At 48.9% G+C, this 71,898-nt stretch overlaps 2 protein-coding genes across 3 annotated transcripts in view; one reads left to right on the forward strand and one right to left on the reverse strand.

The window, feature by feature from the left end:
• The first annotated feature begins 1,586 nt into the window (after positions 1-1,586).
• Positions 1,587-52,475, forward strand: c1qtnf1 (C1q and TNF related 1). 2 transcript variants are annotated; one of them, XM_038776859.1, is made up of 3 exons: positions 1,587-1,770; positions 29,565-29,937; positions 51,190-52,475. In XM_038776859.1, the coding sequence occupies exons 1-3, from the start codon at positions 1,684-1,686 to the stop codon at positions 51,738-51,740; spliced, it is 1,011 nt and encodes a 336-aa protein (XP_038632787.1). In that variant the 5' UTR covers positions 1,587-1,683; the 3' UTR covers positions 51,741-52,475. The 2 variants fall into 2 exon arrangements, with proteins under 2 accessions (XP_038632787.1, XP_038632788.1); XM_038776860.1 differs by lacking the exon at positions 1,587-1,770 and adding an exon at positions 2,136-2,379.
• A 17,234-nt stretch (positions 52,476-69,709) lies between these two features.
• Positions 69,710-71,898, reverse strand: part of LOC119953057 (fatty acid-binding protein 1, liver-like) — a 20,023-nt gene continuing 17,834 nt past the window's right edge. Inside the window, exon 4 of the mRNA XM_038776861.1 lies at positions 69,710-69,833. Within this exon, the coding sequence (XP_038632789.1) occupies positions 69,783-69,833 (51 nt within the window). The 3' untranslated portion in view covers positions 69,710-69,782. The remainder of the gene's footprint in view (positions 69,834-71,898) is intronic.

A 71,898-nucleotide genomic window follows, 5' to 3' on the forward strand; every position in this document is an offset into this window, starting at 1 on the left:
GCACCGATGCCCGCAGGTTCGCCCAGGCCGTGGGGTGGCCACAATGGGAAACCCCGGGCTGGATTCTCCCAAAATGAGACTATGTCCCCACGCCGGCGTAAAAACAGTGGGGTTTTACTCCAGCAATTCCTTTCAAAAAGTTGAACAAATTCAGTGCCCTTCAGGGGGCTAGCAGGGAGCTGGAGTGAATCTCACAGTTTTTGCTGCGGATATAGGCCCTCGCACGTCCGGTTCGGAGTCCGTGCATGTGCACGGTGGTAGCCTCCAGAGGCCGCGCCAAGCTCCATGGCGGAGCTACACAGAGAATAAAGACCCCCCACCCCCCAGATCGGCCGCGCGCCCATGCCTGAAACCGTTCAGATTTAATCCCTGCCCGCCTATAAGGCCTCCGATCCCCCCGCTCCCGACCAGTCAGTCCGCAGCCGCCATGCCAGCATCCCAACCGGCAATAGGTGGTTAGTTCCACACTGTCAGGAACTCGGCCAGTTGGGAGCGGAGGATTGCTGAGCGTTCCTCTGGCAATGGCCACCCGACAGTGCGGCGTACTCTGCCGTCACGCCAATTTTCGGGGTTCGGAGAATTGGCAGACTGGCGCCAAGCCCGATTACGGCGTGAAAGTGGATTCTCCGCCCCCGCGCCGGCCGTGATTTTGACGCGAGGCTGTGGAGAATCCAGCCCCCCCATTGGCCTGCTGTGGGAACGGAGAATTCCGCTGTCGGCCAGAAAACGGGGTTGGCGGGGGCGGAGAATCCCTCCCACATTTTTCCAGGCCTACATTGTGCGGCCGGTGCTTTTCTGACTAACCTTTGACGTTATGGGTGGATGGGCAGCAGCCCCTGCTCTCCTCTGGGATGAAGACACTTAGAAACATACTTACCTAATCCAGATGGTCCAATGGGTGCGCTGGGCACTTTAAAAATTGCATGGCTGGGTTATGTTGTAACCAGTGGGAGTTTCCAATGATGTCTGGCCTGAGCTCCTGCTTTAATGTGGTGGGAAGTCAGATCAGCCAAGCTAAATATATTGATGCTCACTCTCAACCATTTCACACAGCCCTAACTGCATTATAAATCCCCCAGGCATTCATCCTTCCTTTTTCTCTTCTTGCGCACAATGTATTTTTATTTTGTCTTCTTTTTCCCCCAATTAAGGGCCAATTTAGCATGGCCAATCCACTTACCCTGCACCTTTGGACTCTGGGGGGTGAGACCCACGCAGACACGGAGGGGGGATGTGCAAACTCCACACGGACAGTGTCCCAGGGCCGGGATGCAACCGGGTCTTTGGCGCCGTGAGACGGCAGTGCTAACCACTGCGTCACCACGCCGCCCTTATATGGCCTTCTTGGGCATTTACTCTTCCCTGTCTTTCTGTCAAGACCTATCCATCATTCTTCATTTAATTAGTTTCCTGTTTATGATTCTTGCTTTTGCTCTACTTTTTAACCCAGTGTGCGTTCCTATCCGTCATCGTTTTCCCCACTCTTTCTGTTTCTTTCATTTTTTTTCTGTCTGTGTGTCGAGCCTTCTGTGTTCTGATCCTCCCTGCTGTCAATCTGGGAAGTGCAAGCAGATGGCATGTGTTGAAGGGGATTTCAGAGTTGCACAAGGCTCAGCTTCTCTCCTCTGGGATCTGGCTCAGAATCCGGGACTCGTAGCCAGCAAGGAGCTTGGGGACAAAGGGATGGGATGTAACTGCCAAAACGTTCAGATAAAGCCCTCAAATCGGAGGAAGGAGAGAAGTTTCTGCACTTTGAGCATTGATATCGAGGTAAGCAATACTATGTGAACTCCTGAAAGCATTAGTCTGTAGAGGCTTTATGTAAGTATTTTGCAAACATTCCAGGGACATTTCTTTTGAGTTCCATTACTCAAATCTAAGCGAGTTTTCAAGCAGGTAGTTGTTATTTCCTGATGGCATGCCAATGGTTAAACACAACAGAAGTGTAGTCATTCGATATGTCAAATTACTATTAAAAAAATTATAACAATTATTCACAACGGATGGTTGTAAAATGTACTGCTCTATTAGTTGTGGCTCTGACTGATTGTGAACTAAAATGCATCCGGAGAAAAAAATCCTTTTCCTGGCAAATGTTTTGAAGAAAAGGAGTTTCAGGATAAGTCTGTGATTACACTGGCACAGGATCAGGTGGCAGCTTCTAGAAAAACATGCAAATCCATTTTGTAAACGTATTAATTTTTATAATGTAATTGATAAAGAGGTTTCACTGCTTTACAAGTTAGTACTAGACATTCAACAGGAGCGAACAGGCATATTGGAATGCCAGTGGTCACTTAACGCACCTCGCTGTCTAATAATTACACACCGATTTTCGAAAGGTTGTACGCCAAATTCGATACATTGCCAAAGCCAAAGGTGAGCAGACGCGATTCTCATTGTTTAGTTACAATTTAGAGTTGGCCTGACCTTGTTGCCGCTTTACTCTGAAAGCGGGTTAAGCCTTTGTGAGGTGTTTTGCTTAACTGATTCCCATGTCACCTGAGAATGCATCTTTCAAGTGACAATAATGACTTAGGGTTCGGCTGCAGTGTGATGTATGAGATTTGAGTGCTATGCCTTTCAGGGTTCTGCAAGCCTGCGTGATGGTTTAAGTGCAGTCTTCTGTAATTATACAGCTCTGCAACATTCCATGAAATTAACTTTAGTTACCCAGAAGGGATACAGTGATACATGAAATACAGCGATGGAAAGGAAGTGAATTCTGAGCATTCTTTCACTGTGTCAGGAATGCAGTGCTTTCCAATGCAAGCATTGTTGAACTAAACGAGACCACTGCTCGGGAGAATGCTCCGGGAAAGCACAAAATGAGGAAAATAGCGCCACATAAGTCCATGAGTGATTTGTAAAGCTCTTTCTCAGTTGTGCACCATTCAAAACCAGTACTTCTATTATTGAAATTCTGTTTATACATTTGCTATTTCACTGAATATTATCTGTGATGGCCGTTTTAGCGGTGTTCCCTTTTTATAAGTGTTTCGGGAGGAAGAACCATGGGGATACTGTGCACAAGTGACACAATGATATATTTGAAGATGATTTATTTTATTGCAGTGTCTATTTACAAACAAGCAAAGTGAGATTGATCAAATGTGTTCAGGAAGAAAATGATCATTAACTAATGTTTGGTCTTATGCCTCAAACCTCTCTTCATCGGGGGACTGAATTTTCAGAAACCTTCGTGAAAATTGTTAAATAGATGGGTGGACCTGTTTATAGGAACCAATTAGCATGATATTTTAATGCCTTACTCCTGAAGTTTCATGTGATTCGGTTGGAAGGAGGCTCCCCTATAATTCTCAGACAATCTCTCAGTGGGTACTTTTCACAAAGGTTGCAATTACCCCAGGAGGGATTCCTGCTGGTCTGTTGAATTGGGCATGAGTGCCAAAACGGGATTCTCCGGTCACCGACAGTGGTAAACCACGTGATTGTATTGTCTGGATTGTTACTGTATCATACATGCCTGGGCTTATCCAGGTTGGCTCCGCCTATGGCTCCTCCCCTTGGGCTTCGGTATAAAGGTGACAAGTCTCCGCCTCCGGCCTCAGTTCGAGTCCAGAGGCTGGAGGCCTGCTGTTTAACGTATTAAAGCCTCAGTTATTATTGATAGTGTATCACCGACGGCGAAATGCGTTCAGCGATTGGCCGGAGAATACCCGTTTCTGACAAAATCGGGGGCGAGACCGCTTTCCCAATGTTCCGCCCCCTCCAAAGTGGCGTACTCTAGGAGTACACCGTGCGCCGTATCGATGACCTCAGGACGTTGTCTGAGGCCCCAATCCCTGATGCTCCGCCCCCGACCGGCCGAGTTCCCGACGGCGTTGGTCGCGTGTGGTCTCATTCGTCAGGAACTCGGTGTGACGGCTGCGGACTCAGTCCAGCACCGCCACAGTCAGGGGGAGGGCCGATCTGCGGGCAGGAGGGACTTTGTCAAGGGCTGGGGGCTCCGTTATGGGGTGGCCCGGGATTCACGAGCCGACCAAAGGGGGGGCACTATTTTACAGGCCAGGTCCGCGTGCGGCCGGCGCCATGTTGCCCTGTGTGGCTGCTGCAGACCGCCACCGTGTTTCCCAGGAATTCTTCGGGATATATCACAGCTAGAGCCAGGTGCTCTACACTGCTCAGCGACTAGCTCCCAGCCAAATGAAGGATCAATGTCCATTTTACGCCAAATGTTCGGACATAAAACGCACCGTTCCCACGCCGGCACTAGGACATAGCCTCAAAGTGGGAGAATCCAGCCCCTGGCAGGATTCCCGCTGGGTGTCAAACCTGTTGCGAGTCTCCCGGCCCACATTGAGTGGCCTGATCTGGAACTCGGTTAGAATGGGTGAGAACCTGATTACAACAAATCAACATGAACTAAAATCTAATTACCAGGTTTGAGGCTGGATGTTCCGGCCTCCCGGTATGCACCCTCTTGCTCCCCCCCCTCCCCCCTGCCCCAGCTGGAGGTCTCACGGGCACCGATCTCTCCTGCTCCTGACAATTGGAGACCAGGTACCGTGGACTCCGTGGTGAGGCAAAGGTGTGAATACCCTCTCTACACTGACTGCTGTGGTGCTGAGGCTAGGGAGAGGTGGAGGTCGGGGGTCTTTCGCAGGATGGGGGTTGTGTGGCAGCCCTTCCCTCTGTAGCTTTGAAAACCATTAAACTGTCTTTCAGCATGTCGCGTTGTAGTGAGAAGCCTTCCCGCTGATGCATTGGAACCCTTTGATGTCTCCCCCAGCATGTCAATCTGAATGATCTGCCAGATGAAGGTGAAAGTCTTCCCTCTGTAGCCTTGAAACACTTTGATGCCTCTCCCAGCACAAAACTTACCCTGTAAGTATATTAAGGTGAAGAGGATAACCAAGGAAAGAGTAGGGCTCATTAGGGATCAAGGGGGCAATCTGTATGTGGAGCTGGAGGATGTTGGTAGCGTGTTTTAAATGAGTACTTCACATCTGACTTCACTTGGGAGTAGGAGGATGTAGGGAAAGAATTTGGGGAGAGGGTCTGTGAGGTTCTTGAATAGTTTGACATAGGGAGTGACAAGGTATTGGAGGTTTTGGTGAGCTTAAAATTGGGCGAATCCCCAGGTCCAGATGAGTTGTATAACAGGCTGCTGTGGGGGGAAGAGAGGACATTACAGGGTCTCTGATTGTTTAATGAATGAAATGAAATGAAAATCGCTTATTGTCACGAGTCGGCTTCAATGAAGTTACTGTGAAAAGCCCCTAGGCCACATTCCGGCGCCTGTTCGGGGAGGCTGGTACGGGAATTGAACCGTGCTGCTGGCCTGCCTTGGTCTGCTTTCAAAGCCAGAGATTTAGCCCAGTGAGCTAAACAGCCCCTTAATTCCTCTCTCGTCACAGGGGAGGTGCCAGAGGATTGGAGGACAGCTCATTTGGTTCCACTTTTCAAGAAGGGTGATAGAGATAAACCAGGAAATTACAGACCAGTGACTCTCACATCAGCGGTAAGGAAACTATTGATGAAAATTCTGAAGGAGAAAATTAATCTCCACTTGGGGGAGGCACAGATAGTCAGTGTGGCTCTGTCAGAATTATTCTGAATGAATTTGATTGAATTTTTCGAGGAGGTGATTGGGTGCATAGATGAAGGAAGTGTAGTTGATGTCGTTTATCTGGATTTCAGCAAAGCCTTTGACAAGGTCCCACATAGGAGACTGTTAAAGATCCACAGAGATCAGTGCTAGATCCCTTAATGTTTGTGATATATATAAACAATATAGGTGAATAAGTTTGCGGAGGGTTAATAACGAGGAAGAAGGTCTTTGGTTGCAGGAAGATATAGGCGGCAGATCAGTGGCAGATGGAATTTAACCCTGAAAATTGCGAGGTGATGCACTTTGGAAGGAGTAACAAGACAAGGGAGTACTTAATGGGTGGCAGGACACTAGAGGAACTCAGAAGAACGGAGGAATCTTGGGATGCTTGTCCACAGATCCCTGAAGGCAGCAGGACAGGTTAATAGGGTAGTTAAGAAGGCATATGGAGCAATTGCCTTTATCAGTCATGGCATAGATTAAAGAACAGGGAGGTTAGAGCTGTACCAAGCTTTGGTTAGGCCATAGTTGGTCTATTGTGTGCAGTTCTGGTCACCTCGCTTTAGGATGTGATCGCACTGGAGAGAGTGCAGAGGGGATTCGCCAGGATGTTGCCTGGGGTGGAGCATTTGAGCCACCAAGAGAGGCTGGATAGGCTCAGGATATTTTCTTCAGAGCTGAGAAGGCTGAGGGGGGACCTGATTAAGGTGTATAAGATTATGAGTGGTTTGGACAGGGTGGATGGGAAGCAGCTGTTCCCTTTAGTTGAAGTGTCAATAACAAGGCAACATAATTTTAAGGTGAGGGGCAGGAGATTTAGAGGGGATTTGAGGAAACATTTTTTTGCCCAGAGGGTGGTGGGAGTCTGGAATTAACTGCGTGGGTGGGTCATAAAGGCGAGAAACTTCACAAACATTAAAAAGTACGTGGATGAACACCTGAAATGTTTTCCCATTGGTAGCAGAACTTAGTTTGTGAATCGCGGCTAAAATCTCAGAAAACAGTGGGGTGAATTCACTCCAGCATTTATACACCTTCCAGGTGCCTTGTGACCTCTTCATTATTCTGATCAAAACTTGTTCTGAGAAGCAATGACACTTTTGTGACCTATGAAAGATGCCCCAGTGACAAGTTGTTCTAATGACCTCCGTGCCAATTAGGTTCATTAGAAAATCGATGGCCAATTTCGGCGGCGGCTATGGAGGAGTAAGTTGCACATTTGGTGGCTCCCGCTCTGGTTGGACTTTTGGACCTTTCCCCTGTTTTTCTACCGGACTTGAATTGTAAAACGGATGTTAGTGGCAATTGTTTACTGAATTCCCACTTCGGTGCATGGAGAGAAGGACTAGAAGTGTTCGTAAGGGCAGAAACAAAAAGATAGAGAAGGCTTGGGCTGTAGCTGCAACAGAAGTCAGCATGGCGGAGGTTCGGACCTCTGGCTTGTCGACCCAGCAGTCTATGGAGCAGCTGATGTAAGTCATTCAGGAAAGCTTGGCTACGCAGAAACGGGACTGCTTGGACCCGATAAAAGAATCGATCGAGCGGTTGGAGCACGGATTGGACGCCCAGGAGGCGGAGAAGGCGCTGGCTGAGCAGGAGGAACATCAGACTTCGGTGGGGCTGGAGGTGGGGATGCTGAGGGACCAGCAGAAGAAGCTCCTGGAGAAGGTGGAGGATCTAGAAAATAGGTCACGCCGGCAGAACCTAAGAATCGTCGGGCTTCCGGAGGGGTCTGGAGGAACGGACGCTGAGGCATTTATTGCAGACATGTTTGTGAAGCTGCTGGGGGATGGGGCATTCACCCGGCCCTTGGAGGTGGACAGGGCTCACAGAGCACTGGCGAGGAAGCCGCGAATGGGAGACCCCCCCCCCCCCCGAGGGCAATGGTGGTGAGATTCCACAGGTACTTGGATAAGGAGCACATTCTACAGTGGGCCAAGCAGACACGGAGCTGTAAGTGGGACAATAGTATCCTGCGGGTTTACCCAGACCTGAGTGTGAAGGTGGCGAGGAAGAGAGCAGGCTTCAACCAGATCAGGTCGATCCTTTTTAAGAAAAAGTTTGGACTGTTATACCCAGCCCGACTCAACACTTCTACTTCGAGTCGCCTGAGGACGCGTTGGACTTTGCGAAAAAGAAAGGGCTGGTGATGGATTGCTAACTTTTGAACTTGGCTGCAACTTTCATGTTTTTGTTTTTTCTTTTTGTTTCTCTGTTTTTGTAAAAAGTATCTCGTTTTGCGTTTCATGGAAGATGTTTATGATGCCGTTTGCATTGATTTGGAACCAGAGGTAGAGCTGAATGAGTTAAGGTTTTCATTTGCGCTGTTGGGGGATGGAGGTGTGCTTGTTTTGATCTTGGTATTTTTCTGTTGGACAATTATGTGGGGATTGTTTAATGTTGGAGTTTGTTTGTATGAGCTGGGGGGAGCAATAGGTGGGAGACTATCTGGCCCTGGGGATGGGGGTTACCAAGGTAGCTGAGTGAGCTAGCTCACAGAAGCGCTGTGGGGGGTGTTCTTATGTTTGGTTTAGTAAAGGGGTTGGGTTATAGGGTGTTGTTACTGGGAGAGAGGGGGGTGAATGTTCTGCTGACGAGGGAGGGATTTGTGCTGAGGGACAGTGAGGAGGTTGGGGGCAGGGGCTGCCTGGGGGCGGGCCGGTGGACGTGTGGAGCAAGGGCTGGAGGCGGGCCAAAAAAAGGGATGGCTGATCGGCAAAGGCGGGGGGGGCAATGAGCCCCCCAACTCGGCTGATGACCTGGAATGTTCGAGGGTTAAATGGGCCGGTCAAAAGGGCACGTGTGTGCGCGCATTTTAGGGAACTGAAGGCAGATATGGTAATATTGCAGGAGACACACCTTAGAGTAACTGACCAGATTAGATTGAGGAAAGGCTGGGTCAGTCAGGTCCTTCACTTGGGACTCTATTCAAAGACTAGAGGGGTTGCAATCCTGATCAATAAGCGGGTGGTGTTTGAGGTGGGTAGAATAGTCTCGGATGTGGGAGGTCGGCACATTATGGTCAGTGGGAAACTGGAGGAGGTGCAGGTGGTATTAGTAATTGTGTATGTGGCAAATTGGGATGATGTGAAGTTTATAAAGAGGATGCTGGGGAAGATACCGGACCTGGACACGCACAGGTTGATGATGGGAGGGGACATCAACACAGTTATTGACCCTGGCTTGGACCGGTCAAGCTCGAAAACGGGCAGGGTGCCTGCAATGGCAAAGGAACTGAGAGGGTTCATGGAGCTGATGGGGCGGGGGGGAAAGAGGTGGACCCATGGAGATTTGGGCAGATGAGGGTGAAGGAGTTCTCCTTCTACTCACACGTGTATAAAGTGTATTCCCGGATTGATTTCTTCAGATTGAGCAGGGCCTTACTGGCTGGGGTGTTGGACACGGGGTACTCGGCGATCACAATCTCAGACCATACTCCGCACTGGGTTGACCTGCAGGTTAGTAAAGACAGTAACCAGCGCCCGCACTGGAAGTTAGATGTGGGACTTTTGGCTGACGAAGGGGTGTGCGAGCGGCTGAGGAAATGTATTCAGAGCTACCTGCAGGTCAATGACACAGGGGAAATTTCAGCAGCGATGGTGTGGGAAGCACTGAAGGCGGTGGTCAGAGGGGAGCTGATCTTGATCCGGGCCCATAGGGAGAAGGTGGACAGGACAGAGACGGACCGACTGGTAAAGGAGATACTACAGATCGATAGGAGGTATGCGGAGACCCCAGAGGCAGGGCTTTTAAGGGAATGGCGGAGGCTACAGGCGGTGTTCGGCTTGTTAACCACAGGGAGGGCGGTGGAGCAACTGAGAAAGGCCAGGGGGATGATCTATGAGCATGGAGAGAAGGCCAGCAGAATGCTTACATAGCAGCTTAGGAAGAGGGAGGCAGCCAGGGAGATAGGAAAAGTAAAGGACGTAGATGGGAACCTGGTTGGTGATGCAGTAGGGGTGAATAAGGCTTTTAGGTACTTCTACAGCAGGCTGTATAGGTCGGAACCTCCTACGGGGCTGGAGGGCTGAGGCACTTCTTGGAGGGGCTGAATTTCCCAAAGGTGGACAGTGGGCAGGTAGACGGGCTGTGGGCCTCAATCGGGCTGGTGGACCACAGGGGGGTGCGGTGGAGCACATGGTTTTGCTGTATGCGGATGACCTGCTTCTGCATGTTTCGGACCCAATAGCGGGGATGGAAGAAATCATGAGGACTCTTGGGGAATTTGGCCGGTTTTTGGGGTATCAGTTTAATCTGGGAAAGAGTGAGATGTTTGTGGTCCAGGCGAGGGGACAGGAGAGGCGACTGGGTAAAGTGCCGTTTAGATTAGTAGAGGGAAGCTAGAGGGTACCTAGGCATTCAAATGGCACGGGAATGGGACCGGCGGCATAAATTGAATCTGGCCCGGCTGGTAGACCAAATGAAGGATGATTTTTGGAGGTGGGACGCGCTTTCATTGTCTCTGGCTGGGAGGGTTTAAACTGTGAAGATGACGGTCCTCCCGAGATTCCTATTTGTATTTCAGTGTCTCCCCATCTTTATTCCGCGGTTCTTTTTTAAGCAGGTCAACAGAGTGACCATGGGCTTCTTTTGGGCGGGCAAGACCCCGCGAGTAAGGAAGGTAATGCTTGAGTGGAGTCGGGGAGAGGGCGGGCTGGCGCTGCCAAATTTGAGCAACTATTACTGGGCGGCTAATATAGCCATGATCAGGAAGTGGGTGGTGGGGGAGGGGTTGACATGGGAGTATATGGAGGCGGCTTCATGTAAGGGCACCAGTTTGGGGGCATTGGTAACTGCACCTCTGCCGTTCCCGCCGGCACAGTACTCTACCAGCCCCGTGGTGGTGACGGCCCTGAGAGTTTGGGGCCAATGGAGGCGGCATGTGGGAGCAGTGGGAGCATCGGTCTGGGCCCCAATCTGTGATAATCACTGGTTTGCCTCGGGGAGTATGGACGCGGGTTTCCGGTTATGGCGGAAAGCGGTGATTGAGAGGATGGGAGATATGTTCATAGAGGGGAGCTTTCTGAGTGTGAGGGTACTGGAGGAAAAGTTTGGGTTGGCGAGGGGAAACAAATTCAGGTATCTGCAGGTGTGGGACTTCTTTCATAAACAGGTGTTAACCTTCCCGCTCCTACCGCTAAGGGGGATTCAGGACAGGGTAGTTTCCAGAGGGTGGGTAGGAGAAGGGAGCGTCTCTGACATTTATAAGAAACTTATGGGGTCGGAGGAGACGCAGACCGAGGAGCTGAAGCACAAGTGGGAGGAGGAGCTGGGAAATGAGAGAGAGGATGGTCTCTGGCAGACGCGTTGAGTAGAGTCAACCCATCCGCAACATGTGCCAGGCTCAGCCTGATACAATTTAAGGTTGTTCACCAGGCTCACATGACAGTGGCCCGGATGAGAAGATTCTTTGGGGTAGAGGACAGGTGCGGAAAATGTGTGGGAGGACTGGCGAACCATGTCCACATGTTCAGGACATGTCCGAAGCTTAGGGGATTTTGGTAGGGGTTTGTGTACGTCATGTCTACGGTGTTAAAGACAATGGTGGCGCTGAGTCCAGAGGTGGCGATTTTTGGGGTGTTGGAAGACCGAGGAATCCAGGAGGAGAAAGAGGCAGACGTTCTGGCCTTTGCTTCCCTGGTAGCCTGGACACAGATACTATTAGCTTGGAGGGACTCAAAGCCCCCGAAGTCAGAGACCTGGGAATCGGACATGGTTAGCTTTCTCTGGAGAAAATCAAGTTCACCTTGAGAGGGTCACTGTTTGGGTTCGTCCGGAGGTGGCAACCGTTCGTCGACTTCTTTGCGGGAAATTAATCATCAGCGGGGGGGGGAGGGGGGATTAGTTTAGATTAGAGTAGGGGGTCAATAAGGGTGGGTCATGTATATTGTTTATTTGGTTGTTGTTTCTATACCAAAAATACCTCTACAAAATGTTTATTAAAAAAAAAAGAAAATCGATGGTCCTCTTATAGGTAAAAAGCTTTAAAGTTGCGTAACTTGAAATGCATCAGTGGAACAATAACTATCTATCTGTTACTGCATCGGTATAACACTCCTAACTTCAGAATCACTCCGAGAATATCAGTAGGCTACTGCTAACACTAAAATAGTGGGGTGCAATGGCAATAATGTAATGGTATGGTCACTGGCTTAGTAATCCAGAGACTCAGGGTAATGCTCTGGAAACATGGGCCGGGATTCTCTGACCCCGCACCGGGTCGGAGAATCCCCGTTCTTGCGTCCCGCCGCCCCGACGCCGGCTTCCCGATTCTCCCCCGCCGATTCTCGGCCGCCTGCAGAATTCCCGCCGCGCCGGTCGGGGGCCGTTGAAAGTGGCCCCCCCCGGCGATTCTCCGGGCCTCACATGGCGGGACCTGGAAGGTGTGCCTGCGTGAGCCGTCCTGGAGGGGGGGGGGGCGGGGTGAGGGATCAGACCCCTGGGGGGGCCCCCACGGTGGCTTAGCCCGCGATCAGGGCCTACCGATCGGCAGGTGGGCTGGTTCCGTGGGGATCTATGTTCCTCCACGTGGGGCCCCTGTAGGACTCTTGCCTGGGGGCCGGCACGGAGAAGGGAACCACCTCGTTTCGCGGAATCACGCTGGCCGTTCCGCGCATGTGCGAACTCGCGCTGGCCGTTCCGCGCCGGCTGGAGCTGCAGGGACCACTCCGGCGCTGACCTCGCTCCCTAGGTGACATACTACCCACATGTATATCATGAGATGCAGACAGGCAGTGATTGACACACAGGATAACCAATGAACACACACGACACAGAACAACCAATCACCAGACAGGACCCCACCACTATAAAGCCCACAGGGCATTAAGGCTCTCCCTCTCTCACAGGACACGGCTAGGGAGATAGTCACAGTGCACAGGCCAATGAACATCATCACCATGTGATAGAGAGCTAGTCTGGTCAAGCCAGTAGGAGGTTATCAGTTAGGTTAATAGAGTGTCAACCCACAGCAGATTGTACAGCAATCAACAGGTTCAATAAAACAGTGTTGGACCATCTCCTGTGTCGGAAGCCTGTTTCTCGTTTTACTGCATCCAGTTGCAGTCGATGTTAAACCAACACAGGTAACACATCAGTAGGAAGGGGAGCATTCCCCATTATCGGGGACCGTTGACACCGGAGTGGTTGGCGTCACTTTTCACACTCGCGTGGGGATATAGCCCCATTATTGGAGATTCCCGCCCATGGTTTTGAATTCCACCATGGCCAATGGTGACATTTAAATTCAATAAGAAATTGGAGTTAAAAGGTCATGAAATCATTGTCAATTGTCTTAAACACCAATCATTAATGGCCTTTAGAGGGGCAGCACGGTGGCGCAGTGGTTAGCCCTGCTGTCTCACACGCCGATGTCCCAGGTTCGATCCCGGCTCTGGGTCACTGTCCGTGTGGAGTTTGCACATTCTCCCCGTGTTTGCGTGGGTTTCGCCCATGCAATGTGTAGGGTCTGTGGATTGGCCACACTAATTTGCCCTTTAATTAGAAAATAAAAATGAATTGGGTACTCTAAATTAAAAAAAAGAAACAATTAATGGCCGTTAGGGAAGTAAACCTGCTATCCTTACCTGGCCTGGTCTTCACGTGACTCCAGACCCACAGCAATGTGCTTGACTGGTGAATTCCCTCTGAAATGGCTGAGCAAACTTCTCGTTCAAGGGCAATTAGGGACGGGCAGCAAATGCTGGCCTTCCCAGCGATGCCCACACACCATGCACAAATAAAATAAAATGATGCAGATCAGTATCAGTGGCTATCATTTTGGCCTTGGATTGGTACCAAATAAAAGATTTATTTCACTGCATCCTGTTATTAAACAGCCACGCCAAGGGAATTTGCCTGTGCAACAGGCATGTAAACAGCATTCTTCTGGTTTAACATGGTGACAGGTCAAAGCTGCAGCTTATTCCAGATTGAAAATGAAGATGTTAAAAGTATCCTTTAAATATCATACATTCACAGTGCTATTACTGGCTGAAGGTGGGATGTTCATCCACTGACTCTGGTGAGATGGAGGGATATTGAATTTTGGGCAGTCCATCCACTCCGCTGCCAAGAGCCATCTAGAGGCCTGGACATATTTAACAGAGCCAGTGAAACACCCAAAGCAAAATGACATCCTGGTTCAGTTCACACTCCTGCTCTGCCTGGCTCCACAAGTTATACTTTCAAACATAACCTTTCAAGATCTCTTCATCTGTTTCAGCAGTAAAACTAATCACAGGGCATGTATCCCACACCCCCATCAAATGGGCAGAGCGTCGGTGGGGCAGTAAATTTACCGACTTCGTTTTGAGGCTGTTGCCAAGGGTGGAGCCCTGTACAAGCTCCTCATCTCCCCCTATGGGCAGAGCCGTGCAACTGCTCACATACAGAGCCCACAAGGACATAACACAATTACAATACAGTATGAGTTCACCACATTCACCCCCTGTAAAAAAAAAATAAAGTCCGGCGGGGGTGACGGGTCTACAAGTTGAGCCGGTCCGGTGGCCGAGTCGTCCTTTGGGATCGGCGGAGCACCGGGGTTGCAGCCTCTTCGGGTGGCTGGGTGGTGACGATCGGTGTGGGTATGAGGGTGGACTCCAGGGGTGTTTCGGTCCGGGCTTCATTCCTGACCGGTGCGACGGGCGAAGGAGGGTGCAGGAAACCTATAGGCGCGGGGGTGCCGAGTGTGGTCAGGGAACCTATAAGCGTGGGGGCGCAGGGCGTGGGGGGTCGGGTGGGGTGTAGTGTGAGGGGTACTTCGTCGGTGGTGGTGGTGGATCCTGCAGGCGCCAGGTCCCGGAGGGAAACGGTGTCCTGACGGCCGTCGGGGTATTCAATAAAGGCGTAGTGGGGGTTCGAGTGAAGCAGTAGCACTCTCTTTACTAGCGGGTCTGTTTTGTGTGTCCGGACGTGCTTCCGGAGGAGAACCGGGCCCAGTGTCCTCAACCAGGATGGGAGTGAAACCCCCGTGGTAGTGCCCCTAGAGAAAACAAATAATCGTTCGTGAGGGGTCTGGTTGGTGACGGTGCATAGGAGGGACCTGATAACAATAAAAATTCTGTCCCCTAAATCAAACCTCAAACATTTGTGATTTGAATGGCTTGGTGCTGCATGGGTAGCATGTTGACCCATTTAGTCAATGGGGCACCGTTTTAATGCTTTTTAAAAATAGATTGTAACCCTGTGCCAGAAAGAGAAACTAGGCTTCCCCATTGTTTGGACCTATACCAACCTCACTACAGTTGAACATTGAAGAGTATGTTTCACCAGTGGCTAAAGAAGCAAAAGAACTGGTCGAACTCCAGATATATAGAGTCAGACTCGCGCCCCCTTAACAACAGGTCAGAAGGCCTGGATTTGAGATTGCAACTCTGAAAGCATAGTTCTTCGAGTGAAACATTCCTGTTCCTACCTAGTCCAACATCAACAGGCACATTCCGATGAAACAGGAGATCCCTTATCTCATTGGCATCTACAAGAGCATGTGCCCAATTACCACATATGGGTTGAAGCTCTGAAGGAAACATCAATCAACTTACACAGTGCTGATCCATCCAATGAACCAAGTGGTCACAATGATGAGATAGGGAAGAAATGTGATGGCATCACAGAGATTTATCCTCTGAACTGTGGGTTTGAAGGGGGAAGTGGTGGTAGGACAAGGGCAATGTAAATAGTTTAAGAAATAGTTTAACATTGTTATTAAAGAAGTTGATATTATAATTTGGGGGATATAGTATAATGAGTTAATAGAATAGTTATGGTAATGAGTGATGTATAGCATACTGTAACAGTGACATCAGCATCATATGCAAGAGCCTTTGTGGAGGAGATGGAACAGTCTGTATTCATGAGAGATTTGCCTACCATATAGAATGTTAAGTGAAACAGTTTGAAGTAATCCTCTGGAGTCAGACCACAGTTACTCAGGATAAGATAGGCCACACAACCAACATACAAAACAGGGTATCATCGGTGGTGGCGACAATGTAACAATGCGCTTGATGGACACACATGTCACGAAACTGGAAGAAAACCTGTAGGAAGCAAGAGTCTGCAAGCACTCCTAAGATGGCAGTGAACAGGAAAGTGGTATTGATCGCAGCACCAGGCAAGCAGCCACTGTCTCTACCCCGCTCATTCAAAAGTCTCGAGGACCCGCACAGAGGCCAACATTGGAAGCTGTGGAGAGGAAACTTCTGAAGGCATTGAGCAGCATCGGGTCTACTTAGCAAAGAGCAGGAACAGTATGTCAATTCATTCCTCTGCATCGGAGGGCCTATCGCTAACAAAATAGCTGGGTGAGGAATAAATATTAGCCATAACCTCCTTGCTCTTCTTTGACATTGGAATCTATTACTTCTAACTGAGACAGCAGATAGGGCCTGAGATTAGCATCTCATCTGAAAGATGGCACCTTCAACAGTGCAACACTCCGCCAGTACTGCCCTGGAATTCTGCATTATTTTATGCTCTGAGGTGGGATTTGAACCCTCAACTTCAGGTTTGGAGGCAGAAATGTTACAAATGAACCATAGCTGACCACTGTAGGTACATTAGACCAGGCACCCATAGAGATTAACTGCCTCTCATTATACCATGATGTAGAGTAACTGGGGCTGTGGCTTGGAATGATGTTAAAATGCTGTATTGTACTGGTTGGAGCTGAGTGAACCATCATTTAATGCAGCGCATGCCATGACACATGTTTCCAGTCTACCATAAAATCAAACCATAAATTAAATATATTTATTACATATCCCTGAGTTGAAGCATAAAAAAGCCCAGTTCATACGTTGTGCAGCAAATTCCCACGTCGTAGCTATGCAAACGTAAACAGTTAAAATACTGCAGTCAAGGACAGCTTCTGAAGCATTTCTACAGCAATAATAAATTACATTAACTACAATTTATTTATCATATTTCACTTTTTTAAACATCCTACGCCATCAACTATCCCCATACGCTACAGTAAACATAATGGGCATTTGCACAGTTGGAGGTTTTCATTCCACTGCATGCCATTTTGTGGTTGCTTTTAAACCACATGGGCTGTGGGAGATGATTGTTTAACAATGTGGTGGAATCAAGCATTTTCAATCACTTGGAAAACTGGAGTTGCCCAGGACTTTTCGCCTTGCTGCCCTGTTTGCTCTCGAGTTAGCTTTCAACTCTAACAGCACTGAGCGTGTACCTGCAGCACCCAGACTGCAGTGGGTCAAGAAAGGAGTTGGGGATGGGCAATAAATGATCATAAGACCATAAGACATAGGAGCAGAATTAGGCCACTTGGCCCATCGAGTCTGCTCCGCCACTCAGTCATGGCTGATATTATCTCATCCCTATTCTCCTGCCTTCTCCCCATAACCCCGATCCCCTTGTCAATGATGCTCATATTGAAGGAATTCAATAAATTTAACTGTTGAATTCCAATGATTGTTAATTTCTGTAGCCACCTAAGATGGACACTGGGCTAACAAAATGGAGAACTGCTAAGACTGTAGGGAGAAAACAGTTTAGCCAGGACAAGCAGTCTGCAAAGGCTAATTAGCATTCTGCACGTAGCAAAACTGGTTTATGGCCAGGTGGAAGATCTCAACCAAAGGTGTAAATAGCAAAACGCTTTGCATAGTAATGAGGCAATCCAGATCTGGGCACACACAATAGCAACATTTGGGTTTGAATGGATACTTTGAGTGGACGCCCAGACGAAACGGCACCAGAAGTATCCATCACAAAAGACCCTAGAGACCGCCCCACCCATCGAGAAGAGACCCTCAGATTGGGGGATTTGTAAGACATCGATTGGGAAATGATCCAATCGATACATGGCAGGTAAAGGCCCGCCCCGAAAAGGCACGGACATTGGGGGCCCTATAAAGATAGACCCCGCACATGGTTCTGTCTGTTTTGCTCCGGCTCCGCTGTTTTTGTGCTCCGGCTTGGACTGCTGTTTTGACTCCGGCCCAGATCTGCTGTTGTATCCTGACTCCAACTCCAGCCGTTGATCCTGTCTTCCATCACCAGCCGTTGAGCACCAGCCATCGTTCAGTAAGTGCCAAAACGACGCTCGCTACGTGAACCCAGCATTGCCTGTACATTAATCGACTAGTAACGAACAGAAGGTGCAGCCCAGAAAGGAACAAAGGCCTTGTCCCCTGACCTTGCTGGTTCCTACTTAGGTAAGTATTTAGTCGTTTAATAGTAGAAATAGGTATTAGTCTTCAGCGTGTGCATGCGTATTTATTATATTTGTATAATAAATATTGATCGTTTGAACTTACTGATCGGTGTATAGTTTTATTACTTTGAACCTGACCTTGAAATACTTGTGAGGTGTCTATATACGGCACCTGGCGAGTCCGAGCTGAAAATACACACACACAGCTGTAGCAGTGTTAAGCACACGGCCTTTAAACGGAGGCGTGTTAATACACTCCAATAAACGCGTAATACACTCAAGTAAAACGTGCAACATTTCCTACCTTGCATTAGTGATCACACTTTGCAGCAGTAGAGATTACTCTACAGCAATAAAATCAAAATGCTGCGGATGCTGCAAGTCTGAAATAAAGACGGAAAATGCTGCAAAGGCTCAGAAGGTCAGGCAGTACCTGTGGAATGCGGATACTTGACGGTTTCAAGTTGATGACTTTGCATCAGAACTGGAAAAAGTTAGCGATGCGGCAGGTTTTAAGAGGTATGGCGGTAGGGAAAAGGGAGGAAAGAATAAAAAGAAGAAGGTGGAATGCAGGAGGCAGCAAATGACAAATGGATGATGGTGCGACGCAAAAGAGATGGTAATGAGACAAGAAGCAAAACTTGGGCATAGGGTAAGTTTAAATAGGAAATGCAGAATCATCACCAACAGCTGACTGAAAAAAATGGGAGCAGAGATTATGGGCGGGATTTCCCAGTCCAGAATTCCCACCTGAAACCAACGCATCTTTTGCTGGTCCGTTCAACTTTTCCTCCCATTCACAACCATTCCCATGTGGGATTGCAAAATCTAGGATTCTGAAGTTGTTGAACCCAATGTTGGGTCTTGGAGTGTAAAACGTTAACGTGGTTCCCACACTTCCCACATTTTTCACACTTCTGTTCTTGTTACTTCCCTGTCTTACCAAATCTTCTTGTCCTCACTTTCCATCCCAGCAACCTCCACATTCAACAGGCCATTCTACATCTTTTCTGCTATCTCCAATGTGATGGTCCACCAAACACATCTTCCCTTCCCCTTTCAGCACTCTGAACGGACCTTTCCTTTCGCAATGATTCACTTCCCTTGATCACCCCAATAGCTCCCTCCCTTTCCCACAGCTCCTTTCTATGGAAGTGCCTGCAGTCTCCTCTACACTGGGGAGATCAGTCACAAATTCACTTACTGCTTGGGGAACATGACCTTTCATGCTGCAAGTTTGCTCCCAAGCTTCCAGTCACCTGCCATTTTAATACTTCGCTCCACTTCTGTTACGACCCCCCGCTCCTCAAATTCTGACCCTGCGCAGTGGACGTTCGAGGAACAGTGCCTCATCTTTTGGTTTGGGACTTTTCGGCCTTCCGGGCTTCAACACTTTCGGATCATAATTTCTGCTTTTTTTTTTGGATAGCAGCTGTTCCTATAGGCCCAACCTTTGTTTCTGGTCCCGTCACTATTTCCTATGGCCTTGCATCATCATCTGTTTATCATTTGCTCACTCCTGCCTTCCTTTTTGTTCATTCCTCTCTCACCCCTTTCCCTGCCTCTGGAGGCGGTGAAACCTGTTTCACCATGTAACTTTTTCAGGTCGTCAATTTGCCATCTTTCTCCATAGAGGCTGCCAGATCTATTATAGATATCTGAATGTGACAATCTTGTGGTGTTCCGGCAGGAACCTGAGGAGGATTTTGAGAGGCAGTAAAGATTGGGAATGATGGTGTTCTGCAATTTTCTTGTTCGCATCAGGGTCATTACGCAGGTTTTTTGAAAACGGAAGGTCTGCTTTCCACGTGATAACCATGGTGCAACAAGAGGATGTTCCCAGAGTCCAGGAGATTCAGTTGCCTATTGGAGTGCATTGTGTGACTTGGCTGAGGGATGAGGAAGAGTGATAGGGCAAGAGGTTTGAGCAAAAAGTATTGGTAAGCTTATAGTTTTTGTTTTACTGCGAGCAAATAAGTTTGTAATGTGGTTGTGGTAGTCACCACTGTTGTATTGTGTATACTGCATACAAGGGTATTATGGTAAGGCCCTGTACTACAGGTATGGGGGTAGATCCCTGCCTTCTGGCTCCGCCCAGTAGGCGGAGTATAAATGTGTGGGCTCTCCGAGCTGCAGCCATTTCGGCAGCAGCTGCGGGAGGCTCCACATATCTGCGTAATAAAGCTTCGATTACTCTTTACTCTCGTCTCGTCGTAATTGATAATACATCAGTGGTAAATTTAAAAATCTAAACATTTAATTTTAAAAGGGTAAACTTAGAAAATGCAAAAAATGGTGACAGAAAACTTGATATCAAATTGTGAAGATTACAATTCATATTTCGAAGTGATTTTCTGGCAATGATTCCAAGTGGTGACTTGACCACATTGTAACACTTCCCTAAAACAACCCAAAGGACATTTGCATCTGCTTAATGCAAAATGATCCAAACATTTAACTTCTGGAAATTCCCGACATGTTTCCAAATCAAAGATTCCCATGTATAAATGTTAATGGCTCTCTGGCATTATCTCATTCCATTATCTAATAGACAGCTAATCACGAGAGTAGGGACAAAGCTTGCAAGCTTTTGCCAAAATTGGTGAAGCTTGATTTAAATTTGTTTTTTAGAGAAAACAGTTCTTTTTTTTTCCAATTAAGGGCCAATTTAGCGTGACCAATCCACCTACCTTGCACATCTTTTTGGGTTGTGTGGGCGAGGCCTACACAGACACGGGGAGAATGTGCAAACTCCACACGGACAGTGACCTGAGGCCGGGATCGAACCCGGATCCTCAATGCCGTGAGGCAGCAGTGCTAACCACTGCGTCACCGTGCCGCCTAAGGTGAACCCTGATAATGCTCAGTACCACTGGAGCTATTTTGATTCAGGGCGATTGTGTAAAATGATATGTCAACTCATCGATCAGTGATAAGAGACTTCAAAGCTGAAAGCAGAAATATGCCTCAAGGGTCCATTTATTTGCAAAAACAGAGTTCTACATTATTGTAATCAATGAGGAGTCCCAAAAAGGTGAGTCAAAAGTAGTTTAGTTCCTACTTATAGCGAGAAAATTTGGCAATGAAGCAACAGTCCAAGTCCCATCCTGAGATGCCAGCTCCTTCCTGGGCTGGCTTTTATCAAAGGGAATTAATGAGCCCGCTATTGACCTCTGTCTCTCAGCGGAGGAAGCTCGTACTCCACAAGCTCCATGGGAAGATCAGTCGGGTCGTCCCTCTAAGTCTTGTGGGGATTATAATATCCCCTCTCTCACAAAGTCCATAGGCTGGATTCTTCACCCCGCTGTCCCGGCACCTTTCTGTCCCGACCCGCCGGCGGGATTCTCCGTTACACCGGCTGGTCAATGGGATTTCCATTGTGGGGCAGCCCCACGCCATCGGGAAACCCCTGGGCGCCGGCAAAATGGAGAACCCCGCCCCATGAGTCCCTCTGCTGTAGGACTGAGTCGGGGTTGTGTAGCGTGTCGGGGATCGTCGTTTTGTGTAGATCATATGGGGGGGGCACCAACAACGACCGTACCCTGGTGAGGGCATCTCTAAAAACTCAGATGGTTGAGTCTCCAAGTCGGGTCCTGCATCTTCCACTTCACGCATCTCAGTGATGAGACCCCCAGGTCAGCGGGGCTGGCAAGACAGTTCCTCCGGTGGTGTTTGTCACGCTGGCTCCTGCTCCCTAGGTGGTCTAGGTGTTTCTACACTGCCCATTTCCACGTTTTTATCGAGTAAGATAAATGGTCCAGTCCATTTCACCACGGACCCTGGAGTCCACTGGGCATCATCTCCCGAAGTTTCGGATTTGCACTGCATTTCCCGGTCAGAAACCGTCCTGCGTCGGTCTGCTTCGGTACTGCCTCTGAAAGTCTTGACTCCCCTCTACTGTCCCGCTAAGGCGCGTTCTGAGCCTCTGGCTCATCAACAGTTCAGCCGGTGTTACTCTGTCCATAACATATGGTGCGATCCGATAGCTAACGAAAAGCGTGCCAACCTTGTCTCCACGGATCCCATGGCCTGTTTCCTCATATGCTTCTTGAAAGTCTGAACTGCTAGTTCATCTGAGGATGGGTAGTACGGGGCCCTCCGGATGTGCTTCACACCATTTTTCTTTGTGAAGCGTGCAAATTCCTCGCTGGTGAACGGGGCACCCCCCCCCCCCCCCCCCCCCCCCCCGGTTGCTGCTGCTATTGACCAAGATACCGATCTTTGAGCCAGGAAGTCCAGAAAAGGCTGCCACCGTTTATGGAACCCTTGTACTGATCCTCTCAGGGCAAATTTGATCCTTTCGAACTTTATAAATCCCGCCACGTCATTGACCCAGGCCTCCACACTTGGGGGCCTCGCATCCTTCCACTGCAGCAAGATCCTCCGCCGGGCTACTAGGGACGCAAAGGCCAGAACACCGGCCTCCTTCGCCTCCTGCACTCCTGGCTCCACCGCAACTCTGAAAATCGCGAGTCCCCACCCTGGTTTGACCCTGGATCCAACCACCCTCGACACCGTCCCCCACCACCCCCTTCCAGAATTCTTCCAGTGCCGGGCATGCCCAGAACATATGGGCATGATTCGCTGGACTCCCCGAATACCTGGTGCACCTGTCCTCACCCCCAAAGAACCTACTCATCCTAGTCCCGGACATGTGGGCCCGGTGCAGCACCTTAAATTGGATGAGACTAAGCCTCGCACATGAAGAGGAAGAGTTGACTCTCTCCAAGGCATCCGCCCAAGTCCCGTCCTCTATCTGCTCCCCAAGTTCCCCCTCCCATTTAGCCTTCAGCTCCTCCACTGACGACTCCTCCACCTCCTGCATTACCTTATAAATGTCAGACACCTTCCCCTCTCCGACCCACACCCCCAAAAGCACTCTGTCCATTGTCCCCTGCGAGGGCAGCAAAGGGAATCCCTCTACCTGTCGCCTAGCAAACGCCTTTACCTGCAAGTATCTGAACATGTTCCCTTGGGGAAGCCCAAATTTATCTTCCAGTTCCCCCAGGCCCGCAAACCTCCCGCCAATAAACAGGTCCCTCAATTTACTGATGCCCACCCTTTGCCACCCCCTAAATCCCCATCAGTGTTCCCCGGGATGAACCGATGGTTGCCACCCAGTGGAGCCTCCATCGAGCCCCCTGTTTCCCCCGTATGCCGTCTCCACTGTCCCCGGATTCTTAGGGTCGCCGCCACCACCGGGCTCGTGGTAAACCTCTTAGGGGAGAGCGGCAACGGCGCCGTTACCATGGCACCCAGGCTCGTACCTCTACATGACGCCATCTCCATTCTTTTCCACGCCGCCCCTCCCCCCTCCATCACCCATTTACGAACCATTGACACATTGCCCGCCCGATAGTACCCCAGAAGGTTGGGCAGCGCCAGCCCGCCTCTATCCCTCTCTCGCTCCAGGCAGCGCCGGCCCTAGGGTTGCTGGCGCACTGGGCAAGCTGAACTTCGGCGCCCTTGGGGGGGGGGGGCGAGACCGAGGGGGACGGGGCCGAGGAGGGGCGGGGGGCGGGGGGAGCGCACCGAGGGGAGGGGGCGGGGGGAGCGGACCGAGGGGGGGGGCAGGGGGAGCGGACCGAGGGGGGGGGGGTCGGGGGGAGCGGACCGAGGGGGGGGGATGGGGGAGCGGACCGAGGGGGGGGGGGGCGGGGGGGCGGACCGGGGGGGGCAGCCGTGGGGGAGGGCGGCCACCGCGCATGCGCTGGTTGGCACCAGCCCAACTGAGCATGTGCGGGACCCGAGTCTGGCGCCCCCTAGCACATGGCGCCCCGGGCGACTGCCCGAGTTGCCGGTGCCTTGAGCCGGCCCTGGCTCCAGGAAAACCCTCTTCACTCTCGGAGTCCCATGTGCCCACACATTGGCTTGGTGCAGCAAACATTGTCCATTTTAACCTGCAAGCTTTGCGTTCCTCCATTTTGTATTTAGGGAATGGCCAACTTCGGTGGCTACAGTGTGCTGTATACTTTTATTTGCCTAAATAAATCTTTATTGTTTAACCTTCTCGGGACTCCTGAAGGTACTAGACGGGTGTCAAGGAAAAACTACAGCTGCAATTCTGGACGTCTGGACTGCGTTCGAATTCCTCAGCAGAAGAGCAAAGTCAGAGGAAGTTTAAAAACGGCTCCATTTGGGAGACTTGAAGGTTTCGGCAGATGTAGCATATTGGGCCCAGTATGCTGAACGGTTGTGATATTTCTTTCAGGTGAATGCAATTACAGAAGACGACGGACAAAATACTCTGTCAGGATACTCCTGACCACCTGCGGAGCCCCAACTTTTAGTGCGATTAACAATCTTACCAACCCGGTGGGCCGAGCCTCAAAGACCTTTGATAAGCCGGTAGCACTTGTGGCAAACCATTATAACCCCAATGCCATTGGTGGTAGTGCAGAGGTACAGGTTCAACACCGCCGTGTGAACCCCAGGTGAGTTGGTCACAGAAGTCCTAGTGTGCCTATGCAACCTGGCCGACCATTGCGACTATGGGTCATCCTTTCCAGAGTTGCTGTGGGGCCGCCTCGTGTGAGGCATAAACAACATGGCGCACAAGGTAAGTTGTTGGCAGAATCTTCCTTGGACTCTCATGTGAACACGCGGAGAAGGGAGTCCAGGAACTCCAGGGCTTCATGGATATGGAGGTAAATAGCATTGGCCTCCCCCCCAATCCTGGCGAGTAACCCCTCCCCCCCCCTCAAGAGGAGAACCGAGGGGAGCCAGTCCCCACCTGAGTAATGTCGTGGTCAGAGCCACTGGCCAAGAGCCACTGCGGCCCAATGAGAATCTCCCCTGAACTCCTGGACGACTCACACTGATGCTGCACCTGTGGTCACAGGAACTGTGTGGACTGGGAATGCCAGAACCACCAGCGAGCATGTCCCCAGAACTAGCGCGAAACACATCCTGAGGAAGCGGATTGCATGCAACTAAATTTAATTATGTCACCAAACATAGCCCCATCAAGACCACCATCCAGGTAAATGGCCATCCATTAGCGATGAAAATAGACACAAGGGCATTGGACAGCAAATGTCCGAACAGGGATTCAACACCTGGAACCAAGAGACATTTAGGCATGATTGGAGCCATTATCCATCATTGGAACAACAGTGACTCCGGTTGCCTACGGACAGGAATCAGTTTGCCTGCCACTGATAGTGTTTAAGGGATCCGGACCTAGACTGTTGTCCATGACTGGTTGCAGAGGCTGCGCGTAGGTTGGCAGCAGATATTTAAAAAGGGTACAGGTAGGATGTACGAGGTCCTGAGAAGACACCCGGAGGTTTTCCGAGACGGATTGGGGAAAACAAAGGGAGCCATGGCCAAACCTTACATGGACCAAGAAGCCGAATGCAAGTATTTTAGCGTCCACCAGTTCCATATGCCCTGCTGTCGAAAGTGACCCATGAGTTTAGCCGGCTGCAAAACGTGGGGATTATTCGGCCTGTTCAGTTCACGGAGTGGGCAGCACCAGTAGTCCCAGTGCTGAAGCCAGACAAGACCATTCGCCTGTATGGTAATTAAAAAATTAAGGTGAACAACACTTCCTGGTTGGACAGGTACCCAGTGCCTCATGTGGAGAACATACATGTGGAGTTGACTGGGGTCTATCTTTCTCCAATTGGACATGAGCCACGCATACCCCAGTTTGAATTGGATGCGGCGTCCAGGGAATATGTGATCATCAATACCCACAGGAGATTGTATGAATACACCAGGCTTCGCGATCTGCTTCCGCGATCTTTCAGTAGGTTACAGAGAGCATTCTTCAAGGGATCCCAAGGGTGGCAGTCTGCTTAGATGACATTGTGATTACCGAAGCCACCGAGAAGGAATACGTGGATAATTTCGGGGACGTCATCCACCATTTCTCTGAGGCAGGCATCTGCCTAAAAAGGGGCAAGCACGTCTTCCAGGTGAAGCAGGTCACATACCTGGGGAACCAGGTAGACAAGGACGTCTTGCACCCGGTGGAGGAGAAGGTTCAAGCTATCAAGCAGACCTCCATGCCAGAGAATATGACAGATCTATAATCATTCCTAGGGCTCATCAACTAATATTGAAAAATTATTCCGAGCTTGGCAACCATATTGCCACCACTACATGCACTCTGAAGAAGACATTAGAAATGGGCATGGAGGGTGCCACAAGAAGAGGCATTTTCCAAAGTAAAGCGACAACTGTCATCCTCTAGGCTGCTAACTAACACATTATGACTCTTCCAGACTGCTCCTAATCATGCATGAGGCGTCCTCATATGGCATTGGGGTGGTCTTGTCCCATCGGATGGACAACGGGACGGGGAGGCTAAAAGCCTATGCATTGAAAGCCTTAGTCGACACAAAGCGCAGGTACACTCTGATTGAAAATGAAGGACTGGCCATGATCCTCATGGTCAAAACGTTCCATCAATATGTTTATGAGCAGCATTTTACAATTATCACGGACCACAAACCTTTACTTGGCCTTTTCAAGGAAGACAAGGCGTTAGCACCGATAGCGGCATCCGGGATCCAGCGATAGGTACTATTGTTGGCGGCGTATGAGTATGCTTTCGAGTATCGGCTGGGCGCACAGATTGATCACGTGGATGCTCTGAGCTGACTCCCATCCTCGACATGCCCCTGTCTCCGCCAGTAGCGGACAAAGTTGTGTTGGCATTAAATTTTATGGATACCATGCCAGTTATAGTCTCGCAAATTGTATTTGGCACGAAAGAACCCTACGTTCGCAAAGTTGTGCCACGTCGTCCTACATGGGGGACTCCAGGAAACACTGCCTGAAGAACTTCAGCTTTTCACAACTAAGCAACAGGAGCTTGGCATTGAAGACGGCATTCTCAACATGTACCTGGGCGTGTCCGAAATGAGTACGTCACGTGTGGTGGCCGCGGTTGATGGTGACATCGAGAGGTTAAGGCACCAGTGTATGGCATGTCAAGAGCACCAAAAGCTCCCGTCATCAGCCTCACTTCATCCCTGGGAGTGGCCAGGCCAACGCTGGGTGCGGTTACACACCAAATCTTCCAGGCCTTTCTCAGGGTCAATGTTTTTATTACTTGTCGACACCAACACAAAATGGATGGATGTTTACTGGGTGCCGCCCATCACTTCACGGGCCACCATTGAGAAGCTACGGCAGTGGTTTAGTGTCCATGGATCCCGGACGTACTCATCACTGATAACGGCACCTCTTTCACCAGCAAAGAATTCTTGACGTTCATCCAGGTGAATGGACTGAAACACATTCGGACCACCCTGTACCACCCTTCTTAAAAGGCCTGGCTTAGTGGGCGGTACAGACTTTTAAGAGTGGCACAATGTCCATTGAGATGAAATTGGCAATGTTTCCTGTTCAACTATCAGACCATGCTGCATATTTTCTAAGTGAGGAAATGCTTCAGAAATCAGAAGCACAGAGGGACTTGGGAGTCCTTGTTCACGATTCTCTTCAGGTTACTGCGCAGGTTAAGAAGGCAAATGCAATGTTAACATTCATGTCAAGAGGGCTAGGATACAAGACCAGGGATGTACTTCTGAGGCTGTATAAGGCTCTGGTCAGACTCCATTTGGAGTATTGTGAGCAGTTGTGGGCCCCGTATCTAAGGAAGGATGTTCTGGCCTTGGAAAGGGTCCAGAGAAGGTTCACAAGAATGATCCCTGGAATGAAGAACTTGTCGTATGAGGAACATTTGAGGACTCTGGGTCTGTACTCATTGGAGTTTAGAAGGATGAGGGGGGATCTTATTGAAATGTACAAGATACTGCGAGGCCTGGATAGAGTGGACGTGGAGAGGATGTTCCCACTTGCAGGAAAAACTAGGACCAGAGGACACAATCTTAGACTAAAGGGACGATCCTTTAAAACAGAGATGAGGAGGAATTTCTTCAGCCAGAGGGTGGTGAATCTGTGGAACTCTTTGCCACTGAAGGCTGTGGAGGCCAAGTGACTGAGTGTCTTTAAGACAGAGATAGATAGGTTTTGATTAATAAGGGATCAGGGGTTATGGGGAGAAGACAGGAGAATGGGGGTGAGAAAATATCAGCCATGATTGAGTGGCAGAGCAGACCCGATGGGCCGAGTGGCCTAATTCTGCTCCTATGTCTTATGGTCTTAAAAAACGACCAGGGTAGCACCGGCAGAATTACTGACGGGCCGAAGATGTCGAACCTGTCCAAACCTAACTAACCCGTCTAAACCTTCTAAACTCCAACGAGTACAGACCCAGAGTCCTCAAACGTTTCTGATATGACAAGTTCTTAATCTTGGTGGGAAGGTGGAGAAGAAACAAAATCTCCAGAAAAAGTACCTTAATTATTGGAGGCAGGGCAGAGGGTTCTATGTACGTCCAGAATTTTGGCGACAGTGCCTGGCGGATACCGGGAATCGTAGGAGAGAAGACTGGACTAGTATCTTACACGGCCAAAAGCAAAGAGCGGACAGTACACAAACATGTCAACCATCTCAAAGGCAGGGAATCTGCACGAGAGCCAGCCCTGCCAGATGAATCAGTCCTTTGTCCCGCTTGACTATCGTCCATGGGCAAAGGAGCAATACTCCTCAAGGGCCAGGACACAGATATGCGCAAGGTGGAGGATTCTGGGTCAGACTGAAACATCCGTAGTCTCAGGTGAGAGTTTGACCAGGGAGAGACTGCCGACAGGAGACCCCAGACAATTGGCATGGAAGCGACGCTCCCTGATGCATTACACCCCCCCTCCCCGACCCAACCCAAAACCGCTGGAAACTCAGCTGCGGGAAAGCAGCGAAGGAGACCTCCACCACCTCCAATGACAGAGGGACGTACGGATTTTGGGGGAACAAATGTAATAACCCTCATGAGACCCAGGGGATGACCAAATTGATTTCCCCATGGGGCTCATGGAATCGAGCTCCCCCGGTGAGGGGCGGACGCCTAACAGCTGGGGCTCGTGAACCAGGTGACTTTAAAGCCGCCTAGGATTGGGACTGGTAAGATCGGACTTATGTGCTGTATGCCAGGTTGTGGCCTTTACTTTTGTTTGCCTGAATAAACCTTTATTGTTTAACCTTCTCGGGACTCCTGAAGATGTTATAGTGGCTTAGTTCTACTTTGGCTTTAGCAACTGAGTCATTAGGAGATCTGTTCTACAGCCGAGCATGCGTGAATGCGATCATCTTCAATTGCAAAAGGAATTGAGATGTCTACATGTGCCACATTTAACCACACCATCCTCCCCTCAACACCACTCCTCGAATGACCAGCCCTTTGCTGAGTTCTGCTTCCATCACATTATCTTCAGCCGTGTTTCCTTTCCTTAACCTTACACTGTATTACTGAAGTCCTGTGTCCCGCCTGTTGCCTTCTTTCTCACTGATGTGCTATCCCTGGTGATATCATCTGAAGAGATGACAGGAGCCTCCACATGCAGACAAACAACACCCAGTTCCACTTCTCCCACAACCTGTCGTCTACTGATTCCAATGTAATGTATGTCTATTTAATTCAAAAGTCAAATGTATGCTTATGCGCCATGTTACAGTAAGGTATTTCTCTCAGTCTCATTCCTTGTAATAATAATAATCACTTATTGTCACGAGTAGGCTTCAATGAAGTTACTGTGAAAAGCCCCTAGTCGCCACATTCTGGCGCCTATTCAGGGAGGACGGTACGGGAATTGCACCAGTGCTGCTGGCATTGTTCTGCATTACAAGATAGCTGTTTAGCCCACTGTGCATCTTTCATGGTCATGTCAGATACTTATTTTTCTCTTTGTTTTTCTGAGCAATCGTAATTCTGTTTAATTTTTCTGACAGGTGGCAATGTGGCTGAAGATGAATGTCCAATTTGCTTTCCTGCTGACGATTGAAGTCTCCGTATTCATGAATGGTATTGATGGATTCTTAACTGGAACCCCACCAGTTCCACAGATTGATCAGCCTACCGATGAGCAAAAGAAAGAAGAACATTCTTACACCTCAGATACTGAATCAGATCTATATGAACCAAAGCAGGATTGGCTTCGTACAGAAGCCAATCAGCCTGAAAGCGAGGCTACAGAGACTCGCACTACCCAGTGTGTCCGTTGTTGCGTCCGCCCATCACGCCGCAAGCAGCGTTACCATCATTACAACGAGGATCCACCAGAGTTTCAAGTTATCCCTCAAATCAACTTGACGATTCTCAAAGGTAAGGTTAAACCTACAAATGAAGATGAATAGTGGCTATTCTCTCATGGAAGTCAGAGGTGGTATTGTGATGAATGTAGGAAACTGTTATACATTATATTTTATGTTTTGTTGTAGTAATGTTGTTAAAAACCCTGGGTTCAAATACACACAGGCAGTATTTCTGAGAAAGCTATGATAAAGGGGTCATAAAGGTGAGGTAATCATTGATTTTAACCATTTACTTTATAGAACAGTACAGCACAGAGCAGGCCCTTCGGCCCTCGATGTTGTGCCGAGGAATGATCACCCTACTTAAACCCACGTAACCCGTATACCCGTAACCCAACAATCCCCCCCATTAACCTTACACTACGGGCAATTTAGCATGGCCAATCCACCTAACCCGCACATCTTTGGACTGTGGGAGGAAACCAGAGCACCCGGAGGAAACCCACGCACACACGGGGAGGACGTGCAGACTCCACACAGACAGTGACCCAGCCGGGAATCGAACCTGGGACCCTGGAGCTGTGAAGCATTGATGCTAACCACCATGCTACCGTGAGGCCCCTCATACCTACAGATGGCTAACGGAATAGTGTTTATGTTTAGGGAGTTCCCTGGGGTGCAGATAATCTATGAGGGATTGCGTTTAGTCCTAAATAAGCAGCCATGGGCAATCTTAATGGGAGGAGACTGGAGACTGCCTTACGTTTGGGATACAGATGATGTAATTAATGGGAGGAGCCAGGTCTGTCTGAAGCTTTAGTTTGCCGTAGGATTTAAGCCTGACAAGACAGAAGGATCTTCAGGTTGTTGCTGAAAGGGTCTCCAAAGGCCTGCACAGAGAAACATGTAATCCCGGTTGTTAACTTTATTTATAAATGGCATGTGGACTGTAATGGTTTGTTTAACTGGAATATATAGTGACAGGTGTAGATAGGTAGTTAAAGTATTTTTTCTTTTATTTAGAACTGTTTGTTAATTGTGTTGCTAATGTGATTGACTCTGTATTTAAATTAAAGTTTGTTTGAACATAAAAGATACCTATTGGTCAGTGTTATCATTCCTGTGGTTTAATAACCTGCCCTCACAGTCTTACAAATTGTAATTAGGTGGGATTCTCGTATGGGAGTCCGAACAGCTGTCGCATAGTCAAGTTGTCCTATTGTCATTCCTGAAATTCCAGCTGAACCTCTGATCTTAAATGTGTTGACCAAGCTTATAAAAAAGCGGTGGATGCAGGGTGTTGAAAGGTCACAGATCTGAAACATTGGTCAGAATTTTTCCATAGGCTTCGGGACCCCAACATTGGGATCACGTGGGGTCCCAAGCCTGTCCTTAGTGTCAATGGGACTTGCTCAGCCATTTTTTCGGAGGTTGCCTCCTAATTGGCCATCTCTGGGTTCGCTGTTGAATTCTTTTTTTTCTTATTCTTTTAAAAAAATAAATTTAGAGTACCCAATTAATTTTTTCCAATTAAGGGGCAATTTAGCATGGCCAATCCACCTAGCCTGCACATCTTTGGTCTGTGGGGGAGAAACCTACGCAAACATGGGGAGAATGTGCAAACTCCACACGGCACAGACAGTGACCCAGAGCCAGGTTGAACCTGGGACCTCGGAGTCGTGAGGCAGCAATGCTACGCTGTTGAATTCTGAATAGCAGATGGGATGTAGACACTACTAGTTCTATCCGAGGGCCGGCAGCTCTGAAGCCTCAGCAGTTACATCACCAGGACAGGGAAGCCAAGCATTCAAAACAGATGCTCACCTCCGTTCAGCAGGCAGCCAATCCGCATCCATTCTTTCTGCTGGGAGGCCCAAGGCTTCTTTGCAAGGCCAGCGATGCACGATCAATTGCACAAAGACGGGAGTTGAATACAACTGAGGCTTTATTACACTAAGATGTGTGGCCTCCTACAGCAGCTGGCGAAATGACTGCTGTATGGGGAGCACACCTATTTATACTCCACCTACTGGGCGGAGCCAGCAGACAGGGACTACCCCCGTACCTGTAGTACAGGGCCTTACCATACATACCCTAATATATACAGCAGTGGTTACTACTACATTCACCCCCTGTTAAAATTGAGTCCGGCGGGGGTGGTGGAGAACTATGTACAGGACAAGTTTAATATACAGAGAAAAAAAATGTTGCATCCAGAACCAATGGACATGGACCGGTTTAGCCGGTCCAGAGCCTTGATCTGACGTTGGGAGCGACGCAGTGGTGGCGGCGATTCTGCCATCGGTCGGGTCCTTGGTGACTCCGGGAGTGTGCCGAGATCCTCTTCATCCTCGGGCGTGGGCAGGGGAGGATGGATGGTCCGGGGGGGGTTGCGGCTGAGTGTGCCAGGGGAGGGGAGGGTGGCGCCGGGCTGGGGGTGTGTGTGTGTGTGTGTGTGTGGAACCTGCTGGTACCAGGTCTCTGAGAGAGACAGTATCTTGGCGGCCGTGGGGGTAAGCTATGTAGGCATACTGGGGTATGGCATGGAGTAACTGCACCCTTTCCCCCAACGGGTCCGTCTTGTGGAGCCGTACGTGCTTACGGAGGAGTACGGGTCCTGGAGCTGCGAGCCAAGTCGGGAGTGACACCCCGGAGGTGGACTTCCTGGGGAAGGCAAAGGGATGTTCATGGGGTGTGTCGTAGGTTGCAATGCATAGGAGCGACCGAATGGAGTGCAGTGCATCGGGGAGGACCTCCTGCCAGCGGGAGGCCGGGAGATTTCTGGACCGTCGGGCCAGCTGGACGGCCCTTCAGACCGTCCCATTCTCCCTCTCCATCTATCCATTTCCCCGGGGGTTATAGCTGGTCGTCTTGCTCGAGGTGATACCCTTGTGGAGCAGGAACTGACGCAGCTCATCGCTCATGAATTAAGATCCCCTGTCATTGTGGATATAGGCGGGGAAGCCGAACAGAGCGAAGATGGTGTTGAGGGCTTTGATGACGGTGGTGGACATCATGTCGGGGCATGGGATGGTGAAGGGGAATCTGGAGTACTCATCGACCACACTGAGGAAATGCATGTTCCGGTCGGTGAAGGGGAGGGGCCCTTTGAAGTCCACGCTGAGGCGTTCAAAGGGGCGGGAGGCCTTCACCAGGCGCGCACGGTCTGGCTGGTAGAAGTGTGGTTTGCACTCCGCACAGACCAGGCAGTCTCTGGTGATGACCCTGACTTCCTCAATGGAGCAGGGCAGATTGCGGGCTTTACTGAAGTGGTACAACCGTGTGACACCTGGGTGACAAAGGTTGTCGTGCAGAGTCCGGAGTCGGCCCACCTGTGCGTTGGCACATGCACCTTGGGATAGAGCATCGGGGGGCTCGTTGAGCTTACCGGGGCGATACAAAGTCTCGTAATTGTAGGTGGAGAGCTCGATCCTCCACCTCAAGATTTTATAATTTTTGATCTTGCCCCGCTGTGTGTTGTTAAACATGAAGGCTACTGACCGTTAGTCAGTGAGGAGAGTGAATCTCCTGCCGGCCAGGTAATGCCTCCATGCCGCACAGCTTCAACGATGGCCTAGACCTTTTTTTCGACGGAGGAGTGCCGAAGTTCGGAGGCATGGAGGGTGTGGGAAAAGAATGCCATGGGCCTGCCTGCCTGATTGAGGGTGGCAACCAGAGCGACGTCTAATGCGTCGCTCTCCACTTGAAAGGGTAACGTCTCGTCAATTGCGTGTATCGCGACCTTCGCGATGTCGGCCCTAATATGGTTGAAGGCCTGTTGAGCCTCGGCCGTCAGGGGGAAAAGGGTGGACTGGATGAGTGGGCGGGCCTTGTCCGCATAATTTGGAACCCACTGGGCGTAGTAAGAAAGGAACCCCAGGCAGAGTTTGAGGGCCTTGGGGCAGTGGGGAAGGGGGAGTTTCATGAGGGGGAGCATGCGGTCAGGGTCGGGCCCCAGAACCCCGTTCTGGACCACATAGCCGAGGATGGCTAAGCGGTTCGTGCTGAATACGCTCTTCTCCTTGTTATAAGTGAGGTTTAGGAGAGTGGCAGTGCGGAGAAATTTGGCAAGGTTGGCATCATGGTCCTGCTGATCGTGGCTGCAGATGGTGACATTGTCTAGGTACGGGAAAGTGGCCCACAGCCCACACCGGTCGACCATTTGGTCGACCATTTGGTCCATCTCCCTTTGGAAGACCGAGACCCCGTTGGTGACGCCGAAGGGAGCCCTAAGAAAATGGTAGAGGCGGCCATCTGCCTCAAAGGCAGTGTATGGGCGGTCCGCCTTACGGATGGAGAGCTGGTGGTAGGCGGATTTTAGGTCTACAGTTGAGAAGACCCGGTACTGTGCAATCTGATTGACCATATCAGATATGCATGGGAGGGGGTACGCATCGAGCTGCGTGTACCGATTGATGGTCTGGCTGTAGTCCACGACCATTCTGTGTTTCTCCCCCATTTTCACCACTACCACTTGGGCTCTCCAGAGCTGTTGCTGGCCTCGATGATGCCTTCCCGAAGCAACCGCTGGACCTCGGACCTGATGAAGGTCCTGTCCTGGGTGCTGTACCGTCTGCTCCTGGTGGCGGCGGGTTTGCAATCCGGGATTAGATTTGCGAATAGGGAAGGTGGGTCAACCTTTAGGGTCGCGAGGCCGCACACAGTAAGGGGTGGTAGGGGCTCGCCGAATTTCAATATTAGGGTCTGGAGGTTACACTGGAAGTCCAGGCCAAGTAGCAGGGCGGCGCAGAGGTTGGGGAGGACGTAGAGGCGGAAGCCGCTGAACTCTACACCCTGGATAGTGAGCATGGCTATGCAGTACCCCCGGTTTGCCACGGAGTGGGGCCCAGAGGCCAGGGAGATTCTCTGATTGGAGGGGTGTACCGCGAGGTAGCAGCGCCTTACCGTATCGGGATGTATGAAGCTCTCGGAGCTCCCGGATTCCAGCAGACAGGAGATCTCGTGCCCATCGATCTTCACGCTTGTGGAGGCGGTTGCTAGATTGTACGGGCGAGACTGGTCGATCGCGATCGAGGTGAGCCGCAGCTGGTTGTCGCTGGTGTCAGACAATGGGGTGCCTGGGGGGCACGGGTCCTGGAACGATTGTGGCGCCCATGTGCTGTGAGGGAGACAATCCTGAGGAGGACAAGATGGCGGCGCCCACGGGCCGCACGTGGCGGGGCTTGAACAAGATGGCGGCGCCCATGGGCTGCACGTGGCCTGGGGAGGGGAAGATGACGGCTCCCACTGGCCATGCGTAGTCCGCGGGAGGGAAGCTGTCGGTGCCCATTGTCCGTACGTGGGGGGGGGGGGGGGGGGGGGCGTTCGGGGCGATAGCGGTGACTGAGCGAGCTTGGCACACCACAGCAAAGTGCCTCTTTTTGCCACAAGCCTTGCTAAGGGCGCTCTGGGCAGGGTAGCGTTGGCTTTTGGCTGCCCACAGAAGTAACATCTGGGGCCCCCGGGGTTGGCTGGGTTGGCACGTGGCACAGGCGTAGGATTGGTTGAGTGGGGTCCCCATGGAGTGGCCGTCTGCGGGGTCCACGATACATAGGAGGGGTGGCCGCGTGGCTGGGGGTGTAGGCCTGGATATTGCGCAAGGCGACCGTCATCGATAGCGCCAGCTTTTTGGTTGCCGCGAGGTTGAGCGTGGCCCCCTCTAAAAGTCGCTGGCGGATGTGATCTGACGCAATCCCCGTAACGAAAGCGTCCCACATGAGTAAATTCGAGTGTTCCATGGCCGTGACGGCCTGACAGTCACAGTCTCTGACCGGGGGAATTAGGGCACGTCAGAAATCTTCTATTGACTCACCAGGGAGTTGACTCCGAGTTGAGAGGACGTGCCTGGGTAAAGCGTGTTAGTCCGCTTAGCGTAATTCTCTTTCAGTAGCGCCATGGCTTCATCGTAGGTCGGCGCATCCTGGATAAGCGGAAAAACTCTGGAGCTCAGCCGCGTGTAGAGGATCTGGATCTTCTGAGCTTCCGGAGTTGGGTCTGGTGCAGACCTGATGTAAGCTTCGAAACAAGCTAGCCAGCATTCAAAGTCCTTTTTGGCATTGCTTGATTGGGGATCCAGCTGCAGGCAATCCGGCTTGATGCGGAGGTCCATCTTCTGAAAAGTTTAGTGTAATAAATTGATGCACGATCAATTGCACAAAGACGAGAGTTGAATACAACTGGGGCTTTATTACACTAAGATGTGTGGCCTCCTACAGCAGCTGGCGAAATGGCTGCTGTACGGGGAGCACACCTATTTATACTCCGCCTACTGGGCGGAGCCAGCAGGCAGGGACTACCCCCATACCTGTAGTACAGGGCCTTACCATACATACCCTAATATATACAGCAGTGGTTACTGCCACAGCCAGGAGGCTCCCGGTTCTTCTGGTCCACAAGAACACCTGAAAAATACATTTTAAGCTTCCTTACCTCTTCTGGCCTCTGGCAGATTTTGCCTAAAGGAGGAGTGAAAAATGCCGCTCCTCAGTCAGGCCTGTGGTTAATATTGCAGCTCAGGTCCTGATGACTGATAGGGCCCAATCTGCATATGTAAAACTTCCCCTGTGTGTGCTTCTCACCTGCTCAAAACCACAGGTTAACATGAGGAATTCACAAGGAAGGAAGTGGAATAAGGCGAGGGTAGCTATATTTCAGCTGCCCTCTTCACCCAGTTTCTGCCAGCTGGGGACATTTCAAATGTGGATCTGGGTGGCAGCCTGGTTCAGTGGCAGCAGTCTTATCCCTGAGTCAGAAGGTGTTAGCTTGAAGTATCGATGTAGACCTGAGCACGTAACGTCGGCTAATTTTCCAGTCGAGTTTAGTGTTGCCTTCAGGATGAGGCATTGATGCTGTTCAGGTGGATGTAGAAAGATTTGGCGATATTATAACTCAATCAAGCGTTAAAAAAATAGCGAACTGCTCACTTGTCACTTTGTTGTGTGCAGTACCTTGCTGTCTGTTCCCACAATACAATAGTGACCACCCTTCATATTTGTATATCTGAAGGATGTGAAAAGTGATAGATAAATGCAAGGCTTTCTTTCCCTCTTGGGTGCGGGCGGATATTTTCTCTTCTCGCTTCACCAATTCTTTTTGCTCCTGATGCCAATTGAAATTTGGGTTGGAAACCTGGATTCAGATTTAGGCACATGGCTCTTTGCTGCACAATCCATAATGTATGTCAGAAAGTACTTTGGCAGACTCTCTGGAGAGGGTGAGTCACAGCAGCACCAATATCAATTCTTCATCAGGCACAGAAAGAGAACAATGATGGCCCAAAAGGCTGCAACATGCTTTTACCGTCAGTCTGTTGGGGATGTCACCTCGCAGCTTGCAAACCTTCACTGCTTTTCGGGAACACATAGATTCTGCAGGACAGAAAGAGGCCATTCGGCCCACAGTGCTTATAATTCACACACATCTATTTCACTCTTTTACCTCCTCCCTCCTCCATTCCCGTCTTCTTCATATGGAGTAGGGGCTGGTTTAGTTCAGTGGGCTAGACAGCTGCTGGTTTGTGATGCAGAACAAGGCCAGCAGCGTGGGTTCAATTCCTGTCTCAGCTCAGAATTCTGAATTCACTCTCTGTGTACCTGAGCAGGCGCCGGAATGTGGCGACCAGGGGCTTTTCACAGTAACTTCATTGCAGCGTTAATGTAAGCCTATTTGTGACAATAAAAAGATATGGAGCTTGCTCAGTAATAGTGGGCGAAATTCTCCCAAAACGGGAGAAATCGTCAAACTGCCGTAAAACCCGGGCGGGTTTTACGGCATCGCGCCCCTTCCCGACGGGGGACCGATTCTGGTCCCCCGTCGGGGCTAGCAGCCCGACGTCGGAGGCTCCGACAAGTCGGGCTTAACGAAAATCGTTAAGCCCGCTTGTCGGACTTAGCGCCGGCTGACGCGTCATATGACGTCAGCCGCGCATGCGCAGGTGGGAAGACTCCACCCGCGCATGCGCGGGTGACGTCATCGCGTTTTTGCGCGAAACCCGCGCATGCGCGGTCCGGGTTGCCCCTCAGCCGCCCCGCGTATTGATACTGCGGGGCGGCGGAAGGACAAATAGTGCGCGGGCATCGGGCCCGCTGCCCGCGATCGGTGGGCACCGATTGTGGGCCCATGGCACCCTTGGCACGGCCGTGGTACTGCCGTGCCAATCGGTGCCATGGTTATTTTTTTCCAGGTGGTCACGACGTTTTTACGAACGGCAGGACCAGGTGTGTTTGCCGTTCGTAAAAAGGTCGTAAAGGGCTGGGACTTCGGCCCTTCTAACAGCTGTGAATCGCTGCCGGCCGTAAAAAAACGGCGGCAGCGATTCGTGTCGGGATTTCGGCGGGGGGGGGGGGAGAATAGCGGGAGGGCGTCAAAAAAGTCGGGAAGGCCCTCCCGCTATTCTCCCACCCGTCGTGGGGGGGGGAGAATTTCGCCCAGTGTGTTTATTAAGTGTTTCCAAATTTTGAGTAGGGAGGGTGGTAGGAAAGATTTTTTAAAAATTATTTCTTGCAGTTGGCCTTCAATCGCAATATTGTAATTTATTGCATTCATTTTCTCTTGAATGTTATATTAAATTATTTTTGCGGACAGAGGTTTGGACTAATGAGCGGAATAGTTCCCTCCTGCCATATGTTCCATGGCAAGATCAGGTAGTAAGAGTGATTACCGCTGCGGAGTTGGGCTAGCTTTTACATGCAATTGTCCGCTTCCTGCCTCATTAGTCATGCAGGACGGCACGGCAGTACAGTGGTTAGCACTGTTGCTTCACAGCGTCTGGGACCCGGGTTCGATTCCTGCTTGGGTCACTGCCTGTGCGGAGTCTGCACATTCTCCCTGTGTCTGCGTGGGTTTCCTCCGGGTGCTCCGGTTTCCTCTCACAGGTCCCGAAAGACGTGCTTGTTTGGTGAATTGGACATTCTGAATTCTCCCTCCCGCTGGATTTTCACAGCAACTTCATTGCAATGTTAATGTCTGCCTACTTGTGGCACTAATAAAGATTATTATTATCGCATCAAATCTTGTGGCGGGACAGGCAGAAATTCGGGTGCCTCCTCCCTCATGTCCGGTCTCCTTATTTAAAAGGCAGACCCCCACTAACAGGAAGTAGGATGCGCAGGTGAAAGCAACAAGTTGCGGCTCTCCTGTTTCAGTGGCGCATCCCCGATGCATCTCCTTCAGGGAGTCAAGGAAAGGCGGGTCATCCTCTTCCCAAGGGACAGCTCAGGAGGCTCATCTGACTGACCACTCCGGCCTGGAAGGAGTTTGCTGGGTGGCCAGCGTCCGTGGGGTACAGAGGAGGACCACCCTGCAGTGCTGGAAAGGGGTCAATCATATCCGTGCCGCCAGGGTAAGTGAACCGTCTACTTGCCCAACCCACGTCACCACTCATTTGTGTTTCTTTCATGAAACCTGGCCATCACTGGCAAGGTCAGATTTTCTCTTGCCCATCCCTAAATGCCCTTGTCAAGGTGGTGGGCACTGCCTTATTGAAACCCTACAGCTCATGTGCCTCACCAAGCCAACTACAGGATTTTCACCCAACCTAACTGATGGCATAGCAAAGGGATGGAGTGCAGAGTAACTTGCTGGTGGTGCTGTCCCCGTGTGTCTGCTGCTCTTGTTCTTGTAGCTGGTGGAGCTTGTGTGTTTGGAAGGTTCTGTTGAAGGAACCTTGGTGATTTGCTTCAGTGATCTTGCGGATTGTGCATACAGCTTCCACGATGCCTTGGTAGTGGAGAGACTAATGTTGAGGGTGCTGGATGGGCTGTTAATCAAGCGGACTGCTTTGCCCTGGTTGGTATCCAGCTTCCAGAGTGTCATTGGAGCTGCACTCAACCAGGCTAGTGGAGACCATCTCATCCCTCAGTTGTGCCTTGCACATGGTGTTTTGGGGAGTCACAGGATTAGTAACCTGCGACCTGCTCTTTCAACATATATGTTTACAATCCAACTACACGTCTTCATGCAAGAGAATGTGACCAACAACAGGAAGGAGGGAGAGAAAATGGGAGCGGGGGGGGGGGGGGGGGGGGGGGGGAAGATGTTTGAGCTATGGCCCCTTACTGCATTCAACAGCAGGTCAGTGATCTGGCAGGGGAGCAAGAATGTGACTGTCTGCTGATATTGAGGTCGGCACCCTCCAATCATCTGCTGAAGTAGCAGGCATAATCCAGACAACCTCGGAAAATCAAGGTGATTGATGAATTCTAGTTTTGAGCCAACCTTGACAGTCACTCATTCACTCCTCTCTCTATTCCCGTTGCCAGCAGGAAGAGAATAAGGCCAGTCTCCACACCTGAAGTAAGGCCCAGGCCCCAGGACACCTCACAGGAGGATGACGATGGCTTCTCAGCAGTATAAACATCACAACATTCACTTGCACCCTCCAGCAGCCCACAGCCACACATTTTGATAGCTCACAGATTCATTTTAGGCTTGGGCTCACACTATGATGGTCAAACCACAGACACATGTCCGCAGCAGGAGGAGGCAACGGCAGCCAAGGTCTCTGGCACTCAGGGGACTCCTGGAGAAGAGGCCTCTGCTAAGTCTGAGTAAATTATGATCTTCAGGACGTGATCATGGAGAACATGCTATTTGATATCGTGGCTCCAACATGTGGGGGCATCAAAGTCTCCATGGGGAAGGTGGCAGATGCCATTGGAACCTAGTCCAACAGAACACCCACTTTCTGCCAGAGATGTGCTCAAACCTGCACTCCATCGCTCTGGCCATGGGTGAGATTTTGCAGAGACTACGCGAGAGGGGATGGGGCACTTCGACCTCCCTCTATGTGCCCATTCTCTTCAAGGAGCCAGGGATTGACCCTTGGGCACCGAAAGGGAGGAGGCGCATCTGGTGGACTCGGGGCCACCCAGGACACCAAAGGTATCCAGGCATTCCCAATCCCTTCTGCCTGTGAGCCCATCAGCTCTAGCAGCTTAGAGGGTTCACCTGCCCCTGAGCAGGAGACCCAAAGGAGACAGTGGCCATCCCGGCCTTGGACCACCAGAGAACCCCTGCAAAGGTCATCACCAACACCAAAGCACGGCAGTTAGAGGCTGTCTCCACCCGTGTTGTGGATGTACCCAGATGGGTGGAGCGGCATAGCTGCACAGTAGCACAACTACCTCACAACACCAGAGATCCGGGTTCGATTCTGACCTTGGGTGACGGTCCATGTGGAGTTTGTACGTACTCCCCATGTCTGCGTGGGCTTCCTCTGGGTGCTCTGGTTCCTCCCATAGTCCAAGGATGAAGATGTTCGGTGGATTGGCCATGCTACATTGTCCCTCTGTGTCTAAAGGTTAGAGGGGTTATGGGACTAGGGTGGGATGACTGGCCTAGGTAGGGTGCTCAGAGGGTTGGTGCAGGCTCGATAAGCCGAATGGCCTCCTTCTGCACAGTAGGGATTCAATGATTCTATGATGTAACGGTAGAGTTAAGAAGGTTAAGAAATATTGAATTAACACTGATGGCACGGGTGTACAATCATTGCATATCATTTTTACCCTTCTAAATATGCATTATCGTGCACTGATTGGAAGACTCTGAGATTCATTCTTGCTGCCAGTTGTTTTAATGTTTGTGTGCAATCCATTCCTTCTGTGGAGGGTCGGAGGGAGCCATAGGTGGGTCTTCTTTCCCCTAATACATGACTGTGCATAGAGACATTGCTCTTTGACTATCATGTGCGAGAAACTTCCCACTCAAGCTATTCTGCTTGTCTCCACAGCCGTTGAGACTCTACGGAGAGGCCTTGCGTGCAAATCCTGCCCTGCCGCTCCGACGTTGGCAACCGTATTCTCCGGCGCCTGTTTTCGCGCGGGGGCGGGGATCACACCATGCCGGTCGGGGGCTGTTGGCAGTGGCCCCCCCCCGGCAATTCTCCGGGCCCCGATGGGCCGAGTGGCTGTCGGTTACTGGCCAGTCCCGCCGGCGTGGATTGGATATGGTTCCACATGGCAGGACCTAGCTGGTAGGCCGGCTGGTGTGGTCCTCGGGGGGAACGTGGGGGGCTCCAGCCCTGGGGGGGGGGGGGGCTCCCACGGTGGTCTGGCCCGCGATCGGGGCCTACCGATCTGCGGGTGGGCCTGTACCATGGGGGTACTCCTTCCTTCCGCACCGGCCCCTGTAGGGCGCCGCCATGACCGGCGCGGAGAAGACACCCCCCTGCGCATGCGCCAGAATACGCTGGCCGGTCTGCGCATGCGCTAACTCGTGCAGTTCCATCGGCGCCGGCTGGTGCGCCGCCAACCCCTCCGGCGCCAGCCTAGTGGAGCGGAGAATTCTGCAACTTCCGGTTGGCCCAACGCCGGAGTGGTTTGCGCCATTCTCAGCACCGGCGTCAGGCCAATTCGCCGAATGCGGTGAATCCCGCCCCTGGACTCTCCCACATGCCCATGGGAAAGTCCTTGGGTAACTCGCCCACACATATGGGAAACCTCTACCCCCCCCATAGATATGGGAAACCCCAACCACCCACATTGAGCTCCCCAGGTGGGGTCCCCGGCACTGCCCTTTGGCACTGCCCCTTGGCACTGTCCCCGAAACTGACCCTGACCCAATGGCAGGCCAGTGCCATGGCATTGCCAGGATACTTCCCAGCCATTTCCCTCTCCCACCTATGATCTATACTTACCTGTGCATGGTCTCTTTATCTGGTTCACATTTCTCCTGAGCAGTTGTAAACCTCGTTGGCGAGGGGTGGGATCCTAACATGGGGGATGATACAACGTGCAGGCCCGCTCATAAGATGGTAATATATTTAAATTAGGAACTGCAAGGGCTATATTGTTACTGCCACGAAAAGTTGTAATTTTCATTAATTATTTTATTGAAAGTGCCCAATCAAGGGAAAATTTCTCTCAACAAGATTAATCAGATGGCGGGCCATATCTCAAAGCAAGTGGCCTAGATGTTGGTTCATGTGGCCTATCGCAGATAGCATTCACAGAGAAAATATACCCTGAAATATTCACAAAGTGATGTTATTATGCAAATGTACCTAAAAAATAGAATTTTGAATTCCCATCTTACGATTGTAAAAACAAATACAAAACTGTTTCAGAACTGACACTCCTGACTGGGAGTGTACAGTAAGGGAAACACAGAGTGCAGCAAGGAGCGAATGTGTTGCTGCCTTTTCTACCCTTTTTCATCCTCCGGTAGCTGGTGAGTGTTTGTCTTTAATCTCCAGGCTGGGAGACTTGCTATTACTTTAGCTGCGTAAATTAGTAACTAAATGACTAATGAAATAAACAAGGTGAGACAGACATGGCAGGGATGGTTGGTGGGCCATCACTGCTCCAAAGTTGCAATCTAGAACAACCATTTCTGCTGTCGGGGTTTGAGGATTGAGCAGCTTCAGATCAGAGTTGCTGAGTTGGAATCTGAGTTGCAGACATTGCAGATCGTCAGGGAGAGGGCGAGCTAACTTTCCAGGACGTAGTCACAACTTTTGGGTTAGGAAGAACTTCAGAGTTGGTCAGGAGAGTGTGACGATGAGCCAGGTGGGTGTAGGAATCCAATAGGGAGTTCAGGAGGAGCCCCCAGTCCTCGATTTAGACCAACAGGTTTGAGTTGCTGCTACCTGTGTGGATGAGAAGTGCTGGAGGGTCGGAGTGTTTGAGGAGTTAGGGCCCAAAATTAAATGCAGAACATCAAAGGTAATGATCCCCGCATTGTTGCCTCGTCACGTAGCAATTGGCATAGAGTCAAGAAGAGTTAAAAGCATTGCTCAAAGATTGGTGTAAGAAGAAGGGAAAACAAGTATATTTTTTCTAATGGGAGAAAACGGCATGATGGCACAGTGGTTAGCACTGCTGCCTCACAGCACCAGGGACCCGGGTTCAATTCCACCCTCGGATGACTGTATGGAGTTTGCACTTTCGCCTCGTGTCTGCATGGGTTTCCTCCGGGTGCTCCGGTTTTCTCCCATAGTCCAAAGGTTTGGTGGATTGGCCATGGTAAATTGCCCTTAGTGTCCAAAAGGTTAGGTAGGGCTACATGGATAGGGTGGGGGAGTGGGCCTGGCTGGGGTGCTCTTTCAGAGGGTCGGTGCAAAGACGATGGGCCGAATGGCCTCCTTATGCTTTGTGGCGATTCTATGGGAAATCAAAATGCCTTTGTGTTTATGGAGGGCTGGTGAGAGGAAAGATTAAAGCTGTTTGAACAGACACCTCCTGCCCATAGCGTAGGGATAAAGCTACATTAAAATTGGAAAATGTGGGAAAATGCAGGTTGGGCAGCACCTGTGGACAGAAAAACAGCCAAAGGTCCGTTAACATCTCAGGCCAATAGACCTTTCGTCAAAACTGGGAAAAGTTAGAGATGTAATGGGTTTTGAACAAAGGTTGGGTGCGGCAACGACAAAAGGGAAACCTGAAAAAAGCTCAAATATGTGAGAGATTGAATGACAGAGAGGTCTTCCAGGGCAAAGGGGATGGGATGGGTAATGGGTAGGAAAAGAAAAAAACAAAATAAAAGATGTGCCTGGAGCACATGTGCTACTCTCTGAAAGTCAAAATAAAAGAACAGACAAAATATACAAAGGAAGGAAACAAGGGGGACAGAGGGTGGGATTTTCTGCCCCCCCCCAGTTTGTTTGCTTACAGCAGAGGCAGCTTGCGATTAGCAGCTGGCAGGATCTGCCGCTCTCGCCAATGTCTACGGTTCCTGAGGGGGAGGGGGGAGAGGGGGGGGGGGGGGTTGCCTTTGGCGGAACCGGGAGATCCCGCTGCAGGAAGTGCCTGAAAATCCCGCCCTAGGTTTATGGCCAGGATTTTTTTGATATGCCCGTGGTGAATATTGACAGAACAAGGGATGATCGTGTTTTGACTGTGGCAAACACAGTAGATTAGGGTTAAAATTGAGAATGGATTGTCATTCTGTTTGGAGCACTGTGCTGAGGACATCCATCCCTCAAGAAATGGGTGAACTAACAGCAGCAATCAATGAGAAATGCATCTAGTTTTGTGCGTAAGAACTCCTGAAGGTCACTAATAAGGAGCTTCAGATAAATCAGAAAGTTACGATTTAATTCTGCTTGGATTTGGGTTTAGCAATCCTACTGTGTGGGAATATATTGTATCATCAGCAATGCAATAGCCAAATGCTGCACAGACCTGAATGATGTACATGTGCACAGACAAGGGCAGCAGTTACAGGTACTAGATCAACAATGTTTCATTTTGTAAACCAAATGAACAGAACTTCCAACCTCTACCATACCCAGTCCTCAAAGCAAAAGATCTCGGGTGTGAAATTCATTCTCCGCAGAGGCCGAGCACCGGTTCGTCCGAAAGTGATGTTCACCGGGAACTTCCAATGGGTTTTGTGCAGCATTCCATCGGGAAAAGGGTGCTGCCGGGGTTCCCTACGAAGGCACAGGAAGGCTTTGACATGGCGCTGTTCTGATGTCACACGGCCCAATGCTAATTTTGACACCAGGACATCAAATTTGGACCCCACAGGCCCAGGCAACAAATTTGTCAATCAGTCACCAACCAGCGAACGTTAAGATGCGGGTTAGAACTTGCACTAACTTTTCTTAAAGAGTCAGGTGCGCAAATTGCAGGTGAGATACTATTTATGAACTTCTGACCTTGTGAAGTGTCCGCACATACTCTGGAATTTTTTTAGGAGGAGCTGTGGTTAGTTTGTGATGGTCCACAGACCCATCAAATGATTGTGAGTGGGAGATTATCTACACAATGGTTGTGTGGTCATAATAAGTTGTTCCTTCTGTGATCTCTTTTGTCAATGTCCCAATATTTATTTTCATAAGTTTAGAAGTTGTGAAGTTGCTGTTACTGATACTTTAGTGGCCTGTTTGGCTGACAGTTTTATAAGGTTATAGAAACATCAGTTTTCTTTTGCCAAAGCCTTATGAACGCAGGTGTAAATTCTCATCCTCCCCAACCGCGTGTTTCTCAGTGGCGCACCGGCACTGGCATCAGGATGCTCCGTTCCCACCACTGGGCAATGGGATTTCCCATCGTAGCCACCTCACGCCGCCGGGAAACAGATGGGTGGGGGTGAGCTGACGGCGGAATGGAGAATCCCACCTGCAGAGAATTCACCCTGAGGCCTTGTGAAAGCAGTTTCACACGCACCCATAAGTACTGTAGAATTCAATGGTTCTGTACATAGTGTACACATATTGAATGGGGATAGAAGGGCCATTCGTTGTCAAGGATGGTATGTAGGGCCACAGGGGCGGGTGGGGGGGGGTCATAGGTTGGCATGGAGGGGTGATGGGAGACATGAGTAAAACATTTTGAACTTGTCTTTCAAAAAGTTTGCAAATCCAGACTATAAAGCAAAAATGGAATGGCAGGGGTGGGGGGGGGGGGGGGGGGGGAGGGTGGGGGGGGGGGGGTGCTTTGTGATTCGCATTGCACCTGAGCTATGGTTGTGGGGGAAAGTACAACTTGTCATGCAACAAAACGTCTGGTTAAAATATTTGAACAAGTCAAGATATAAGAAAGAAGTCTAATCTGTGTTCTCTTGACATTTTGGGGGTGGGGGGGACAGGTCAAAATGAAAATGATGAAATACCAGCGTATTGGCTCTTGGTCACCTACATTGTGCCGAACCATTTTCACTCCAACTGTGAAGGATGGAATTAAATCAGGAAAGGACCTGAAGTAGTTCCAATATTTGTGAAACGAGGTGGTGCTAAAGCAGAAAGGCAAAAATAAATGCCAGTGATGAGCTTGTTCACAAGCTGATAAGTGGGACAGTAAGTTGCAATGAAGAAATAAGAACTTTACAAATGGTTATAGATAGGTTAGGAGTGTGGGCCAAAATGTTGGAGAGAGCGTTTGACGTGGACAAGTGTGAGGTCATGCATTTTGGTCGGAAAAATGGAAAGGCAACTTGTTATCTAAATGGGGAGAGACATTGGAGTGCTGCGTTGCACAGGGATCTGGGGCCCTCGTTCATGGGTCACAGAAAACTTGCATATAGGCAATAAAGACAGTGGATGGAATGTTGGCATTTCTAGCAAAAGGAATTGAGTATAAAAGGTACGGAAGTGTTGTTGCAACAATGCAAAGCATTGGTGAGACCGCACCAAGAGTATTATGCACAGTTTTGGTCCCCTTATTTGAGGAAAGATGTAGTGGTATTGGAGGCAGTTCAGAGGAGGCTCACTGGACTGATTCCAGAGATATGGGGCGCGATTCTCCGCTCCCCACGCCGGGTGGGAGAATTGCGGGAGGGCCGGGCGAATCACGCCACACCGCCCTGGCACCCCCTGCGATTCTCCCCCCCCCCCACCCCGTCCAAAATGGCGTGTCGCGTTTTGCGACATGCCGCTCGAAGAATCACCGCTCGGCATTTTTTACGGCGACCGCCGATTCTCCGGCCCGGATGGGCCGAGCGGCCTGACAAACCTGACCGGTTCACGCTGGCGCCAACCACACCGGGTCGCTGCCGGCGTGAACAGCACGCGACAGGTAAGTGTGGGGCCTGTGGGGGGCGGAGGGAGGATCGAGCACCACAGGCGTGCTCATGAGGTGACTGGCCCGCGATTGGTGCCCACCGATTGTCGGGCCGGCGTCTCTAAGAGACGCACTCTTTTCCCTCCGCCGCCCTGCAAGATCAAGCCGCCATGTCTTGCGGGGCAGTGGCGGGGAACCGCGCATGCGTGGGTTCCCGCTGGCCAACCTGCACATGCGTGGCTGACGGCACTTAGGTGCCGCCGTCCATGTCATTCTTGGCACGCCGCTTTGACGTAAGTGTCAAGGCCTGGCGCCCGAGATTTGCGCACCGCCGCTCCTAGTCCCTGTGGGGGGGGGGGGGGGGGGGGGGGAATAGGGGGCGATTTCACTCCGGCGTCGGCTGTTTCTCTCCGTTTCGGAGAATTGCGCCCATGGAGTTCGTCGTATGAAGAGAGATTGAACAATTACAGAAGAATGAGGGGAGATCAAATTGAGGTATACAAGATGATAAAAGGTATAAAGTAGACATGGCGTAGATGCTTCCTCTTGTGGGGCATTCTAAAACGAGAGGTCAAAGTCTTAGGATAAGCCTCAAATTTAAAACGGAGTTGAGGGGAGACTACTTCTCCCAAAGGGTTGTGAATCTGTGGAATCTGCTGGGACACTGAGTAAATTTAAGGAGGATTTAGATTTTTAATTGATGATAGGTTGAAGGGCTATGGAGAATGGGCAGCACGGTGGAGTTAAGGCCAGCATGAGATCAGTCATAATCGAATGGCGGAGCAGACATGATGGGCCAAATGGTCTAATTCTGCTCTTATATCTTATGAACTTATGATACTAACAGTAAATATGACATGACTCGAAGGGCTGAATGGCTTCCTCCTGTATCTATTTTCTATGTTTCTATGGTGCTAAATGAGTGCATCTGCCTTCTTTCCTTGGTTTTGTAAATGTTGTTTATGTAAACACTATTTCATAGTGATTCCATTACAGTGGAATGTGTTGTTTTTAATTATCTGGCAGCTGCTCTGGAGGAAATGTAGAACCCAGGAAGCAGAAAATGCTGGAAATGTTTTAAACTTCTCCAGTTTCCACAAGGAACGATTGAAGCATGTTCACTTCTAAACAATGCGAACAGTGGAAAAAATACAGGTATTAAAAAAATGACCTGAAGTGTCTCACAATATTGCGATACTGGACTTAAGATCATTTAATTTTAGGGTAAGACATTTCATAGAAATAGAATTTACAGTGCAGAAGCAGGTAATTCAGCCCATCGAGTCTGCACCAGCTCCTGGAAAGAGCACCCTACCCAAGGTTAACACCTCCACCCTATCCCCATAACCCATAACCCAGTAACCCCACCCAACACTAAGGGCAGTTTTGGACACTACGGGCAATTTAGCATGTCCAATCCACCTAACTTGCACATCTTTGGACTGTGGGAGGAAACCGGAGCACCCAGAGGAAACCCACGCACACACGGGGAGGATGTGCAGACTCCGCACAGACAGTGACCCAAGCCAGAATCGAACCTGGGACCCTGGAGCTGTGAAGCGATTGTGCTATCCACAATGCTACCGTGCTGCCCACAATAATCTTTATTGTCGCAAGTAAGCTTGAATTAACACTGCAATTAAGTTACTGTGAAAAGCTCCTAGTCGTCACATTCCGGTACACTGAGGGAGAATTCAGAATGTCCAATTTACCGAACAGCATGTCTTTCAGGACTTGTGGGAGGAAACCAGAGCACCTGGAGGAAACCCATACAGAAACAGGGAGAACATGCAGACTCCGCATAGACAGTGACCCAAGCCAGGAATCGAACCTGGGACCTTGGCGCTGTGAAGCAACAATGTTAACCATCGTGCTACCGTGCTGTCCTGACATGAGTCAGGAGACGTGAGTAATTAATCCAGGCTGAAGACTTTGTAGATGCCATCTTTCAGATGACTGTGGCTTCACAGCGCCAGGGACCAGAGTTTGAAACCCGGCTTGGGTCACTGCCTGTGAGGAGTCTGAACGTTCTCCTCGTGTCTGTGTGGGTTTCCTTCGGGTCCCCCGGTTTCCTCCTACAAATCCTGAAGATGTGCTTGTTAGGTGAATTGGACATTCTGAATTCTCCCTCTGTGTACCCGAACAGGCGCCGGGGTGTGGCAACTAGGGGCTTTTCACAGTAACTTCATTGCATTGTTAATATAAGCCTACTTGTGACACTAATAATGATTATTATTATGAAATATTTCACAAAGGTCAAGCTGTGTAAGTCTAAAAGGCTTCCTGGTGCAGTTAGAAGAAGATCTGGGAATTAATTCACTCTCCTGACCAACATTCATTTTTCGTCTGGGGTGCCTGGGTGGCACTGCCAGGGGCATTGCCATGTTGCCAGGCTGGCAGTGCCAAGGTACCCGTGTGCCAGGTTGGCACTACCAGGGGTCAGGCCCGGGCAGGCCTTGCCAATTGGAGGGGGAGGGGTGGCGAGGGGGATTCCTTGGGGTCCTTACAAGGTTGGGATGGTGAAGGGGGAGGCAGAAAGCGGGGGGGCGGGGTGGGGTTGAAACGGGGGGGGGGGGGGATCGGGGCAGCCGATCTTTGAACACCTGTTGCCAGCATAAAATCTCTCTTAAGTGCTGCCTCGGCAGAGGGAAACTCTCTGAGGCAAAAAAAAACCTGGCAAAGTGCCGTTGAATTGCAGGATGATTCTCGGTGCTGCAGCCACCGAGAACAGTCCACTGAATCGTGTCCAATATCTCTTTGCAGCCATTTTCTTCCCTCCTAATTGCATTCATTGCAATGCGGTTTTGTGTCATCAGCAAACCGCGATCTCTGTCACTTTCTCTAAATTATTAATATAGGTTTGAAATAGCTGAGGTGCCAGCTCTATTCTTCCAGCACTCTTCGAGATGCAGCCTGTGAAATTGAAAATGCTCCATTTATCCATACTCTCTGCTTCCTGTCCATTAACTATCCTTTATCCATGCTAGTATATCACCTCCAACTCTAGAATCCCTTATCCTGTGTAGTTACCTGTTTTTGTGGCACCTTATTGAATGCCTTGCCAAATATACCACTGGTTCCCCCTTATCTACCCTCCAGGATACATGCTATAAAAGCTCCAATAAATTTGTCGAACAGGATTTCCATTTCATAAAAGCACGTTTACTTGTTCTAATTATACCATACTTTGTCTTTCCGTTGATTAAAATCCAGATCATTCATTGGGCTTACGGATCCCATATTTCTGACTGGTAAATATCACAAATGATGTTAGCAAATGCAGCCAAAGCAAAAGATCAGCCGGCTGTTTCTGAGGAAATAAAGAACAAATAAATTGTTGACTTCAAGAAAAATTTTGTAGAAATAACTAGAAAGGTTGTTGAAGGAATATTTATGGTCCCTATTTTAAAGAATTTTTTTTAACGTAAGTCAGACGAGTGAAAGGGAAGATGTCACACTTGATGATTTGGTGGCGGAGATGGGGGGGGGGGGGCGGGATTTGCGGCTGTGCAGTGTCTACTGTCATTGAGAACTATTACTGACGCTTTACAGAAGGAGCTCTGTGTTGAATCGAATAATTACTCCACTTAACCTTGAATTTTTGGTTTGAATAGTTGCACCTTAAAAGAAATACAGTTAGACAGACATGGTTAACTATGATAATTTACCTGCCTCACGGGGCCAAGGACCAGGGTTCAGTCCGGGCCCTGGGTCACTGTCCGTGTGGAGTTTGCACATTCTCCCCATGTCTGCGTGGGTCTCACCCCCACAACCCAAAGATGTGCAGGGTAGGTGGACTGGCCACGCTAAATTGCCCCTTAATTGTAAAAAAAGACTACGATAATTTACTGCTGTCTAACATGTTATTTATTTATTTATAGGTGAGAAAGGTGATAGAGGGCCACGAGGATCATATGGCAAAAATGGAAAATCAGGACTTCCTGGAACACGGGGTCCGGAAGGTTTGAAAGGTGCCAAAGGACAAATAGGAAAGTTTGGAGAGCCATGCAAAATGTACTATGCTGCTTTCTCTGTTGGTCGAAAGAAGGAGCTACATAGTAACAATTACTACCAGACATTGGTGTTTGATACCACGTACGTTAACCTGTATGATCAATTTAATATGTTCACAGGGAGGTTTTACTGCTACATCCCAGGCATTTATCACTTTATCCTCAATGTGCACACCTGGAACCAGAAGGAGACCTACATGCACATCATGAAGAATGACGAGGAGCTTGTCATTCTCTATGCTCAGCCCAGTGACCGTAGCATCATGCAAAGTCAGAGCATCATGGTGGATCTGAAACAGGACGACGAAGTCTGGGTTCGTTTGTTTAAAGGAGAACGGGAGAACGCCATCTTCAGTGATGGCTTTGATACTTACATCACCTTTAACGGCTACTTGATTAAACCAAACAGTGAGAATTGAATTGAAATAAGCAACATTTCATTTAATATGGGGCTGCCATTGGGGAACGATAAGGAAGTTTATCGAAGGGAAACTCCAAGTTTCTGTTTCTAAAGTTGTTTCATGTCTCTTGATTTACAGTTGCTAAGTTCCTCTTAACCCCATTTTTCGTTGTGTGCAACTGCCCTTTCCCAAAGCACAGAGACTTGAATTCATTCCAGTGGCTATTTCTTCTTTTCAGCATCTCTTCAGTGGTATCATGGGGCTGTCAGAATCATCTCTGCTGTGCTGTGCAGTTCTGTTCATTCAGTGAAGCCTCAGATCTCCCCTTCATTGTGAAGAGCAAGTGTGCGGTTTCCTGGTCCTGCCGTTAAAATCTGTGTGATCAGTCCGGTGACATTTTACTACACCCACTCGAGCAACCTGCTTTTATAACCTACATGTCCAATTAGTATTGTGCTGTCAAAATGTGAGACAACGAGGAGATTAGTGAGTTACCGTCCTTAATTATATGAATGCAATACACAAGAATCTTAACAGTGAATCTTGTGGGATGAGATCACCGCTATTATGGCAATGTTGCTGGCAACAGGAGGCAAGTTTAAACTAACCCATGGCGCAAGCTATCATTCTCCTTTTGCTCTCCATTCAATTTTACTCAGTCTTTAAGGACCTAACTGTAAATTATGGCTCAATTTCCGTACGCAAACTGTGGAGGTGTGCCTGAAGGAACTTTATTCTTTTCTAATGTTCTGAATTAGCACGTGAATGTAGGGTCTAAAATCCCTGGAGATTCCCATTAAGAAACAGCTTGTTTGTCAGTCTTTCTGTCAGCTCTTTTTGTTACAAAGCTATTCGCTTATTAGCTGGAAAAGTTGTGGCCATGAAATGAAATGAATTATATTAATTTATCAAACTTGATATCTACATCAGCAAAACCGCCCAGCATTTAAGCTTAGATTTTCCAATTTTCACAGGTGAAAATAAGCATCGCTTGGTCAAAACTAACTCGAAATCAGAGTGAGGAACCATTACCAGATCCTTGTCTATTTACTGTTCATGAAAGGAGGGTGATTGTAACTTCTGGGACCCAGTTAACTGCTTCAACTTGGTGGGCAGCAGAGTGAACCTGAGGGCGGCATGGTGACAGAGTGGTTAGCACTGCTACCTCACGGCACAGAGTACCTGAGTTCGATACCGGCCCCGGGTCACTGTCCATGCGGAGTTTGCACATTCTCACCGTGCAAGATGTGCAGGGCAGGTAGACTGGTCACACTAAATTGCCCCTTAATTGGAAAAAAAAGAATTGGGTACTCTAAATTAATTATTATTTTGTTTAAAAAGCAGAGTGAACCTTGCTAAATTATGGACATACATGTTATCATGATGCATAGCCTATTTTGTAACATTCAAGCTGGTAATTATTTTGTGTAGCTCTTGTTATGTAGTTCACATAGAGGTCCTGTACTCCAACCTAAGCTCTCGTGTGTCTCACTTCCCTTGGCACAAGTTCCACTGCGTCATCTGAAAGTAGGACCAGCTGTTGAACTCCTTCCAGGTGTTGGGAAGCTCCAAAGAAGTTCATTGCCTTGAAAAGCCACAAGAGCTGGCCTTTTAAATACCGCAAAATCACTCAATTTCCAGCCTTAGAATGGACACACTCTCAATCACAGGGATTTACAAAGCCAGGGACCAGCCTATTTGATATTTTGAGGCTGGTTACAGAATTACAAGTTAGGTTTCACACACTAAAAGCTGGGCTACTATTCCTGTACCTTCTGATGTCTAGTCAAGGTTATTCCCGATTGGAAAATGAAGACTAGAGTAATGCTACTGTAACAGAATAAACATGCAACATTTGCATGAGCAAACAACATTAATCAAACTATAATTTTCCTACTATATTTTTGTGATATGATGGGCAAGTAAAATTATGGTTGAGTAAAATGGGACCTTATCCTACTTTAGTCATAAGTATCTATCCCTGTTATGGCCAGTCCCTTTCGCCGGGATGTTAATTGGACGATAGATTGCAGCATATGTTGCCTGCAATTATATTGATTTCCACTTTGACCATGGCTTTACCTCCGCTTGAATTCCTTAACAAATTTATATCCAATTCTAACTTGTCACATGCTGTTTATGCCAAACATAACCCCAAATTATACAATACAAAACTATATTTGTTTAAGGCTTCTTTTCATAACCTGCCGAATATTTTCAATAAATTACAAAAGTCAGGGATGTTATTTGTCTTCTGGAATCTAATAGCCATCTTTGAGTGGACTGGTTTAAACTAAACAAATAAACACCAACACATTGATTGCACAGTATGTGAACACCTATTGTGAAAATGAGGATGATTTATGCCATTACTGGGGACAGAGCATGCTCTATTTTGGAAACCAGTTGGTCAAGATCCAAATGTAGCATAAGCATGCGGCAGATTAAAGGACTCTCTGCTTGATCTCAACAATCTTTCTTTATCTGCAGAAGAGCACAACCTTCTGCATCTGGCCGAAACTGCTCGGAATAATTTCAAATAGGACCCTTGGAGCTAGCACAGAAGAAGGAGTCTTTAATCACATTTGGACTGTTTTTGAATTGGTACCATACTTTCCAGGTGCACTACCTGTGATGAGGCATATAAGCCATTGAGCTGGGTCAATGCCAACCTTAAAGGACTTAAAAATTGAGTCAGGCTAAATTCTGGCTCTTCTTTCAAACTGTGGGCGTGTGACTGAAGGAATTTCCTTCTGTTTCTAATATTGTAAATTAGCTGGAGAAAGTCATCATGGAAAGTGACACTGGGATGCATTCTCACAAATCTGAGTTTGAACTTGGGATCTTCCTGACTTGTATCAGGCAGTAGCCTATCACTGAGCCATGTGGGGGAATTCAACTTCCAGTTTTTAAAAAAGAAATTTCGAGCATCCAATTTTTTTTTTCCAATTAAGGGGCAATTTAGTGTGGCCAATCCACCTAACCTGCACCCCTGGGGGGGGGGGGGGGGGGGGGGGGGGGGGGGTGAAACCCACGCAGACACGGGGAGAATGTGCAATCTCCACCGGGACAGTGACCCAGGACTGGGATTCGAACTGGGGTCCTCAGTGCCGTAGTCCCAGTGCTAACCACTGCGCCACTTGCCACCCCCAACTTCCAGTTTTTAAAGTATTGACATCATATATAACATACAACATAACATAACTGGCTTCAGTAAGCGATTTGAGTTTCAATGATCTGAATTGTGACCATCTGAGTATAAACGTTGTTTCCTGAAATCGATCTCAATCTCTTCATAAACTTTCCATTGTCTTTTCAATATCAAAACAATCAAATGTGACTGGGCAGGGCTTCCCCTGCAGGCATCTGCTGGCTGTCTCCAATGGAGGGGGTCAGACCCCCCATTGCATGGCAAACAGTTACTCAATGTGATTTGTGCTAGAGCGGCCAATTGAACAGACTTGCTGCCCAACTAAGGATGGTGGGTGGAAGGCACACCAAAGGCCATGCAGCTTGAAAGCAGCAGCAGGGTCCTGTGGCAGGTAAATAAGGGAGAACAGATGAGGTATGAATTAGGAACAGGAGTAGGCTCTAGGCCCCAATCCCGCCATTCAACAAGATCATAGTTGATGTGATAGTAACCTTGACTCCACATTCCTGCCTACCCTCGCTAACCTTTCATCCCCTGGCTGATCAAAAATCTACCTACCTCTGCCTTAAAAATATTAAAAGATGTTTCTTCTTCCGCCTTTTGCAGAAGAGTTCCCTCTAAGAGAAAAAGGTTCTCCTCATCTCTGACTTAAATGGGCAGCTCTTTATTTTTAAGCAATGACCCCTTCGTTCTAGATTCTCCCACAAGAGGAAACATTTTCTCCTTTTTTTTTGAGAGGGCGCTTTAAAATGGAGGTGTCCTCTCTCCAACTGTTTCTGTGGTAGCTCGAGGCAATGCCATGTAGACATCATTAACGAAGAACAAAGTGTTTATGGGCAACTAAAAAGGGTAATCTATACACAGGCACAGACTTTCTATATATGTGTTCACATTCCGGCTCCTGGGTTTGCACTGACCAGAGCCCCGCTCCTCAGCAGCAACGCTACCACACCCCTTCCCGCTTAAGAATGACATATGTACAAACAAGCCATCTACAATAAATATATGCAATATAAGGCTGAGGAAAGAAAAGGGAACAGAGTCCGAAGCAGTCCATCACAGCATTAATGTATTGGGATGTTTCCTGGGTCTCATCAACAGCCTTAATCCCTCAACAGGCTCCTCCAACTTGGAGGTAACAACTTGTCATCCTTAGCAGAATGCCCCTGAGAGTCAACCAACCCTGCATGGTTATTCCCTTCTGTAGCTTGTTTCCGGATCATCAATGGAGTCGCCCCAAGATTCCTTGATCTCCTTTATTCCGACTCCACAACAGGGGCACTGGTGCTGCCTGCCGGCTCCAACGGTTCCAGGATTGGTGTTGTGGTTCCCTGGCTTCTCACGCGGTCAACATGTTTCCGAACTGTTCTACCATCCACTATGTGCAAGACTGGGCCTGACTTGGACACAATTTGGCCTGGTAATCATAGTAGGCCAGAGGCAAAGTTTCTGACAAGGACCAGGTCGCCCACTTGAGATGATCTGGCCCTCTTTTTGTGAAGTGTGCTGTTTCCTGTGGGAGGTCTGCCGTACCTCCACCATCCCTGCCAAACTTTGGAAAACCACGTCCAACTGGGCCCAGAAATAATTCTGCCAGCGTGACATCCATAATGTCCATAATGGCATGCGGTGTGGGCGGGGGCTATTGTATTATACGACAGAAACGTTGGCCAACCTAAAGTGTAGTGGTCTGGTGGACTGCTCTTCATAGCTACCTTGAACACAGCTCACCCCGCTAATCTGTTTACGGCATTGTGATGGGGGGGGGGGGGGGGGGGGGCTGCTGTGGTATGGCGAATTCCATTCATTCTGAAAAAATGCTGAAAGTCCTCACCAGTGAAGGAGTGTCTGTTTGACACTATTACTTTGGGGACACTGTGTGAAGCAAACAGCCACTACAAAGCCTTTGCTGTGGCCGCCATTGCTATTGTTCCCATCTCTTGGACCTCCAGCCACTTTGAATGGACGTCGACCAAAATGAGGAACATCTTGCCCTTGAAGGGACTGGCAAAGTTCACATGTATCCTCATTCATGGACGTCCAGGCCACCCCCCAGGGTGGAGGTTGGCTGCAGCGGGCAGTGTTTGCTGTGTACTGGCAAGGGTTGTACTGGCGCACCATGGGCGGGATTTACTGACCAACCCACCGCATGATTTTCGGTGGCGGAGGCGGACAGTCAGCGGGATTTTCTAGTCAACGTTGGTTAGGTTTGCTTGCACCCGCACAATAGGCCCCAAACCAGTCACATGGATGGCTCGGGCACACCCCTTAAAGGGGCCACACTGCCACAGTTTCACAATGTAATTTAAAAATGGCCATTGCAGTCAGGCCCTCACAACTGTAGAGTCAGGTTTGGGGGATCCACTCTGTGAGGTGACCCGTGGCTGCTTCTGCACCCAAGTAGGAACAGAGGGTCTCCAGGTCATCTGGAGCACTTTCCCCGCCACCCCACTACCGCCTGCTCTCAGGCAAATTGATGGGTAGCACTACTGTGGTACCTCACCCACTATCCTGCCCCTTCTCTGGGCAAATGGCCAGAGTAATCTAGGGAACTGGCATGCAGGCCACTTCCCTCCTCCTGTGCTCGTCTCCTCCTTTCCTGGCCCTGGTGGGAGGGAAAAGCCAAGTTAGCCGTCTCCACAATGCAATATCATCCAATATCATTTCCATAGCAGTGCCAGAGTTTCTATTTCCCCACTTTTCCACAGTCTCAGAAATGTTATGACAAAGGCCAGGATTTTCTGACCCCATCACGTTGGGACCCAACTGCAGAAGAATCGGCAGCCCAGCCAAAAGACCGGATGGGCGGGGCCAGAACATCGCACCCACAGTTTCTAATTGCTTCAGAAATTATTCCACTCCTTTAGTATTTGTCTTTATTCGATATTGCCATATTGTGATACTGCTGTACTCTCGTTACGCAATATAATCAAATTGAATTAGCATAGATGATGGAACCTTACCATATTTTTACCCTAAGGTATCCGACTGAAAACCAGCGTGTAGCTCTCCAGCTGCACAGACTAGTTTTCTCTCCAGATCTTCAGCTTCTTCGAGAAGAAACAATGAGTGGGTGAGGTTTATCCCATCACTCTGGCGGGGTGGGGCGAGTCCTGATAAAGCCAGCAAGGCCGGCTCCACAGACTCAGTTCACTTCCTTCAACAACTACACAGTGATTGAGGTGCCATCCTTAAAGTGGAATTCTCCCCGACCCTCACCATGGAGGTATCGGGGGGCTCCACCCCCACCAGGACAATCATCGGGGGTTCCCCCCTCCTCTGCACTATCATCGAAGACCCCCCACCACCACGGAAATATCACTGGCGTTTCCCCCCCTCCCTCACTTCCGACTACTAATGTTTCCTCCCCCTCTCACCTGCCACTTCCTCCCATGCCTGCAGGTTCCCCTCACTGCCCACCACACATAACTGGAACCCCTCCACATGGGACTCCCACAAGGAACTGGCCCTGACACTGCCAAATGGAACACTGTGCAAACCCCACAGTGCCAAACTGGATGTGCCAATCTGACAGTGCCAACCAGCATTGGGGGAAGTGCCAGGGCACTCACTGCCTGGGCATTTCCCTCTCCCCTGGGGGCTTTACTTATCTTTGTGCCCCTGGTGAGGAACCCCCTCAACTGAATCTCGTCTTTAAAAACCTATTGTAATCTTCGCTGACGTAAATATTCAGGGAGGGGGGGAATAATGTGGCCGGGGAGGGGGGGTTGGGGTGCTGGCTAATGATATTAAAATTAATTGAAATCAATTAAAATGAGGTTCTTGCCCTTTGCGGGTGTGAGCCTTCTAACGTCACCGGCGGGGGTGGGGAAAATGGGGAAGCGCGATCTCTCCAGAGAGATTCGCGTTTCCTGATTCTCTCTTGGTTTTTCACCCTCGTCGCCTAACTCTCTGACGCGGACGCAGGCTGAAAATCGCCCCCAAGATATCAACATTGCTGCTGCCATTGCTCATTGTTTATATAACATCTGATAGTTATACTGCGCCTTTAGCATAATAAAACATCCCGAGCCATTTCACAAGAGACAGAACCTGACATGAGGCACGTGAGGAGATACTCGGGCAAAGGATCAGAAACCTGGTCAAAGAGGTAGGTTTTAAGGAGCCTCTTAAAGAAGGAAACAGAGGTAACAGAGTGGAGGGGTTAATGGAAGGAATTCCAGAGCTAAGGGACCAGGCAACTGATAAAAAGGCCACTGGTGTTGGACCAAATAAATCAGGAATGCCCAAAAGGTCCAAGTGAGAAGAGTGCAGACATCCCCGCGGCCTAGCAGGAAAGAGGAGATTACAGAAATTGGGGAGGGGAGTGACAATGGAGGGATTTTAAAACAAGGGTGAGAACTTTGAAATTAAGGTGTTGCTTAGCCAGGTGCCAATGAAAGTCAGCTAGCACAGGGGTAATGGGTGAACAGGACTTGGGACAAGTAAGGACACAGGTGGCAGAGTATTGGATGACAGCATATTTGCAGTAGATAGAGTAAGTGAATCAACTGTGCTTAGGAATAGTCAAGTTGCATTCTTTTGCCCTTGGTTGTATTCCCATAGAAAAAAGAACAAAGAAAATTACAGCACAGGAACAGGCCCTTCCGCCCTGCAAGCCTGCACCGACTATGCTGCCCGTCTGAACTAAGGCCCTCTACTGTTCAGGGCACCATATCACTCTATTCCCATCCTATTCATGCATTTATCAAGGCGCCCCTTAAAAGAGCAAAGAAAGAAGTTCTGCAGATCTAATTTCTGTGAATATTTGTGATTACTGTAGCATTAAAACTGCTTTTCTAAAAAATCATTGGTTGAAAATGGTCAATTTAGAGTAGACCGTTTAAAATATGGAATTATGTTAAGGAGAATGGGTTGGTATCACAGTGATCACATTGAAGGAAAAGCAAAATGCTGTGGAGCCTGGAAAACTGAAATAAAGACAGAAAAGTCTGGAAATACTTAGCAGGTGAGGCATGTGGAGAGAGAAACAGACGTGCCGGGGAGAATTTGGAACAAAACTAATAGGAAGAATTTGAGTTGGTTGGGAGCCTAAATGTTTTGAAATTTAACTGTGAATGACCAGCTTTCTTACATCTTGGGAAACTCGGCAGCTACAGATGTACAGCGTGCCTTTTTGTTTATCTACTGTATGTCTGTCTTAGCAACCTCCTGCAGTTAGACGCCATCGCCCTTTGGTCTCCTAGCAACCACTCCTCGAGACCACCATCCTATCGTGGGGCGCTGGGACCCCCAGATTGACCCCATGATTATTTTCCTTTGTGGATTTCTCCCCTACTCTGCATTAACACCTCCCACTCCCCCAGGACCCACCTTGTGTGGTCTCCAATGATCTACACCCAAACCAACTGGAAGCCAAACCTGTCAAATCAGTGTTGTTGCACGATGCACACTGCGGTGTACAATGCCATAGTGTGTGGGGGCAGCTCCTACATCAGAGTTCCCATACCTCACTGACTTTCACCTCTTGTCCCCCACCGCACCAACCCTGGCCAAAACCTCACTGGTCCTGGTGGATGTATTTCAGATCGATGACGTTTTGTCATGATTGAACAAAATGTTGCTGACCTAAAATGGTCACGTTGGCAGGCTTTTGTCAACATTGTCCAATCGCGATGTCACAACTGGAACTGTGCGCCACTTCCCCTTTCAGTCTTTTTGCTGATTCCCAAGCAATTACAATTACAATTCAAAGCGCCAACGGCAAGCATGGCAAACACATTCAATTTAGCGGCAGGGGAAGATTTTCATTGATCAAACCCACATTCAGCTGACAATGCTGCATCTATGGGCAGCCTGTTAAAGGGGCTCCTGGACAAACAGGGAGGCTCTGCATCATGTCCACAACTATCCTGCCCAGCCCCATTACTATTAACATAAGACTTGAAAGTACAAAGGTGGCACCAACGATTTTCATTTGTAAATATTAAGCATTACATTGGTTTCATTTTATTCATGTTAGCATTAGCCTTATTAGGTGAGACTGGCTTCGGCGGAGAGCTAAATGTACACCTCGTGATTGGCACGCATTTATGGCTACAGAGGAGTTAGGGACATTTCCTTTAGTGTGGAAGAAACAGTGTTGCCTTTTTTTTGTTCACTCTTTATTGGATGTTCATGTTAGTGTCCAGTGTTGTATTTAGCAGTCTGTGGGGCATGGCTGAACGTGCAAGCTCAGCTGGATCTCCCTTCCATGCACTGTAACTGATATTGTCATAGGTCACTCTCAGCTGGCTCAGATGGACATACTTTCGGACAGTACTGACACTGCCCTTAAGGCATTTATTGTGTCCCCACCAACCACAACTAGGATGCCAGACCTTTCCTACTTCACTCTTTCATGGCCCCGACCCCATCTTCTGTCTTCCCTGGATCCCTCTTCCACACCTCCGTGCCAACTGAACCCACTCCACTGAACCCCCGCCATTACTGACTCCCGCTTGCCGGGGGCTGGGCCTCCATGCAAGCTGCCATTCTCCCATACTCCTCCCTTGTGCCTTAGAGTTAAACAAGGAAAATTACTGGCCTCACCGATAACTGCAGAAAACCAACTGATGCACGCAGCCTTGATACGATTGTGAACCAGATGCCACAAGATTCTCTTGCACCATTGACCTCATCCTGAAAGTAGGATGTAATTGATAAAAGTTTTTACCTTATTGAGTATGAATTGCACGCAAATCTATTACAAGTATCAATGCGCCACAGGCTGGCGTATCGCTTGACATGCTATAAACATGCCACTGACATTATCGCTGCATCTCATCCCGATTGGGAAATCGACATTTCACATCTTGGCGAATTAAATCGCCACATGCTACCCTTCCCACTCTCGTGGGCTCCATAAAATCCACCCCCCTCTCTTTGTGTACCTCTCAATGGATGCTGTCTGACCTGCTGAGTAATTCTAGCGTTTCCTGTTTTATGAATCAAATTGTAAGGGCGAATTCCTATGAATTGAACATCATGCTGATCCATTTCAGAACATTGCCCTCTCAACCAAGACGCTAATGTTGAAAGCAGTGATGAAGGTCTCCCTTCCTGCTGGCAGTCAAAAGCGACAACTGAAATCATTTCCACTTCCAGTAGACTTGAGTTTTTAACCAGAAAATCCGCTCACGTCAACATTTATTTAAAAAAGATCTCTGTGAACAATGCAGAAGAAAATCTGTTTGTTCTAATTTTGGCGTGCTTATTCAAACCGGATGCTGAAGTGAGTTTCAAGTTAGATTCTGCATTGGAGGTTATGCTTGGGCAAAAGCTTTGTTAAATGGGGCTTTAGAATGTTCATTTATGGCTGGAGTTCTCTGGCGATCGGGATTCTCTGTTCCGGCCCTGGCAAGCCACGGGATTGAGAATCCCGTCACCAGCGAACGGCAGGCCGTCGAAAAAGGCACGGCTGGGGGACCCCAGAATCTAGCCCCTATGTTTTCATTGGCTCGCAACTTTTTTTGTGTGATTATAGTGTAGCACAACTCTCCAGAAAGAAAATAAAGCAAAGTACAGAGGATGCTGGAAATCTGATATAAAAACAGAAAATATGGGGTAGACTCAGCAGGTTTGGCAGCATCTGCGGAGAGAGAAAAACACCGGGGTACGTTTTCCCGTCCGGCACGCTGCGGAAGTCGGCACGGGCAGCACGGAAAATGTCACCAACCATTTAAAGGTCATTGACCTCAGGGCAGGAATTTCCAGTCATGGGGCGGACGCAACCGGAAAGTTCCGTTCACTGTGTTTCTCTCTCCAGAGAGAATTATGGTTGCGATGATTGCGGCATATGCACCTGGCTTCCAAAACATGCCAATTGTTTCTGATTTTGTGGGATCACTGTGGACCTTGTGCTAGTGTGTAACCTTATTGCCTTGTATTGCCTAGGATCTGTAATCTCATAAAAGAAAATGTGATATTTAAACTGTGTGGTGGTATGAATGGGAGCACTGCCATTGGTGCAGAGCATTGGTCTCCCATTGGCTCTGGCTGGTCATGTGCCTCTCGTTTGATTGGCTGGGACTAGTCATGTGACTGCTCACCAATTGGTCGAGAGGCGGGGTATAAGTACCCAGAGTTCCCGGCGGTCGGCCTTTCTCTGTAGTCGACCACCGGGCTAACAACTAGCTGATTAAAGCCAAAGTTTGGATCTTCATTGTGCCTCGTGTCCAATTGATGGTACATCAAACTGCAGCATTCTGCAATATAAAATGGATTTTAAAGTCATTGCTGGAATCTCAACTGACCAGCTTGCTGGTTGGTCAAGGACAGAATATAAATATTGCTTTGTGGTATGTACCGAGAACTTTATACAACAATAAAGATTCTTCATTTTCATGTATTAATCAAAAACCATTCAAGTCATTTGTAAAGACTGAAAAAATAGTTTGGAAAGCGAAAGATGTTCTTTTACCAGGCAAAATCTTTCTGTTTTGTATCACAATATCATCTTTTAATTACTGGTATATGTCTAATATTTGTAATTTTGCATGTATGTTTGAAGTGTGAATAAACCTATCATTCACTTTGGTCACTTTGATAATATATTTGCATTTACATTGGTAAGGGTTGTGAACAGAATGCTACATTAATTTGACTGTTCACTACTATAAGTGTGACCAAACCACCCAAAGGCTATGTGATCTGCAGAGTGCCAAATAATAAAGGGCAGGAATCTCCCATCTGGAATTATGTCCGTTGGTGGGAGCGGTGATGGGGAGTGTTGCCAGCTGCCAGATTGTCCAGCCCCCACCTCATTGATTATGGATCTGGAGGTTTAGAGCTGTATTCCATCGCATGCCAGGGTTGATTGCTTCTGTCCACCTCGGCATATCTGGCTACCCATATTGATAAAGCGCCCAGCGTCACCGACCCACATTGAAAAAATAAGATGGAGCACCTCGATGACACTGAAGCTGGAAGATCCACCTGATAGATGTTCCCTCCACTCACCACTGTGGTTTTGCAGGGTTGCTGACGGTCTCTATCCTGAGCTCCGGAGGCAGCCGCAGGCCCCAACGGCCTGCCGTTTGCTGGAGGCAGGGTTTTATCTTCCTGCCGCTTGACAATGGGATTTCTGGTTGCAACCACCCCATGGACGTGTGGGCGTGCCAGCGAGAAAAGTGAATTGCACCAACCGGAGAACACATTGGGCTGGACTCTGCGCTTCAGAATCGAAGCGTTGGCGTCGGGACTGAATCGGTGGGGTTCTGTGAGCAATTCATGATCCGTTAATGGGCTAACACCGGCAGTTAATTGGCCAGGATCTGGATTGCCACTCGAGAGGCTGACAAGTTGCAGCTGCATATTAGTGCTTCACTCCACACACACACTCATCCCAGCCAACAAAATGGCAACACGAAAATCAGCACCCTGATTTGCAGATGCAGAACTCAAGACCCCGCTGGATGCCGTGACGGAGAAGTGGGTTACCCTGTACTCCAGGGTGGGTGGGAGACTGCCTCCCACCACCATATACTGAGCCTGGGCGTAGGTGGCAGAGGCCATGGGTGCCGTGGACCCCATTGTCAGGATTGGCCAGAAGTGCCAAAAGAAGCTGCGAAACCTCCTCAGGACGGCCATGATGAGTAAGCAGCACCGTGCCCCTGGGACGAACCTCTGTTCATAATCAGTTACCCGCTACCCACCCCACTCAGAGAGTAACCTCTGGACCTGGACATGGGGCGTCCCGGCGATGGCAGTTAACCCTGCTGCCCAAGCATTTTTGTGGGCTCGATCCATATTGAACCTGATATATTGTGCTGACCGGGCGTACAGGGTGCCATTACTGCGCGGATGCACATGTGCACCGAGGTCTGCAGGATCCCAGATAGGTCCCCACTCGGCATTTGGAAGGACCCTGTGGCGTAAACGTTCAGGCCGACTGTCACCTTGACGGCCACCAGGAGTGGATGTCTTCTCCCACAGCCCCGCGGTCAGGTGCACCATGTCCACCTGGTCAGCGGGAACTGTCGACGGCTTGCCCAGTCCGGCAGGCCCTCAAATGACAGTGCTGCCGGTACACACAAGGCTTGATGCGGCGTCTCCTTCCCTCCTCCTCTTCGGCCTATTAAGCAGCCAGCTCTCCATCCTCACTGGCTGGCTCCTGTTCCTCTGGGACAGGCTCCACCTCTGCAGGGTCCTCCCTGTGCAGCTCCCTCTCATACAGCCTCAGTGCAGCCCCCAGGTCTGTGACGGCTGGGATGAAGGCCATCATTCCTGGTTGGTTTCCGAAGTCCATTATTTGCTGGGGGTGAAAGGCAGTCGTATTAGCATGGTACATACCCCCATGTCCAACCGGGTCCAATGGGCTACACGGTGGCCCCAGCCTACACTGCATTCCCTGCCTCAGCATGCTCCCCTTTTCCTCCTCCATCCTCACTCCCACTCCCAGCCGCTCCCCCTGGCACTCTGCCCTCTGCACTGCACCCCTGGCCTTGTCCTCTGGCCCCAACACCGATCCCTGCTGGCAGGGGTATTGGTGGCTGCCACTACCCATGCGAGCAGTACACTGTAGGGGCCTCTGTGGGCGTTTCCCTTGGGTGGTCCACAAGATGCCCTGCTGGCGGGCGGAGCCCGGTTGTAGGGTGAGTTTGGTGGAGTGGAGGGAAGGGGGTGGAGGGCTGGGGTGGTGAGGGCACCCATGTGGCCGGTGTCACTCTGCACAACCAGTGGCCACAGTGGGTGGTATGTGGGGTGCGCAGCAAGGTGGCTGCCTTGCAGGCCGCAACAATGGTGGTCCGTGCCTGGACATCCTGGTCCCGGGTAGATCACCCCAATCCAAGGCCCATTCCCTGGTCGCCCCCTCTGCTACTCCCTCCAGGCTTTTGCAGACCCCCCCCTCAAAACGAGCCCTGCCAGCGGCTGGACCAGCAGCCCATGGTCGCCCCTCTGGGAACATGTTCTACTCCTCCATCTCCCTCAGCATCCACGACGCCTGTTTCCCGATTTTTAAAATCACAGTGAACCACACCATCGAATCTCCGCGCCCGGCAGAGACGGAGCATCGCAGAGGCCCCGGAAAATATCGGGTCGGGCCCGTTAATGATATTCCAACAGTGTTTACTGCACATGCGGAGTAAAATGTATTGACTCCGCTGTCGAGGCGCCTGAGCATGTCATTCCGTTGGGTGCCCGGCACCAGCCACGGGTTTTAGCTCACGCATGGTTCTCCGCTCAATCGTGTTTCGTGATTTTGCTGTCATTAGCTAAAGAATCCCGGCCATTGTGTTTTACACAAGTTCAAGCTGCAAGTCCTCGGGGGAGCTAGTAAAGGTGCAGTGCTGCAGTCATGAGGCCACCTTAGCTTAAACGACATTATTAGGGTCGTAAAGAAGAGCTCCATTTTTGGACGTAATTTCTTTGCAATTTATATATTCTGCATTGCATGCAGAAGGATCTAGGTAGGTATGATTCAAAACTTGAAAATTCATCTAAGTGTATCAGAACACCCATTAAATCATGATGGAAAATCTAAAATGCATCAAGCAGCCCATCATTAAAATGCATTCAATTTAACTTTATTGCATCTCTAATCAGGAATTATGGCTGGTATGTAGGACTGGATACATGGGAACTCAAAAGATATTTTTGAATAATGGCAAAGATTAAATACTGCAGAAAGAGGATTAATTATCTGCCGGCTTCGGTAATGTTCACTTTATTTTAATTCAATTGAGCTGAACAGTTTTGAAGGCAGATTAGGGTCTTCCGCACTCAGTTATGAGGCAAGACGCTCACAGAATATTTGATTCAAACATATAGATTTCCCTTTTAGCCATATTTTCAAAATGCACATTTTGATTAGTTTCTGAGTGTGCCCAGGGAATATATAATTAACAAGGGCTCTAGAGCAATTATTTCAGTACAAAAGACAGTTTGTTTTTTTTGTTTTACTGATCAGATGAATCCATTCAGATTCTCCCAGTTTACATCGTCAGTGTTACTTCTAATTCTTGATGTCACTCAAAATATTTCACCTTAGCATTTGAGCTATATCTGATTGGACTCAACCGCTGTGTTCTTTGTTCTGCTGTATTGCTCGTCTTCTTTTTTACTGAGGTAAAAGCAAAACCGAGCTTGTGCAAATTGCTTTTGCAGATCATTTGCAGATTGTAGAGAGTTTACAGTAGTAACCTTGAGAAATTAATTAATGGTCTCTTGTATTTGAAAGAGGAATGCTCTGTACACCCTTGACAAAACAGGAAGCAGTGTCTGTTTAGCATGGTGAGAATGGATGCGTTGATGCATTGATCTCAATAGTTCCCTGAGTGTAAATCTCAAGTCATTGTAGGTCATGGTTTGATGAAAACAACTTTCCACTTTCCAACCCTTCAGCATTCTGCTGGACACCACGTGGACTTAAGAGGAAGTTAGAAGAGATATAACCACAAATTGAATGCCAAGAATTCTTTTAGCTGATTCCAGATAAAAGTTCTAGATCAATCCCTTCTGGCGGCTTATTTTCGTTCTGAGTTATTTGGCAGGCAAATTATTTGGGAATATCAGCAGAATAGAGACTTCCCGAAAAAGGGCACAGCTATAATCTGGAAATTTTGTTGGACCCTTATTACGGACGCACTGAGATGCTTTTATAAAATTAATTACAGCCCTGGAAATATATCCATTGTTCCCCCAGGTGGCGGACAAGTGCACATCTTTTAGACTGAAATGAGACAACAGACTTGAAAATCCATTTACAGTGAGGGCAGCAAAGATTTACTGCCTCAATATTCCTGGCTGACTACACAGGGTGCGTGTATTCGACTGCCAGTGAAAATAATTACGAGCTCAAGACATAAAGAAACGATATTTATAGCAGTCATTTTCAGCTATCCCAACCGGACAGGATCAAGTTGAAAGTAAATTTCACACCCTGACTGAATTTAGATTCCTTTGACTTGGAGCAAAATCAGTTGGGTTGCAAAACCAGCATACAACTGATCCTGTCCATTCCCCACAGGGGCAGATTAGGTTAACAGCACCCAGCAAAATTATTATTATAGTCTTTCACTGATATCCTCTTCATAAGTAAACTAAATCACAAGTGGAACTTGAAGTCATAAGAACCTCAGAGCAGAACTGTTTTTTAGGCTGCGCAGAGCAAAAAAAGCATAACAGCCGTGCATCATTGTCAATAGAATCTTGTCACTTGTATACGTCACGCCATTTTCCAATGCAACTGTGCGGTTTTACACAAATTGCATCAATGAGTTGATGTTGAAAAACATAATTTTGATTAAGAGTGTTCTTTTAATTTAGTGTGCAGTGATTAAAAGAAAAATACACAATGGCAATTTATTTATTAATATGGAATAATCAATTATTACTCTATTTGCATCACAACTGTACACATTATAGATTATTACATGGGTTAAGTATCTTACGTTAAAAATGATTATACGGCAGTGTTGAAGATCAAAGCATCACCTAGTGACGCAAGGAGGTTCCCACCCGGAAAGGGAGCAAACCCCAATTAAATATAATTATCAGGCTTGCCCGCCATATGATCCCCCCACATAAAAAATTCCCCCTTCGTCACATTGGTGAGGTTTACACTTGTAAAACGTGAAGCAGTTGAGTACAGCCCGCTGGGGGTGCAAAGGTAAGTATAGTCCCCCAGGGTAGAGAGACATGCCTGAGGAGATTTAATCTCTGAATACAATCTTATTGAATAATATACTTCTATACGCTATCTTTTTACTTTCAGTCCTCTGAAACTATCTACAAATCTACAAATCCAAGATTCAATCAAACCAAATATGGACAATAGTAACAAAGTGATCGCCCTTTATTATCAATAATTGTTCACTCAATTATTATTTAAACTAAATAAGTGTGAAGAGGGACTTGGTGACATAGGCTCGATCATTGCAGAATAGGGCATTCTCATGGTTTCTCAAACCTTTTGTGAGATGAGTTATAGCCCCCTCTGAAATTCGAGAAATTACACAGATCTTCACACTCTGATTTTTTTATATTTGGTTATGTGGCTGACTCGTTGACGGGCTTTGGGTGTTGTTTCATTTTCTGGACAGTGGGTTTGGAGCAGGACAGGACCAATGAGATGAAAATCTCTTTCTTTGCTGACTGTAAATGGTCACGTTTGAAATCCCAACTTCATTTTGGATGGGTGGGAGTCCACAGAACCAACAAAGTGTCAGCAGAGTCTCAGAGAGAATCTACAAATAGGCTTTCTGCTGGCTGTGAAAAAGAAAAGCACAACAGTGGAAATAGATGCTCTTCCAGACTTAGGTTAAAGATTCATTGCCGAGCAGAGGGAGTGTATTGTTCAGTAGCATGGCGAGGGTGTGCTTAATGCTAATACTCGTCGTCAAATTTTGAAAAGTGTGCCATTTTCCATAAATTACAGCTGTCATCTTCATCAGTGCCGTGGCTATAAACGTCAGACAAAAAGCGGGACTGTCGTTGTGTTGGTTGACAGAGGAACAGAGGCATTGGGGAAGGAGATATGCACTGGCGAGGCAGAGGGATATAAATAATCAGAGTAAAGGGACTTTCTATCTGTCTCTCCTTTTGACTCCAACTGCACCACTCCTGCTTTTGTATCAACTTTCTCTTTCTCATCGTTCTTTTTATTTTCTCTTTTCCCTACCAAATGCCCTACTCTTCCTCTGTCTTTTCACTTCCCCACAATACATCAGAGGTTTGAACACCAGAGATGAAAACTGATATTTGTGACAATCAGTTTGCCCCATTGTAATCACAGTTAAGTGCAATGTTGTATTGTAATTCAAGGGTAATGAACATGACGACTGTGATGTAACTTATTGACTCGTACTTTAACAAAATTGACCAAATGCAACAACTTTATTGTTATATGCACACTTTATTTGAAACAACTAGGACTGACACACTTTATCAATGGTGGATGAGCCTTTCTAAACTCTTTTACTGATCATCTTGTAAGTGAGATCACCAACAGTGAGTATCTGAAAGAACAAAAATATATTATTCCTGAAGATTTCCCAAATAAAGAAAAATTATACATTTGGGAATTGCAGTGAAACCTCTAGAAAAGGGACCTTTTGGATTATTTTCAAGTGCTCCTCATGGATATCTAACCTTCACTAATAAAGATCATCATTAAGGCAATTGCCATTGCCACATATGTCTTTTGCTGACATTGTCTATTCTCCATTTAACATTGCCAGATTGGTCTTGGATTTCTGCATTTCTTCATTTGAAGATGTTTATCAGAGTGTCCAGTGAAATATTTTGTCTCTCGAATGAATATCAGCCAGTGCCTGGGTTCTTTATTAGTTCTTTGTGATTACTTTTGAAAACAATGCCATCAGGCATTCTGAGAAGGCAATTGGGAAAGACCATGTGTGGGGTGGTGGGGGTGGGGTTGGGGGGGGGGGCGGTTTCCACCCAAGGCGGTTGTAATGTTCTTGTTGGATGGCCTTATTTATTACAAGAACACTTGTAGTTAAAGTTATAAACGATTGATTGACATTAACTGTAGGTAAACTATACGCAAGAGAACAGATAAAAAGACAGTAAAATCATGCACAAGCAGCCTCTCTTTTGACTTCCTCTAGACAGTATCAGTATCAACCCAGTATCTCCTAGTATCAATACCACTGCCCATCCTAGGCCCTCCACCAGTCCCAATCCCTCGTCCCCCATTTCTCCCAGTATCAACACCACTGCCCATCCCAGGCCCTCCACCAGCTCCAATCCCTCATACCCCATTTCACCCAACCCCAACCCTTGCCACATGTTCACCATACCCTCGACCTTCCGCTCTCTGAGGCTGAGCGTGCTGTTCTCAGCAAAGGACTCAGCTTTGTACCCTTACGTCCCCACCTCAATGAATTCCGGGCTCGACATGATGTTGAACTCTTCTTTCGTCGCCTTCGTCTCCGTGCCCACTTCTTTGGGCAAGAATCCTCCCCCCGTTCCACTGATCCTTCCATGTGCCCCCAACATTCTGCCTCCAAGTGGACCCCCCCGCCGGGACAATTACCTGCCCTTGATCTTTTCATTGAGAACTGTCGAAGGGACATTGGCCGTCTTAATTTTTCTGCCCCCCTCACCCATTCCAACCTCTCTCCTTCCGAACTTTCTGCTCTTTGCTCTGTCAGGTCTAACTCCGACTTTGTCATCAAAACTGCCGACAAAGGAGTTGCTGTTGTCATCTGGTGCACTGACTTCTACCTCGCAGAGGCTGAGCGCCAACTCTCAGATACTTCCTCTTACCTCCCCCTGGACCATGACCAGACCACTGAATATCAAGCCATTATCTCCAACACCGTTAGCGACCTCACTTCCTCCAGGTACCTTCCCCCCACAGCTTCCAACCTCACAGTCTCCCAACCCCAGACAGTCCGCTTTTATCTACTTCCCAAAATTCACAAAAAGGACTGTCCCGGAAGGCCCATTGTGTCAGCATGTTCCTGCCCCACCGAACTTATTTCCTCTTATCTTGACTCCATCCTCACTCCTCTGGTCCATTCCTTCCCCACGTACATCCGGGATTCCTCTGATGCACTGCATCATATTGAAAGCTTCCAGTTTTCGGGCCCTAACTGCATTCTATTCACCATGGATATGCAATCTCTTCACATCTCCATCCCACACCAGGATGGCCTGAGAGCTCTTCGCTTCTTTCTCGAATAGAGGCCCGGACGATTACCATCCAGCACCACTCTCCTCCGCCTGGCTGAACCCGTTCTATCTCTCAATAACTTCTTCTTTAACTCATCCCATTTTCTCCAAATCAAAGGTATAGCAATAGGTACCCGCATGGGTCCGAGCTACGTTTGTCTTTTTCTGGGGTATGTGGAACATTCATTGTTCCAGGCCTACTCGGGTCCCCTCCCACAACTCCTTTACCGATACATCGATGACTATTTTGGTGCTGCTTCATGCTCTCGTCCGGACCTGGAAAAATTAATTAACTTCGCTTCCAGTTTCCACCCCTCCATCACTTTCACCTGGTCCATCTCAGACACTTACCTTCCTTTCCTTGATCTCTCTGTCTCCATTTCC

Source organism: Scyliorhinus canicula, chromosome 18 (genome assembly GCF_902713615.1).
Source record: "Scyliorhinus canicula chromosome 18, sScyCan1.1, whole genome shotgun sequence".
Classification (NCBI taxonomy): domain Eukaryota; kingdom Metazoa; phylum Chordata; class Chondrichthyes; order Carcharhiniformes; family Scyliorhinidae; genus Scyliorhinus; species Scyliorhinus canicula.

Coding starts and splice junctions, on each gene's coding strand:
- c1qtnf1 (XM_038776859.1), top strand. CDS start 1,684: ATGGGATGTAACTGCCAAAACGTTCAGATAAAGCCCTCAAATCGGAGG. Junction 1,771..29,564: donor CTTTGAGCATTGATATCGAG/GTAAGCAATACT, acceptor TTTTTCTGACAG/GTGGCAATGTGGCTGAAGAT. Junction 29,938..51,189: donor CAACTTGACGATTCTCAAAG/GTAAGGTTAAAC, acceptor ATTTATTTATAG/GTGAGAAAGGTGATAGAGGG.